This window comes from Myxine glutinosa, chromosome 1, assembly GCF_964187855.1.
Source record: "Myxine glutinosa chromosome 1, kmMyxGlut1.1, whole genome shotgun sequence".
NCBI lineage: Eukaryota > Metazoa > Chordata > Myxini > Myxiniformes > Myxinidae > Myxine > Myxine glutinosa.
In genome coordinates, this window is record NC_136261.1 from 94,614,723 (window position 1) to 94,686,811 (window position 72,089).

At 48.1% G+C, this 72,089-nt stretch overlaps 1 protein-coding gene and 1 long non-coding RNA gene across 3 annotated transcripts; one reads left to right on the plus strand and one right to left on the minus strand.

The window, feature by feature from the left end:
• Positions 1–14,263: 14,263 nt before the first annotated feature.
• On the plus strand, positions 14,264–44,219 carry LOC137426494 (uncharacterized). 2 transcript variants are annotated; one of them, XM_068115088.2, is made up of 2 exons: positions 14,264–14,478; positions 42,912–44,219. In XM_068115088.2, exon 2 carries the CDS (start codon positions 42,919–42,921, stop codon positions 44,182–44,184), a length of 1,266 nt encoding a protein of 421 aa, XP_067971189.1. In that variant the 5' UTR covers positions 14,264–14,478; positions 42,912–42,918; the 3' UTR covers positions 44,185–44,219. The 2 variants fall into 2 exon arrangements, with proteins under 2 accessions (XP_067971189.1, XP_067971184.2); XM_068115083.2 differs by lacking the exon at positions 14,264–14,478 and adding an exon at positions 14,795–14,908.
• Positions 44,220–47,439: 3,220 nt separating this feature from the next.
• Positions 47,440–50,227, minus strand: LOC144891385 (uncharacterized). The gene is made up of 2 exons (XR_013622900.1): positions 49,200–50,227; positions 47,440–47,689 (listed from the first exon to the last, which is right to left on the minus strand). It is a non-coding gene; the product is annotated as an uncharacterized LOC144891385 (long non-coding RNA).
• Positions 50,228–72,089: the final 21,862 nt, after the last annotated feature.

Sequence of the window (72,089 nt, forward strand, 5' to 3'; positions counted from 1 at the left end):
CGCACGTATATCTCTCCTTTTCTCTCAAGCGCGGGGGTGACACGCCCTCCTCAGTTTTCGGTACCGCCCCCCTCCGTGCTCTGTTTCGTGCCCTTATAAGGCAATGGCATGGTCTTGCTACCTTATTTGGGCAGAGAGTCGAACGGCGCGCCCCTCGTGGCGAGCCACAGGCTTGTGTCCTTACTTGGGCATGGGGCTGAACACCCCGCCCCTCGTGGCGCGCCCTGGGTGTGCCTCTTCCCGGCGACCCCGCCCTTCCTGTCCAAACAGAGCACGGAGCACATCTTCATCATAGCGGCGAACACCGCTTCCCAAGCCAGGCCAGTTGAGGAGCCGCGCACCCCATGCTTGTTAAGCTTCGTTACCCAGAGAGGGAGAGTTCGGCTGGAAAATGTCATTGAAGGGGAGCTATCCTTACTTGATTTGTGCAATGGAGTATTAACTAATGGGAACAGAGCCTTAATCTAATACACATAATAAGGAGATAACTACTGAACAAGGAGGAAATCTATGATTGGCTACGTGTGGCATATGGAATAACTACGGGAACGACCTTTGACCTTTATACACAACAAATGGAGGAAGGAGGGTGATATTTTACAATTAAACACAATTCTCATATCCATAACACTGCACCCTCCTCCTCTTAGGCAAGTCCCGGGCCTATTACCTTTACCTTTAGTGTGGCACGTAGGTGTAGTTACCTGTACATTTAACCAGACCCTGAGTGTGACAGTTTTAAAACATAAATAAATATGTCCCGCTGCTCCATTGCACCCTGCCTAACAGACTCACGCCCACAGCAAACCGAATTGCGGAATTGTCTTCAAACTACAACATGAACGATGGGGGAGCATTATTTACAGTGACGCTACTTGTATTTACAAAATGCAACCCAGGACCTGTGATTGTTCTTTTGGGGGGGGGGGGGGGAAGACAGCCTGTGCTGCATCGACGCACCAGAAAGCACCAAAATGCACCATAACACCATCAAGCACCAATCGGTGCACAGTCACCACAGTTCATAATAAAAATAAACCAACAAACCCCTGGTGGTGTCTTGCTCTTCAGCTCCCTCTGCTGGCTAATGCTCTTCCAGATGTTGTCAACTTCGTCTTCTTGCTGGCGGCCTATTTAGACATAATAAAAAGCACAAAACGTGTCCATTTCTTATTTATTTATGGCCCACAGGGGGCGGACTATGGGTGGTTCACCTGTGGGGCATACGTGCCACGTGACCGAGGTCTGCAAGCAAGATCTTGGGCCATCATGGCCGGTTCCAGCAGAGGGGCCATGCCCCAACCCGTAGGGTCCATGAGCGGTGCTCAGCCACAGACATGTGGTCCATAAGTGGTGCATCGATGCAGACAGCTGGTTGCGGGAGTTTCGGGCACACAATGGCGGACTCCCGCATGCTCCCCTCGGCGCCCAGTGGCGCACAGTCCTCGGGTGGGAGACAAGGGGGGGGGGGGAGAGAATACAGGTGAGCGAGGGGTAAGGTCACAAGGGTACACTTCAATAAAGGCAATGCAAGGTGAGGTGCGTCTGAAGACTGAGCAGAGAAAAGCTCGTCCCTACCGTACGTCACCCCCCCTGTTACCTACTCTACCCTTGCCCTTACCCCATATTTACAAAACTCTACACATTTACAAATTCGTCACTACTGTCACGTCTTCCCCTTATCTCTCCTATACCAAATTCGTCCCCACAATCCCTCTAACCAAAATTTGCCATCACCCAATTCATCATCAATCCTCATAAGGAGGGAGAGATGGAACAACAAGCACAATGTCACACCCACGTCATGATGCGTCTCACAATCCAAACATTTGCACAATAAAATAATTTAAAAATGGCATGGTGTGGAGTTCTGCCACCTCAGGTGAGTGGATGTAGATGATGCGAGGAGATTCTTAATCCTAACTATCCTCGAAATGACTTTAATACACTTTACACTACCCGGGATCTTTCCCTGCCAAACCGTTGGCCAACTTACTCTATGCGGTTTTAAGAACCAAATTCCCATTGACCAAACTGTGGTGCTTCATCAATTTGGGGTCTCACTCCCCCGATTCAACTCCCTGTGCCTTTGCACAATTTCAGGACTGGGTCGTGTGGCTCGCCCAGCAGGTCTACCCACCTGCACACCTTCACCACTGCAGATGCCTCCGAGCTTACCTGCTCGTTACCCTAACCTATCCACTGGGGGAGGCCCTCTGGCGCTCTCTCCACTCGGTGCCCTCTCTGGCACTGGGCTACCCGGGTCCGTCCTCTGGATCCTCGGGCCCCATCCACAACTCTAACGGCTCCCAGAGCCCACCTGCGGCCTCACCTGGCCGACATCCTCACAGTGGTGGAGTGCCCATTCAACTACACATACTAACAGGCCACACGCCCAGCCATTTCCACGTCACTAATGCACCCATCCAAACTCCATTCTTCCACATGCACCACAGATGCCAATATCCAACCACAATTTACCTGTACCCTCTACCTAACTCTTAAACTACCCTCCCCGGGTATTCGTGATGGGGGTCCACTTTTCCCCCATTCACACGTTCGCACCATCCACTCCACTCCACAGTTTCCACCATACTCACTCCACGACCATCCATTCCATACTCCATATATTCCATACCCCATGTATTCCACACAACCATTCTCCATACACCTGTAGTTGCACACCTGTGCAATCACTCCTACTGGTGCTTCATGCACCCTCCTTCCTCCATGGACCATTTGGTCAACACAACACTCAATCACCAGTTACTCATTCATACACTGTTCCATTCACCTTTTCAGTTGCACACCTGTGCAATCTCACCTGGTGCCACCTGCACCCTCCTTCCTCCAAAGCTCCTTCAATCATTCCATACAATGCACCACTACAATTATTTCTCATGCACTGCTTCATACACTTTCGATCCTCAAACACTCGGCATCATCTAAGCTACCTGGTGCCCTGCTAAAACTCGCGCTTCCCCATCGCCCCTTACATTATTGCGCTCCCTCGTCATTATCATCCAACTACCCTCTCTATGTCCCCAACTACCTGTCCAAAGTCGCTACTTAACCTTACCGTTACCTATGGTCATCTTCTCTAGATCCCTACACACTATCCAAACCCTCCCGGGCTAGTTTTCACTGCCAAACCCCATAGCTATTGCTCCTTTGCCCCCGCTGTGAGGGATGGCAGAGTTGCCATCCCACCACATCGGGCATCTCTCACTATAAATTTTGCTCACCAAATTCCAGCCAATCAAAAATTTTCCAATCACTGCCAATCCTGCTACCAATCCTTTGCCAATCATCAAATTTTGCTTTTCAAATTCACTATTTTCAATTTCGGATCCAAAACACTATCATCATTACAGTCCGCTATATCTGAGCCTCGGTGCGTCGTTACATTTTCAAAGCCCGGCTTCGCACAGCCGAGCAATGAATTCGGGTGGTTTGGTCGCCTGCAGGTTGAATCCGTCCGGCATTCGGTTCGGGGGGGGGGGGGCTTGTTCGGGCCGAGATTCCACGCGCCATCCCGGCGCGGCACCTTGCGGTCCCAGGCCCGATGACCGAGGCTCGCCCGGTCGGAACCCCGTCCCCACGAGGGGGCACCGTGCCGCTTCCTCCTACTTGCCCTTGAAACGGACCGGTCGCCTTGCCCGACAAGGCCCGGACTCGACCGTGCGGGGCCTAGCATCCAACAAAGCGCACCGCGCACCGAGCGCCCGCGTCGGCTATCCGTCACTCTAAACGCTACCCCGTTCAACGTCGATGCCTTACCCGCATGCTCACATGCATACGCCACCCTTTCCACACTCACCAAGCCCGGCGTTCCAACGCCGCCCATACATTCCACACACTCCGTCCATTCCACCAACGCACTCCCTGTTACACACCACACCTCTCGCGCACACTCGCCGTTCGCACACTTCGTTCCACACCTCTCCTCCGTTATGTCCTCCGTAACACTCACCATGGGCGTGCACTCTTGCATCCACCCACTAACGCGCTCCGATGGGCTCTCCCACACCCGCGCCACAACCAACTCAGGTGTGCTTCCTCGCACACGTTCCACCACCACCTTACTCTCCGTGTCACACTCACCCTCGCACGTACACTCTGTTTCACACAGACCCTCCGACGTGCATTCTTGCTCGCACTCGGTTTCACACTCGCTCTCCGATGTGCCCTCTCGCACTCGCGCCACCACCAACTAATTCTCCGTGTCACACTCCGTACACCCCGACGTGCATTATCGCTCGCACTCGGTTTCACACCCGCGCTTCGTAACACGCTCACCCTTTGACGCACACTTTTTCCTCACACGCGTGCCATTCGCTTTAACACAACACACACAGGACCTTCCACGAACGCCCGGGTGCCATATTGATCCCAATCGCGCGACAATTCTCTTCGCGCCGAACACTTTTCTACAAAATCTCCCCGCACAACATACAGCACGACTCACCTGGGGGATCCTTTTCTCCACGCGCACCTGCAAATCTTTATAAGGATTAGCAAGTACGGCATCAGGATGTGTATTCAGACTTTGAGCAATATCCATCTCTTCCTTCAATTCCCGGGCTACCTCCGTCGTCTTTTCAATTTCAACCATAACTATTGCTCTTTCTTTATTCACCTCAACGACCGCTGGCTTTATTAAAATTCCCACTTGTACCTCAGCGGTCGCCGGCTTCCCCATACCCCGGGTCGCGATCTCTATACCCGTCATTTTACCCGTGCTTTTCTCCACTTCGCCCAACCAGTGCCCCTTGACCCGCTTTACCTCCTCGTGCACCCGTGGGACCTGCTCGCCCAACCTGCGGTCTCTGTCCCTCTCCAACCCCTCATTAATTTCTTTGGCTTGGCCAACCATGCCCCCCAGTTTGTCCCCTAATCTGCTTCCGAATCCCTCAAATTTGCTTCCGAGTCCCTCAAATTTGCCTCCGAGTCCCTCCAGTTTGCTTCCGAGCCCCTCAAATTTGCCTCCGAGTCCCTCCAATATGCTTCCGAGCCCCTCAAATTTATTTCCCAACTGTTTGCTGGTACCCCTCGCTTCGTCCCTCATTGCCCCCATTTGGCCCCCCAATCGCTCACTATCAGCCCTCAATCCCACACGTTGGTTTTCTAATCCTACATTCCTCATTTGGATGATTGCCTGTATTTGCGCCATGAGGCCCTGCATGTCAAAGCCCGCTGGTAGCGCGGGCTCGGCTACCGCACCCACGTGCGAGGTGCCATTTTGTGCCTCTACAACCATGTGCGCGAGGGCGCCATCTTGTGCACCTGAAGCCCCCTCAACCACATCCTCATTTCGCTCCTCCTCCATTTCTTCCCTCTGGTCCTGGGTTACTCCTAACCCCTCTTCTAATTCCCCCACCGGCATCCCGTCGCCTTGACCATCCATGGCACGATTTTTATATTTAGGATTTTATAAAACAAAATCTCGGGCCACTCGTAATTTTGAGCGCGCTATTCGCGCTTCAGGTCCAAATCTCACTCCCAGACACCAATTGTTATGGAACCCAACGTCGGCCTCTGTTCCCCCTTAGAGGGGGGATTAATCCCCTCTTCTATAACTGACCGACGTGGTCCCTGACACTGCACAGCTACCCCCGGAAAGGTAGGTGCACAGCCCCGTTCGTACCGCGGACAGATGTTAATTGCCTAGCGGTTTTTAGCAACCGCGGCTCGAACTATTAACAATATTACTAGACCCGATTCCTGAACGTTGGCCAAATCGTGCCACAGGTATTCAATGTGGAAACCTCAAAGACAAAGGATGTGAAGAAGAAGACGAAGACAAAAGGTTGGAAATACAAATATAATTTATTACTACTATTATGTACAATCAAAAGAAACCAAGGGAGAAGGAGGAATAAGAAAATAAAGACAGAAAGAGGGACGGACCAGAAAGACACAGTGAAACTCTAGCTTACCTATTAACAGTCTTACTTAACCCAGGACAGAACAAACGAAGACAGACTCACACGAATGGGGAAGGAAGGGTGGATTGGCTGGAGGGATCAGAGGGTTCATATCGGACCACAAACTGGAAGGTTTTGGCAGGGCGCACAGCAAGCAGGTCCTTCCCGGGCTGGGAGTGAGCAGGGCGGCAGCGGCACACGTATCTCGCCATCCCTTGACACGCCTCGGGCTCTTTTTGTCCTCTGCTGCGGTCCTTTCCTCCCTCGGAATCGTCTCACACGTCTCTCTCCCTCAATCTCCTGCTTTCACGATCGTCGCACGTATATCTCTCCTTCTCTCTCAAGCGCGGGGGTGACACGCCCTCCTCAGTTTTCGGTACCGCTCTCCTCCGCGCTCTGTTTCGTGCCCTTATAAGGCAATGGCATGGTCTTGCTACCTTATTTGGGCAGAGAGTCGAACAGCGCGCCCCTCGTGGCGAGCCACGGGCTTGTGTCCTTACTTGGGCATGGGGCTGAACACCCCGCCCCTCGTGGCGCGCCCTGGGCGTGCCTCTTCCCGGCGACCCCGCCCTTCCTGTCCAAACAGAGCACGGAGCACATCTTCATCATAGTGGCGAACGCCGCTTCCCAAGCCAGGCCAGTTGAGGAGCTGCGCACCCCACGCTTGTTAAACTTCGCTACCCAGAGAGGGAGAGTTCGGCTGGAAAATGTCATTGAAGGGGAGCTATCCTTACTTGATTCGGTGCAATGGAGTATTAACTAATGGGAACAGAGCCTTAATCTAATACACATAATAAGGAGATAACTACTGAACAGGGAGGAAATCTATGATTGGCTACATGTGGTATCTGGAATAACTACGGGAACGACCTTTGACCTTTATACACAACAAATGGAGGAAGGAGGGTGATATTTTACAATTAAACACAATTCTCATATCCATAACAATATATATATATATATATATATATATATATATATATATATATATATATATATATATATATATATATATATATATATCTATATCTATATCTATATACATATATATACAGTCACGTGAAAAAGTAAGTACACCCCATGTAAAGTTTTGACTTTTTCAACATATTTCAACATACAGCTATTTGATCTTCATTTCAACAATATTGATAGATAAAGGTGATATAATATAACAAATATCATGAAACATTTACATTTTGTTGTCCATTGTATAATTTATATAAACATAAATGCAAATTTCGCATGTGGAAAAAGTAAGTACACCCTTGGCTCTAATAGGTGGTATTGCCCCCTTTGGCTGAAACAACCTCAAGTAGGCATTTCTTATAACTGTCTACCAGTCTCTGACATCGACTGGGAGAAATTTTTGCCCACTCCTCCATGTAGAATTATTTCAGCTGTGCGATGTTTGAGGGGTTTCTTGCATGCACAGATCGTTTCAAACCCCCCACAACATCTCGATGGGATTTAGATCCGGGCTTTGACTTAGCCCTCACCCTCAGGACTGGCCCACCCTCAGGAGAGCCAGGAAACAATATCTCTCCGTTCTCAGGACAGAACTCTCTTATCTGTCTCCCTCTTCCAAATCCTGGTGGCGTCTGGTCAAATCTGTTTCTGGTGTTTGTTCCCCCTCCATCCCCTCCCTCACATCAAACGGCCACAAGGCTGACTCCGCACGTGAAAAAGCTGAATGCCTCAACTCTGTGTTTGCCTCTAAATCTTGTGTCCCAAACCCATACCTCTCTGTACCCACCGTACCCAGTCGTACCCAGCTGCTCCTGGACTCTGTGTCCTTTCCTCCTGACAAGGTGGAAAAGTTTCTGTCAACCCTCGACTCTGATTCTGCAACTGGACCAGACGGCATCAGCCCACGGGTCCTAAAATCGTGCTCTGCCGCTCTTTCACTCCCCCTCTCTGTTCTCTTCACCCTCTCTTTTCCTCAAGATCATCTGCCATCTGCTTGGAAATCTGCCAACATCACCGCTTTGCACAACAAAGGTGCAAAAACAGATCCCAGCAACTACAGACCAATCAGCCTTCTCCCAATTATCAGCAAAGTCATGGAATCCATCATTGCTTCAGATATGAAATCTTTCCTCTTCTCCAATGGCTTGATCTCTGATCATCAATTTGGTTTCAGACCTGGTCACCCTACTCTGGACATGCTGCTTCTGCTTTCTCAACAATGGATGGAGGTCCTCAATGCCAAACAGGAAATTAGAGCTGTCTCCCTTGACATATCACATGCCTTCGATACGGTCTGGCACCCCGCTCTGCTCACCAAACTCTCCTCTTTTGGTATCCGTGGAAATCTCCACACATGGCTGGTGGACTTCCTCTCTAGTCGTAGTCAACGTGTGGCCCCTGAATGGGTTTCTCTCATCTCCTCTTCCTGTTCAGGCTGGAGTTCCCCAAGGCAGTGTTCTGGGCCCTGTGCTTTTTCTGGTCTTCATCAATGATCTCTCTGACTCTCTTGAAATCCTCTCTATCTCTTTGCTGATGACTCTACTCTCTGTCGCTCCATTCTTCATCCCTCAGATCGGCAGTCTGCAGCCTCCTCACTCTCTGCAGACCTGGACCAAATCACAGACTGGGCAAACAAGTGGAACATGTCTTTCAATCCTGACAAATCTCACACTCTTACGATGTCTCTCCGAAAAGACCGACTGGACAACCCTCCCATCCACTTCCTGAATAATCCTCTCCAAGAAGTTCTGTCACTAAAGCTTTTGGGTCTCACTATCTGCCATGATCTTTCCTGGGAAAACCACATTTCAAATCTGGCCTCCAAAGCCAGTCGCCGACTGGGCATCCTCCGTCGTGTGAAGTCCTTCCTTGGCACACCTGAGCTCCTCACCACATACAAGGCTTTCATCCGCAGCTCAATGGAATACTGCTCTCCCCTCTGGGCTGGTGCTCCTGCCCTCACACCTAGCTCATCTTCACACTGTTGAAACCAAAGCATTCAGAATCATTGGAATCTCCCGCGATGAAGCTAACCCCAAGGGCCTCTCACTCACTCACCGCAGGCAGGTTGGTGGTCTTTCCGTCTTCTACCGACTCCTCTCTGGCCTTGCCCCCCCAGCTCTCTCTGGGCTCTGTCCCGCAAATATTCCTACAGGTCGCACAAGATCTGCCTGCAACCCTCGTATGGTTAAACTGCCAAAATCAAGACTCTCTGCTCACCTTCACTCCTTCATTCCTCTTTTCTCCCGCCTCTGGACCAAACTCCCTCACTCTCTTCAATCCCACTCCACCCTACAGGTCTTTAAAACAGCTGTTCACAACCATCTATCTTCCCCCATCCAAAACCTTGATCTTTTCTACCCCCGCTAATTTCACCCCAATTCCACTTTTTTGAAATACCAACTTCTGTGCTGGAAGTCCTTGGTGTCCTTGTGTTTTATACTTCTCCCACCCCCCCACCCCCCCCTTCCCACACCTCCTCCCCCCAAGCCCTCTCCCTCCCACACATCTCCCTGCTCTCAAATGTTGTGTGCTCTCAAGTGTTTGTGTGCTTCCCCTTCTCTCCCCATCTCGTCTTCCACTCCCTCTTTTTATATATTTTGTTTGTCTGGTTGATTTGTTTGTGAAGTAAATGTCAGCTCTTCCACGAGCCACGATTCAGTATACAAACAAGAGAAAAGAAAAAAAGAAGCCATTCCAGAACCCTCCATTTCTTTCTTTTCAGCCATTCCTTGGTGGATTTACTGGTATGTTTCGGGTCATTGCCATGTTGCAAGATCCATCTTCGGTTGAGCTTCAACTTTCTGACAGATGGCCTCACATTATCCTCAAACACCCTCTGCTACAATGAAGAATTCATAGTGGTTTCTATGATGGTGAGCTGCCCAGGCCCTGATGCAGCAAAGCTGCCCTAAACTAGAGTCCCTGTATATAGAGAGTTGTGTCAACTCAAATTTGGACGCCATTTTGTGTCTAAGTGTGTCGGATGAGATATACATGTACATTCGCGATATGGGGTGATATATTCTAAACCTGCTAAAAAAAAATTTACTACACATATTTAGTCTTATTATTACATACAGGTGATATTTGTTTTGTCAAAAACTCAGCTATTGCCGTGAAAAAGAGCTGTGTGGTGATATTAAAAGTGGTATGGCAATGCATATTACAAGCCAACACTGCATATAAGAGCTAACATTATAAGTAAGACAAACCAATGCTGTCGTTCTCTGCATTGGTTTGTCTTACTTTTGAGGTATCAGGATAATTTGAGGTATCTGTATCAAACAGGGATAACAGCTTTTGAAAGTTGAGCCAGTTTTAAATGTGGGTACACAAATACACCTGTTTTACTGCATTAATCACCTAGAAATATTGTATGTTTTGGGAACGATAGCTGTCACCAGGTTAAATATATAGGGATTGTCCAATGTGCAAAATCTTCCATCACTACAATTTGGCCATAAATCCCGGGGTGGGAAATATTTGAGCAAATATGCCACAAGACGCATGAGCACTGTACAAAGCAAACAATAACTCGTCAAATTTTGGACGTATGGATGGCTGCACAACCCGCAAAAAAATTGAGCAGGTCCCCCCCTAAAATTGCTTTTATGATTGCCGATTAGGCTAAAGATTTTAAACCAAAAAAATAACTTGCCTCGGAATAAGTTTTGAATGGACGGACAGACAACTGAAAACAAAACGGACCATGGGTTTCCCACCCCTATAAAATCAAAATTAATTCTCTCTGAAAAAGTACAGTGACATTGCCCGCAGACTACCCAACCGCAGACCAGGCAATGTCACTGTACCGGGACATTTCATCAATCAATGACAATATGCGGTCCGCTAGGACTACCCGAAAAAAATTGAGCAGGGTTCTTCCCACGGAAATGCATTTTTGGTCAGCTCCTTGAAGATTATAAACAAACACAAATCACTTCCCTTTAAAAGCGTTTTCAACGGACAGACAACCAAAAATAAACCGAGCAGATAGAATTGCTTTTGAACATCGATCATCAAGCGGCATGGGCCTACCTGGCAGAGTCTCGAGGAGTCGATCGCTTTCCAGCTCTTTCGTCTGACTTTCGCTTCCCAAATTTGTCTTCTGACTTTATCACTTGGAAATCTATACATCTTATATTTCCCAGATTGGTTTGAACAACCAAAAGCAGAACAACCAGTCATTTTGTTTGGCAATAAACAACATTCCCGTACCAAGCTGACGTTCACGCACGGTGAAGCTAGACACAAAATGGCGCTACGAAATCACGTGACCAGAAATCTCGGGTCAGCGCATGGCGCAACTCTCTTTATACAGGGACTCTACCCTAAACCATAATATTTCCACCACCATGCTTTACAGTTGGTACCAGGTTCTTGTGGTCAAATGCTGTCCATGGTTTTCGCCAAACATGTCTTCTGGTACTGTGGCCAAATAGCTCTACCTTTGACTCATCTGTCCAGAGCACATTGTTCCAGAAGTGCTGGTCTTTACCTCGGTGTTCATTGGCAAACTTTAGTCTTGCCCTGATGTTCTTTCTGGACAGCAAAGGTTTCCTCCTGACACACCTCCCATGTAGATCAAATTTGTGCAGCCTCTTTCTAATGGTGGACTCGTGCACTTTGACATCAACAGTGGCAAGAGCTACCTGTAGGTCCCGTGATGACATTCTGGGGTTCTTAGAGACTTCTTTCAGCATCTTGCGGTCTGCTCTCGGGCTGAACTTACTGGGGCGGCCTGGCCTGAACAAGTTGGCAGTTGTTTGGAATCTTCTCCACTTGTAGATGATCTTCCGGACAGTCGAATGATTGATTTCAAATTGTTTGGAGATCTTTTTGAATCCCTTCCCAGACTCGTAGGCATCTATAACCTTCTTTCTGAAGGCCTCAGAGAGCTCTTTTGATCTAGGCATGGTGACGCCGCACACTTCAACAACAAAGACCAAACCAAACGAAATGTCTGAGGTTTAAATAAGACAGGTTCCTCCAAGATCCTCTCTAACGATGTTCTAATCATTTGCACCTGAGCTGGTGCACCTGATTCTAATTTTAGGTATTTGAAGTGGTGATAAATGTAGGGGTGTACTTACTTTTTCCACATGCGAAATTTACATTTATGTTTATTTAAATTATACAATGGACTACAAAATGTAAATGTTTCATGATATTTGTTATATTATATCACCTTTATCTATCAATATTGTTGAAATGAAGATCAAATAGCAGTCTGTTGAAATATGTTGAAAAAGTCAAAACTTTACATGGGGTGTACTTACTTTTTCACGTGACTGTATATACATATCTGAGGAAGGGTATAAAACAATTTTTAAGAGTGTTGAAAGTTGCCAAGAACATAGAAAGCTCCATCATTAGGAAATTGAAAGAATACGGAACTACCCAGACGCTTCATAGAGGTGGCCTGCTGACCAAACTGAGCAACCCGGCAAGAATGACCTTGGTCAGTGAGGTGACCAAGAACCCAATGACCACTCTGAAAGAACTACAGAGTTCCTTGGCTGAGATGGGCGAACCTGCTGGAAGGACAACAGTCTCTGCAGCACTTCACAAATGTAGTCTTTATGGGAGAATGCCCAGATGGAGGCCACTCCGGAGAAAAGGGCACATGAAAGACAGAGCATGAGGCAAAATATTGAATCCCATTGAGAATCTGTGGAAAGACCTGAATATTTCTGTTTACCGAGGCTCCCCATCCAACTTGACAGAGCTTGAGCAAATCTGCAAGGAAGAATGGGAGAAACTCCCCAAATCCAGATGTGCAAACCTGATCCAGACACACCCAAGAAGACTGAAAGCTGCAATCACTGCTTAAGGCGCTTCTACGAACTCAGAAGGCTGAATCCTCGTGTAAATTCGGTATTTCTGTGTTTCATTTTTGAATAATTTCTGAAGGCACTGTACATGTTCCCCACCGATGGGATGTTTTCTAAGTCCAAAAAGGACATAACTCGGTGAAAAATTGACGAAACTCCCTGAAACTCGAACTTGTTCTGTAACTTATCATAATAAAGCTTGGCACCAAGTTTCCGTAAAAATGTTCAAGGGTATGTGGGGGAAAAAAAAGTCTGAAAAATCACAGGTGTCGCCTCTGGTGAAACGGCTCTACGTTCTCTGTATTGTTTTCGTGAATATTGGGGAATTAGAGTGAAGTCAATTTTCAAACTTCGGTGCATTATTGAAGGGACATGCATTGGAAACTTGGGCGCTTTGTTATTGTTCATAGTGGGAAGTGGGCGTGGAGGGGGAGGGGCCAAGAATCACTAAGACCGCCCTTGCTGCCGGTGCACCATGGTCTATAGGAAATGTCATGCACAGATTTAAACACAGGAGGTGGTCATTCGTTCCATCATGTTGAAATGTCACATGTACACATGTGATCTCAGCACATCCACCAACTGCCCGAAGTGACATACTAAAGTTCCATCTCAAGCAATGTTTTAATATTGCCATGGCGCACAATGGCCTTCTCTTTTCGAAACATACTGGGAAGCATGTTGTATTCAAACGTTAATGCACACACACGCTACTTTGGTGTTGACTCCAAATCCGAGATTCCGAGCGACGGCGTGTTGCGGTACAATACGCCTCCTGCCGGCATTTCATCAGAACGACAACCTGTCAACTTGCCGAACGGCTGGCAGGATTTCCGACAGGTACGCACACCTGCCCCAATGCTGTCTACCCTGGGTTTGAATCCCGGTCCAGCCATAAGCCCATCATGTCATTCCGGTGCTTCACAGGCAACGTGATTCATCAATGTGTGTGCCGTCCCTCGGGTTGACGTTAAAATGGCCCACGGTGTCTATCACGAAGATTAAGCGAGCTATCGCCACTGATCTCTACACGAGATCAGTGGCTATCGCCGGCACCCTCAACAAATTACAACTTCCTGCACTAACCAGCAGAGGGCACTGCATCAGCGGTACAGATCAGCGGTACAGCCACGCCCCCAGACAATGGCGCGACTCGCAGGCACGTGCACGTTCTGCTTGCATAAGAAGAAGAAGAAGAAGAAGACGACCTTCTAACGAAGACGATCATCGAAGAAGACAACTAACGAAAGGAAAGGATCGCTCCATCGCATATACTCCACTTCCGCCATTCTGTTGATTACGGCATAGCGAACAATTCCCTCAATGTCCAACTCATTCCAGCAAGTTCGTTTTCGGGTTATAGTTATACTTAGGGTCAATGTTAGGGTTGTAGGATTAGTTAGCGTTTGGTTTACTCGATGATTACAGGTCAGCGCAATGAAATGCTTGGTGTTGGCCACGCCCTCAGCACGTGCAATTGAGAGGTGGAGCCTGAAAGTCCCCGCCCAGCCTGAGCTATCATTGGCTGATTCTGAATTCCGAGAAGAGCAATTTTGAAATAGCTCCTGCTCGTTCGTAGTTCCGGGTTTCCTATCCGATAACATGGGCTTTCGGGTAACAAAACGATGGTAAAACTAAAATATTTGTGTTTGGATAATGTGCACGATGTTAAATTCATACCTGACGTGAGTAAAGAAGACGGTCATTGTGGAGAGATGGGCACGATTACGATGATGAGTCAACAACAGGTAAAACTAGAACGGGCACTCGGTAGAGCGCATACCTTCGCCGCAGCTACTGTTCTGTACTTGGTAAAAATACGATTTTGACCTTTTCGTGACCTTGACCTTGACCTTTGACCCGATTGCTCCCAAAATCTAATCAAATGTGTCCCGTATAATAACCAATCATCCCACCAAATTTCATGCAATTCGGTTGAATACTTTTTGAGTTATGCGAATAACATACACACACACACACACAGACATACAAATAAATACACAGCGATCAAAACATAACCTTCCGCTTTTGCGAAGGTAATGATGGGATATTTCGGGGATTTCCAGTAATGCGGAAGTTCTTGTTGTGTTGGTCGATTCCGTTTAACTTCCTGTAGTGTAATGAGTACAATGCGTATGTTCTCATTTGCTTTGGACATCAGATGTGAATGACAATCAGGTAAGTAAACTGAATACCGCTTTGTTGTGTTGACCAATGCATTTGTTTAGGCTAAAATAATAATAATATGTGGTTCATAACCTTCTTTTATTATATTGATCAAAATTCGGTCAAGCGTCGATTGTGTGATTAGAGTCCACCGACTCCACCTGACCACCTCCCCCCCAACGTCGTGTGCGATTACGGAGGCCCCCCAACGTCGTGTGCGATTACGGAGGCCCCCCAACGTCGTGTGCGATTACGGAGGCCCCCCAACGTCGTGTGCGATTACGGAGGCCCCCCAACGTCGTGTGCGATTACGGAGGCCCCCCAACGTCGTGTGCGATTACGGAGGCCCCCCAACGTCGTGTGCGATTACGGAGGCCCCCCAACGTCGTGTGCGATTACGGAGGCCCCCCAACGTCGTGTGCGATTACGGAGACCCCCCAACGTCGTGTGCGATTACGGAGACCCCCCAACGTCGTGTGCGATTACGGAGGCCCCCCAACGTCGTGTGCGATTACGGAGACCCCCCAACGTCGTGTGCGATTACGGAGACCCCCCAACGTCGTGTGCGATTACGGAGACCCCCCAACGTCGTGTGCGATTACGGAGACCCCCCAACGTCGTGTGCGATTACGGAGACCCCCTCAACGTCGTGTGCGATTACGGAGGCCCCCCACCGTCGTGGGCGATTACGGAGGCCCCCCACCGTCGTGGGCGATTACGGAGGCCCCCCACCGTCGTGGGCGATTACGGAGGCCCCCCACCGTCGTGGGCGATTACGGAGGCCCCCCCACCGTCGTGGGCGATTACGGAGGCCCCCCACCGTCGTGGGCGATTACGGAGGCCCCCCAACGTCGTGGGCGATTACGGAGGCCCCCCAACGTCGTGGGCGATTACGGAGGCCCCCCAACGTCGTGGGCGATTACGGAGGCCCCCCAACGTCGTGGGCGATTACGGAGGCCCTTCAACGTCGTGGGCGATTACGGAGGCCCCCCAACGTCGTGGGCGATTACGGAGGCCCCCCAACGTCGTGGGCGATTACGGAGGCCCCCCAACGTCGTGGGCGATTACGGAGGCCCCCCAACGTCGTGGGCGATTACGGAGGCCCCCCAACGTCGTGGGCGATTACGGAGGCCCCCCAACGTCGTGGGCGATTACGGAGGCCCCCCAACGTCGTGGGCGATTACGGAGGCCCCCCAACGTCGTGGGCGATTACGGAGGCCCCCCAACGTCGTGGGCGATTACGGAGGCCCCCCAACGTCGTGGGCGATTACGGAGGCCCCCCAACGTCTTTGGCGATTACGGAGGCCCCCCAACGTCGTGGGCGATTACGGAGGCCCCCCAACGTCGTGGGCGATTACGGAGGCCCCCCAACGTCGTGGGCGATTACGGAGGCCCCCCAACGTCGTGGGCGATTACGGAGGCCCCCCAACGTCGTGGGCGATTACGGAGGCCCCCCAACGTCGTGGGCGATTACGGAGGCCCCCCAACGTCGTGGGCGATTACGGAGGCCCCCCAACGTCGTGGGCGATTACGGAGGCCCCCCAACGTCGTGGGCGATTACGGAGGCCCCCCAACGTCGTGGGCGATTACGGAGGCCCCCCAACGTCGTGGGCGATTACGGAGGCCCCCCAACGTCGTGGGCGATTACGGAGGCCCCCCAACGTCGTGGGCGATTACGGAGGCCCCCCAACGTCGTGGGCGATTACGGAGGCCCCCCAACGTCGTGGGCGATTACGGAGGCCCCCCAACGTCGTGGGCGCTTACGGAGGCCCCCCAACGTCGTGGGCGATTACGGAGGCCCCCCAACGTCGTGGGCGATTACGGAGGCCCCCCAACGTCGTGGGCGCTTACGGAGGCCCCCCAACGTCGTGGGCGGTTATAGAGGCCCCCCAACGTCGTGGGTGATTATGGAGTCCTGCTTTGGGACACAAAACGCATCACCCAGCACACCATTCTGATCACAGTGGCTCTCCACTTCTGCCTCCAACTCTGTGCCAATTTTTACTTCTTTGTACCGTGTGATAGTATATAGACTACAGAGTGTGATTATATGTATAAGGTGATTGGGATGGGCAAGAATAATGAAAACAAGATTACATGATGCAATGGGGAAGTCTTGGAGCGTGTCATCGGGATGAGATCTGGGGGAGGTGATACCGGAGGAGGCGTTGGTGAGGGACGTTGGTGTGTGTTTGTTTGTCTGTCTGCTCACTTATACTTGCCTGCAGGTCACCATTTGAAACCGATCTTCACGAACCTGCACCAAATGGTAGAGTTCATGGTCAGACATAATCCTATATATTTTTGGGGTCAAAAGGTCAACGTAGGCCAAAGGTCAACCACCTTTTTCAAATTTCTAAAATCCTCAATTTTCATCCGATTGACTTGAAATTTGAACAGGATATACACATCGGCTAACTGAATTCAACCACCCACTATTTTTGTCCCCCGTCGCACAGCGTAGCGAAAGGGGGACTATGGCTTTCCCCTCCGTCCGTGTGTCCGTCCGTGCGTGCGGGCCGACGTGCGTGCGTAAGCGAAGGACCGCATTCAAATTTGGTGTGTGGGTGCAACCCACGTCAAAATCCAAGATGGCCGCCGCCATGTATGTCTGATGCCATGTATGTCTGAACCTTGTAACCTGCATATCTTGAAAAATAAGCGAAGTACCAACGTCTAATTTGGTGTGTGGGTGTATCTCGGCATAAGGACGAACGCTGTTGAAAATTGGGTCGCCACGTCAAAATCCAAGATGGCCGCCACCATATATATGTCTGAACCTTGTGAACGAAATATCTTGAAAAATAAGCGAAGTACCAACGTCTAATTTGGTGTGTGGGTGTATCTAGGCACAAGGAAGAACGCTGTTTAAAATCGGGTCGCCACGTCAAAAGCCAAGATGGCCGCCGCCATGTATGTCTGAAACTTGAGATGAATATCGTGAAAAATAAGCGAAGTACCAACCTCTAATTTGGTGTGTGGGTGTATCTCGGCATAAGGAAGAACGCTATTGAAAATTGGGTCGCCACGTCAAAATCCAAGATGGCCACCACCATATATATGTCAACCTTGTGAGCGAAATATCTTGAAAAATAAGCGAAGTAACAACTTCTAATCTGGTGTGTGGGTGTATCTAGGCACAAGCAAGAACGCTGTTTAAAATTGGTTCGCAACGTCAAAATCCAAGATGGCCGCCGCCATGTAAGTCTGATGCCATGTATGTCTGAACCTTGTAACCTGCCTATCTTGAAAAATAAGCGAAGTACCAACTTCTAATCTGGTGTGTGGGTGTATCTCGGCACAAGGACGAACGCTATTGAAAATTGGGTCGCCACGTCAAAATCCAAGATGGCCGCCACCATATATATGTCTGAAACTTGAACGAAATATCTCGAACAATAAGCGAAGTACCAACGTCTAATCTGGTGTGTGGGTGTATCTATTGGGTCGCCACGTCAAAATCCAAGATGGCCGCCGTGATGTATGTCCAAACCTTGTGAGATGAATATCTTGAAAAATAAGCGAAGTACCAACATCTAATCTGGTGTGTGGGTGTATCTAGGCATAAGGAAGAACGCTGTTGAAAATTGGGTCGCCATGTCAAAATCCAAGATGGCCGCCGCCATGTATGTCCGAACCCTGTGAGATGAATATCTTGAAAAATAAGCGAAGTACCAACTTCTAATTTGGTGTGTGGGTGTATCTCGCCATAAGGAAGAACGCTATTGAAAATTGGGTCGCCCCGTCAAAATCCAAGATGGCCGCCACCATATATATGTCTGAACATTGTGAGCGAAATATCTCGAAAAATAAGCGAAGTACCAACTTCTAATCTGGTGTGTGGGTGTATCTAGGCACACGGAAGAATGCTGTTTAAAATTGGGTCGCCACATCTAAATCCAATATGGCCACCGCCATGTATGTCTGAATCTTGAGAGATGAATATCCTGAAAGATAAGCGAAGTACCTTCTGGTGTGTGGGTGTATCTAGGCATAAGGAAGAACGCTATTGAAAATTGGGTCGCCACGTCAAAATCCAAGATGGCCACCTCCATGTATGTCTGACCCTTGTGAGCGAAATATCATATCATAGTGAAGGAGCCTGTGCTCCAGCATGAGACGGACAAAATGATGGGCAAGGCACAAACTCGACCGAGAAGATATTTATTGTAAAAACCAACTCGGGAACTCTTAAAAGCCCGTTTATCGGGCTGCATATATATCCAAACCAGAAAGCATAACCGAAACCGAACGCCACGCCTCTCAGGCGAGGCGTGTTTCGGTGGTCACGTGACCGACAGGTGCAAAGGATTATAACCGCACGCGCGGCACGCTTTGGTGGTCACGTGACCAGCCACCCTGGCGCCGAGGTTGTCCGCCCGTGACGTCACCGGCTGGAGCAAGGAGATTCTGCTGCTGGTCTCGCTTGGGGGACCCATGGGTCGCTACACACGCCCCCCCAGAATGGACTTGATCCAGGAAGGTCAACCTGAGGGGGGTCCGGATGACCCGACCGAAACGACCCCTGGCCAGTCGCGGGGGGGGGGGGGGGACCGGTGTGGTGGCGGGTGGTTGGACGGGGGGTGCAGTGGACGGGCGGGCGGCCGCGCCACGGTGGGAGAGCCAGCTGTGGCGGCTGGCCGACGTCCATGTGGGCCGGTTTGAGGCGGTCCAGCGAAATCCGGGCCGCCGATGCAGACGATGAAGGACTTGTTGTCCCGTCGTAGGACCCGGAAGGGTCCGTCGTATGGTGGTCGGAGCGGCCCCCGGTGCGCGTCGTGGCGCACAAAGACATACTCCGCTGAGCGGAGTGCTGGGGGGACGTAGGATTGGGGGTCGCCGTGGCGGGACGTAGGCACCGGGGCGAAACATTGGGCGGCCTCCTGGAAGTCCGTGCGCTGGCGCGCGGCGGACCAGGGGCTGGTGGCGTCGGGAATGAACTCGCCCGGTATGCGGAGGGCCTGGCCGTACACCAGCTCGGCGGTGGACGCCTGGAGGTCCTCTTTGGGGGCCGTGCGTAGGCCCAAAAGGACCCACGGGAGCCGGTCGGCCCAGCCGTCGTCCTGGAGGCCAGCCATGAGTGCGGCCTTCATGGAGCGGTGGAACCGCTCGCACAACCCGTTGGCCTGGGGGTGGTAAGCCGTGGTGCAGTGTAGGGTAACGCCCAACGTGCGGGCGATCGCGCCCCATAGTTCGGACGTGAACTGTGGGCCGCGGTCCGACGAGATGTCTGCCGGTGCGCCGAAACGCGCGACCCAGGTGGCGATGAACGCCTGGGCCACGTCAGCGGTGGTGGTGGAGGTGAGGGGCACGGCCTCCAGCCACCTGGTGGTCCTGTCCACCATGGTAAGCAGGTGGGTGAACCCCTGCGATGGGGGAAGGGGACCCACCAGGTCCACGTGGACGTGGTCGAACCGTCGCTCGGGCATGGTGAAGGGAGCCAGCCTAGCCTGGGTATGCCGGTGGACCTTGGCCCGCTGGCAGGGTGTGCAGACGTTGGCCCAGTCGCGGACGTCCCGTCGCAGCCCATGCCAGACGAAATGCGCCGCCACCAGCCGCTGGGACGCCTTCCGGCCCGGGTGAGAGAGGCCGTGGAGCGAAGCAAAAATGCGACGCCTCCAGGTGACCGGCACAACGGGGCGAGGTCGGCCTTGGGAGATGTCGCACAGCAGGACCGTGTCCGCGACGGGGACGTCAGTCAAGCAGAGGCCCGTGTCTGCCACCCGGAGCGCCTGCACCATGCCGTCAGTGGCCTGGTCCGCTGCCATGAGGGTGAAGTCGACGCCGAGGTGGACGGCGATGGCGCCGGCTCGAGAAAGGCAGTCGGCCACGGCGTTGTCCTTCCCGGCGACGTGCCGGATGTCCGTGGTGTACTCCGACACGGCGGAGAGATGGCGCTGCTGGCGGGCCGACCACGGCTCCGTGACCTTGGCCATGGCGAAAACCAACGGCTTGTGATCGACAAAAGCCGTGAACGGGCGGCCCTCCAGGAGGCGGCGAAAATGGCAGACGGCCAGGAACAGCCCGAGGAGCTCGCGGTCGAAGGTGCTGTACTTTAACTCGTTGGGCAGGAGTTGCCAGCTGAAGAATGCGAGCGGCTGCCAGGCCCCGTTTACCCATTGTTCATGGACCGCGCCCACGGCGTAGTCGGAGGCGTCCGTGGTGAGGGCGATGGGAGCCTGGAGTACCGGGTGGGCCAGCAGCGTGGCGTTGGCGAGGGCCCGTTTCGCGCCGGTGAAAGCAGCGTCCATGTCCGTGGACCAGACGATGTCGCGCTTCGCCGGCTGGCCGCGGAGGGCGGCGTACAAGGGCCGCATGAGTTGCGCAGCTCGGGGCATGAAGCGGTGATAAAAGTTCACCATCCCGAGGAACTCCTGCAGCGCCTTGACGGAGCGGGGGCGCGGGAAAGCGGCGATGGCTTCGACTTTGGCCGGTAGCGGCATGGCGCCGGTCCGGGTGATGCGGTGGCCCAAAAAGTCGATCGTCGCCGCACCGAAGTGACATTTGGCCGGGTTAACGATCAATCCGTGCTCGCTGAGGCGGCCGAACAGCGTCCGGAGGTGGAGGAGGTGCTCGGCTCTGGACGTGCTGGCGACGAGAATGTCGTCCAGGTAGGTATAGAGGAACGGCAAGTCGCGCAGCACGCCGTCCATCAGGCGCTGGAATGCCTGCGCCGCGTTTTTGAGGCCGAAGGGCATCCGGAGGAATTCAAAGAGGCCGAAAGGTGTAATCCCGGCCGTCTTCGGGATGTCGGCCGGGCGGGCGGGCACCTGGTGGTACCCCCGAATCAGGTCCACTTTTGAAAAAATGGTCCGCCCCACCGACCGGGCGGAAAAATCCTGGATGTACGGGACGGGGTACCTGTCTGGGAAAGTGACGTCGTTGAGGCGGCGGTAGTCGCCGCATGGCCGCCATCCGCCCCCCGGCTTTGGGACGATGTGCAGCGGTGAGGCCCAGGCGCTGTCGGAGCGCCGCACGATGCCGAGGCGCTCCAGCGCCGCAAACTCGGCCTTGGCGACGGCGAGTTTGGCGGGGTCGAGACGGCGAGCCCGGGCGTACACCGGCGCGCCCGTAGTGGGGATGTGATGCTCGATGCCGTGGCGCACCGCGATGGCTGAAAATGTCGGTCGTGTGAGGGCCGGGAACTCCGCAAGGAGGCGTGCGAAGTCGTCCGCCAATGGGAGGGCGCAGGAAAACTCGGTGGGCACGGCTCAAGGCGCATGCCAGGGAGCTGAAAGTTTGGGCGTTGACGAGACGCCGGCGTTTCACGTCGACCAGCAGCCCGTGGGCGCACAGGAAATCGGCCCCGAGCAAAGCCATGGGGACGTCCGCCGTCACGAACTCCCAGTGAAAGAGCTGGCTGCCGAAGCGGAGGGCGACGGTGCGTGGGCCGAAGGTGCGGATGGCGGAGCCGTTGGCCGCGACCAAGGGGGGGGGGCGCAAACGGCGGCCCGCCTGTCCTCCGCCGAAGCGGGAATAACGCTCAGCTGAGCGCCGGTGTCGCAGAGGAAGCGCCGCCCCGACGCTCGGTCCGCGATGAACAGCAGGTTTCCGGAACGGCCGGCGTTCATTGCTGGTAGGGAACGCCGGCTCGCCCATTTCCCGACTTGCCGAACGTGCACGGGGGTCGACATGATCGGGCCTGCCGCCCGAACCTGGCGTGGAAATAACACCAGGCCGGGTCTGGCAGGGGCTCCGCCCGACGCGGCGTCGCCGCTGCCAGTCGCGCCGGCCCGGCGGCCTCCGGGAAGGAAACTGCGTCGCGGGCTTCGGGCGGGTGGGCGGGAAGGCTCCCGGCCGCCACCCCGACGAGCTGGCTCGCCGCAGCGATCTTGTCGGCCTCCTTGGCGAGGTCGCGGGGGTTCACGATGGTCGTACCTGCCAGGGCGACCCGTACCTGGGCCGGGAGCTGGCGAAGAAAGAGCTCCTGAAACAGGAAATCCGAGGGGTGCTCGCCGAGCAACGCGAGCATGTAGTCCATGCGTTCGGACGGGCGCGTATCGCCGAGCTCAGGCAGGTCGAGCAGGCGTCATGCGCGCTCAGCCAGGGAGAGGGCGAAAGCGCCCAGCAGAAGTGCCTTGATGGCGTCGTACTTGCCGTCAGCGGGCGGGTTCTGGAGGAAGCTCAGGCAACGGGCGGCGGTCGCGGAGCCAAGTGCGGCGACCACGTAATGGTATCGAGTGGTGTCCTCCGTTATGCCACGCAGGGCGAACTGGGAGTCCGCCTGCGCGAACCAGACGGCGGCATGTGCTTCCCAGAAGGTGGGCAGTTTGAGGGACACTGCGGTGTCCATCGCGTGTCGTAAATTCGGGGTCACCAGTGAAGGAGCCCGTGCTCCAGCATGAGATGGACAAAATGATGGGCAAGGCACAAACTCGTCCGAGAAGATATTTATTGTAAAAACCAACTCGGGAACTCTCAAAAGCCCGTTTATCGGGCTGCATATATATCCAAACCAGAAAGCATAACCGAAACCGAAAGCCACGCCTCTTTGGCGAGGCGTGTTTCGTTGGTCACATGACCGACAGGTGCAAAGGATTATAACCGCACGCGCGGCACGCTTTGGTGGTCACGTGACCAGCCACCCCGGCGCCAAGGTTGTCCGCCGGTGACGTCACCGGCTGGAGCAAGGAGATTCTGCTGCTGGTCTCGCTTGGGGGACCCATGGGTCGCTACAATAGCATGTTTTCTGCATGTTCCACTTTGTCAACTCGCATCATTTCCCCGACGGGGGACCTAGGCGTAACGCTTGTTGAGATCAGCTTAGGCCAAAAGGTCAACATAGGCCAAAGGTCAATGACTTTTTTTCAAATTTCTAAAATCCTCAATTTTCATCCGATTGACTTGAAATTTGAATAGGATATACATGTCGGCAAACTGAATTCAACCACCAACTATTCTTGAGATCATCATAGGCCAAAAGGTCAACATAGGCCAAAGGTCAACAACCATTTCAAATTTCTAAAATCTTCAATTTTCATCTGATTGACTTGAAATTTGAATAGGATGTACATATAGACTTACTGAATTCAACCACCAACTATTTTTGAGATTGGCGTGGGCCAAAAGGTCAACATAGGCCAAAGGTCAACCACTTTTTTTTAATTTCTAAAATCCTCAATTTTCATCCGATTGACTTGAAATTTGAAGATGGTTTACATATCGGCAAAATGAATTCAACCACCAACTATTTTTGAGATCAGCATAGGCCAAAATGGTCAACATAGGCTAAAGGTCAACCACCTTTTTCAAATTTCTAAAATCCTCAATTTTTATCCGATTGACTTGGAATTTGAATGTGATTTACAAATCAGCAAACTTAATTCAACCACCAACTATTTTTGGGATCACCATAGCCCAAAAGATCAACATATGCCAAAGGTCAACAACAATTTCTAATTTCTAAAATCCTCAATTTTTATCCCATTCACTTGAAATTTGAATGGGATTTACATATCGGTGCACTGAATTCAACCACCAACTATTTTTGAGGTCAACATAGGCCAAAAGGTCAACATAGGCCAAAGGTCAACCACTTTTGTCAAGTTTCTAAAATCCTTAATTTTCATCCAATTGACTTGAAATTTGAATAGGACTTTCATTTCAGCGAACTGAATTCAACTACCAACTATTTTTGAGATCAGCATAGGCCAAAAGGTCAACATAGGCCGAATTTCTAAAATTATTAATTTTCATCCGATTAACTTAAACTTTGAAGACAGTTTGCATATCAGGTCACTGAATTCAACCACTAATTATTTTTGAGGTCAAAAGGATGCTCCACTGAGTGCCATGCTACTTTGTTCTGTTTTGCCAAGTGTTACTCCATGAGTGATTTTTCATTTGTTTGTTTGTCCGCACAGAATAAATGTGATTTTCTCTGCAACCGTTGGTCTGATTGACAGGAAATTGTCACCATAGGTGCACCTCCACCTGTATAATTTTTTTAAATGATTATGACGTCATAGGTCACGTGGTTCGGCCGCCATCTTGGAAAAACCAAAAAACTTTGCACCTCTATATCTCCAAAAACGCTTAATAGAAAAAATTGAGACATGGCTCATTGTAAAGAACTCTCCATGGGGAAAAAAATATGTTAATGATGGTGTCATAGGTGCCTCCATTATGACATCATAATTCGACAAGTACAAAACTTCATCCAATCATGATGAAATTTCTTGAGCGTCATGTAGGTATAAATTGGTGGAGAGAAAAAATAAGGGGGGGGGTGGGAGACGTATAAAACACAGGGACACTGCTCGGACTTACAGCAAAGAAGTTGGTATTTCAAAAAAGTGGATATGGGGTGAATTCAGGGGGGGGGGGCAGAAAATATAAAGGTTTTGGATGAGGGAAGACGAGATGGTGGTGAACAGCTCCTTTGAAGACGTGGAGGGAGGAGTGGGATTGAAGAGAGTAAGGGAGTTTGTTCCAGAGGTGGGCATGAAGAGGAATGAAAGAGTGAAGGTGAGCAGAGTCTTGATTTTCGCAATTTCACCAGAAGAGGGTTGCTGGCAGATCTTGTGTGACCTGTAGGAATATTTGGGGGGACACAGCACAGAGAGAGCTGGGGGGGGCAAGGTAGAAGTAGAAGACAGAAAGAAAGCAACTCGGTAGAAGACAGAAAGCCCACCAACCTGCCTGCGGTGAGTGAGTGAAAGGCCCTCACAATCATTTTTAAAATCAATAAATTTTAGCCCTATCTCTCAATGGTGAAGAATCATTTAAAGATTATCGTATCTGGATCTGGATCTTCACCAAAATCTCAACAATTCGTCCATGTCACACATTTAATTCTGTCCACCAAGTTTCAACCGTATCCATCCATAACTTTTCCAGATACGTTGCTCACAAACGAGCAAACCATATAAGAAAGATGACATGGTTGTCATGGACACAGTTTTCTTTATGCCACGTGGGACTTTTTAAATGCCACGTGGGACTTTTAAAATGCACACTCACAGCGGTCGACAAGACTTAATCTTGATGAGAGTTCACCGTTCCCCCATGTTGTGTGTGTGTGTGTGTGTGTGTGTGTGTGTGTGTGTGTGTGTGTGTGTGTGTGTGTGTGTGTGTGTGTGTGTGTGTGTGTGTGTGTGTGTGTGTGTATACAGACTTGGCATTTAATATGGAATTTTTTTTTTCTTGACTTGGGTTTACTTTCTGAACTCAGTATATCAATCTGGTGAGTTTATTTTACGCTTCGGTGATTTATTTGTTAAAAGAACCATGTCACTGATTGTCTTTCGCAGCAAGAAGTCAATAACAGGATAATATCACAGGTGGCGTGACAAAATGTAAGGACAGGTACATTTGACGATTGGCTTCACAATCGTGTATATAAGGGTTGTTGCGTTCTGTATTGGTGGAAAAGAACTGCTGCACGTCTTCAAAAGTTATTGCCGCTTCCTCTGGAGATGGTCCGTCAACTCGACAATGCTGTTTGTCATGGAGTGGTGGCTTTACGAAATTCTGGCATGAAAGCGTGCTATTGCTCGGCAGTATGGCATCACTCAAGGTCAGGTGTCAAAGATCCTGAAACGAAATGCTCAGAGGGGTGTCCCTACTCCAATACCGAGGCCAGGACGTCCCCGCAGAACCACAAGGAGAGATGATCGCCAGCTGCACCGGTTAGTCTGCAATGGCCGTACCAAGTCAGCTAATTGGCATTGGGCTGAGTGGCAGCAACTGACAAATGTGCCTGTATCCAGAAGGCTAGTCAACCAACGACTGGTTCAAGTAGGCTATCGTGGCAGGCGTCCCCTGAGAAAGCCACGCCTGACCAGCCAACACCGCCAGCGTCGATTGCAGTGGGCCAGAGAGCACCGTCAATGGCAGCCAGGACACTGGAATCACGTGACCTTCAGTGACGAGTCTAGATTTCTGGTCTATCGTCAAGATGGCCGCAACCGAGTGCGCAGACAAGTGCATGAAGCCTACAACGAAGATTGTATTGTGCCAAGAGTCCAAGCTTGAGGTGGTGGGGTGACCGTTTGGGTTGCTTTTCATGCAGGGGGCAAAACTGACCTGGTTGTTCTGAATGGAAACCTGAACCAGTTCAAGTACAGGGCCGTTCTGGAAGAAATATTGCTTCCATTTGCTCATGCAGCCTTTCGAGGAAACTTTGTCTTCCAAGATGACAATGCACGGCCTCATCGTGCTCGCATGATCCAACATTTTCTTGCAGACCGTGGTGTCGAGCATATGGAGTGGCCTGCCATGTCCCCGGATATGAATCCGATAGAGAACTTGTGGGCAGAATTAACGCGTCAAATCGACAACTTGGACCAGCAGCCGACCTCTGTGTGTGAATTGCAGCAGACTATTGTCACTGCATGGCAAGCGATTCCTGTCCAAACCTTGGCAAATCTCGTGAAGAGCATGCCTCGACGTGTACGTGCTCTCCTGAATGCTCGTTGGGGTTACACGAAGTACTGAACTGTAATTTTACTGTCCGTAATCCCAGTCATAATTTAACTTTTGTTTTTGTTAATTTTTTTTTTTGGCTAATGTGCAAAATAAAGAGATACTTCTGGAAAACGTACAGAAGTTTAACACAGTACTGTCCGTGAATTGAGTTTGATATCAGTTTACATCACTTTCAAGGATCAATTTATTTCAAAATGTCAAATGTGGTTTTTGTTTCTTTTAAAGGTCACATTAACAAAATCTAGAATAATTTCAACATAATTCTAATGAACTTTTGGTTCTAGGTCATCTTGAAAAGTAAGTTCACCCCCACAAAAAAAATATTCCATATTAAATGCCAAGTCTGTGTATATATATATATATATAATTATATATATATAGATATATATATATATATATATACTGAAACGCAAAAGAAACTTACCACCTTTGAAACCTTTAAATATCAACAATAACACTGCGTGTAGTAAATGTGTGAACTTATTTGTGGACAATAGTGTCCTCACTGTCAGACAAAACGGTCACGGATGGTCACTTGAACCTTCAATGGTCACTTCATAGCACAGCTGTTGAACAGCCGTTTTGACTGTCAGTGATTAGCCAAGGGGTACGGGATGATTTTAATGAGCTGCACGTGATGTCTTGATATTGGCTTTAAAATCGATTTTGATGTCTTGATATCTTGATATTGGCTTTAAGACACGTGATGTCTTGATATTGGCTTTAAGATCGACTGGACAACCCTCCCATCTACTTTCTCAACAAGTCTCTCCAAGAAGTTCTGTCGCTCAAGCTTTTGGGTCTCACCATCTGCCATGATCTTTCTTGGGAAAACCACATTTCCAAGCTGGCCTCCAAAGCCAGTCGCCGACTGGGCATCCTCCGTCGTGCGAAGTCCTTCCTAGGCACACCTGAGCTCCTCACCACATACAAGGCTTTCATCCGCAGCTCAATGGAATACTGTTCTCCCCTATGGGCTGGTGCTCCTGCCTCACACCTGGCTCGGCTTCACGCTGTTGAATCCAAAGCTTTCAGAATCATTGGAATCTCCCGCGATGAAGCTGTCTCTGAGGGCCTTTCACTCACTCACCGCGGGCAGGTAGGTGGTCTTTCTGTCTTCTACCGACTCCTCTCCGGCCTTGCTCCCCCAGCTCTCTCTGTGCTCTGTCCCCCAAATATTCCTACAGGTCGCACAAGATCTGCCAGCCACCCTCTGATGGTTAAACTGCCGAAATCTCGGCTCTCTGCTCACCTTCACTCTTTCATTCCTCTTTTCTCCCGCCTCTGGAACAAACTCCCACACTCACTTCAATCACACTCCTCTCTCCAGGTCTTCAAAACAGCTGTTCACCACCATCTCTTATCTTCCCCCATCCAAAACCTTGATCTTTTCTACCCCCACTAATTCACCCCAGATCCACCTTGTTTGAAATTCCAACTTCTTTCCTGGAAGTCTTGGCAGTGTCCATATGTTTTATACCTCTCCCACCCCCCCCCCCCCTTCCCATGCCTTCCCCCCAAAGCCCTCTCCCTCCCACAGTTCTCTCGATGTCTCCATGTCTCTCGGTCCCTGCTCTCAAATGTTGTGTTTGTGTCCTTCCCCCTCTCTCCCCATCTTGTCTACCGCTCCCGATGTTATTTGTTTTGTGTGTCTGTTTGTCTTTCTGTGTGATTAATGTTCGCTCTTTCACGAGCCTCGATCTTGTATACAAAAAAAAAAGAAAAAAAAAGCCAGTGCAAAATGGGCATTTTGACCAAAACATTTGACCATTTTGACCAACTTCAAAAAGACCGAAAACGCAAAAGAAACTTACCACTTGTTTGAAATGTAATAAAATTGTAACAGTTCAAAATAAAACAAACCAACAATAATTGCTAATTGAAACATTGGCATTTTATTGATGACATGTCAAGTTTTTGACCAAGATACACCATCTCATCAGTTTGTTCTACAGTACAGAACAGCACAGGGTGCAATGTCAGTCCCCTTTCAATAGCGTGTGTGGCCACCATTGTTTTGGATACAGGCAGTGCATCATCGGCATATACTGCCTACCAGTCTTTGGATGGATTGCTGCTGGATTCTGTCCCACTCAGTCCTCAATGTCTGAAGCAGCTCTGCCCGTGTCCTGGCCCTGCCAACTACGCATCTCCCAAGCTCATCCCACAGGTGCTCTATGGGATTCAGGTCAGGGGAGAGCGCAGGCCACTGCATGGTGTTGATGTTCTTGCCTTGGAGAAATGCAGTGGTGCAGTGGTAAAGCGAGCAGCATGGGGACGAGCGTTGTCATGCTGAAAGGTTCTCAGTTCTGGGTGGTCTAGCAGGAATGGCAGCAGATGAGGTCGCAGGATGTTATCCACATACCGCTGGGTGTTAAGATTCCCATCCACAACCACCAGTGGCGCCTTGTACCGGCCTGATATGGCGGCCCACACCATCACACTTGGGCCACCCCACCTGTTGGCTTGACGCACGCAACAATCGGCATATCGCTCACCAGTTCTTCTCCAGACACGCTCACACCCATCAGGACTGTCCACACAGAACCTTGACTCATCGCTGAAAGCGACCTCGTTCCACTGCGCCAAGGTCCACCGCTGATGCTGCTGGCACCATCTCTGTCGGTTGCGGCGATGGGCAGCCGTCATCACGGGGCCTCTGTATCGTCTTCTGGCAGTCAGACCATAGTCATGCAGTCGTCTTCGTGCAGTATCATTGGAGATCCGTGGGTTTGCACGCCCCGGAGTTTCTGCCGCAGTGCGGGATGCTGGACGGAATCGATCCCGCAGGTGACTTCGGACCATCTGCCTGTCCTGCCTTGCAGTGGTGACTCTTGGCCTCCCTGATCGAGGTCTGTCATCTGCAGAGTTGTGGAGGGTGTCTCTGTCCACCAGGGCCGATATCGTCTGGTGTGAACAGCCAAGGCGACGTGCCACCTCACGGTAGCTCAGTCCGCCTTGCAGCATGCCCAGGGCACGCTGCCGTTGATCCCTTGACAATCCTGGCACGTTGATTGAAATGCCCATTTTGCACTGGCCTTTTTAAAGCCAATATCAAGACATCACGTGCAGCTCATTAAAATCATCCCGTACCCCTTGGCTAATCACTGACAGTCAAAACGGCTGTTCAACAGCTGTGCTATGAAGTGACCATTGAAGGTTCAAGTGACCATCCGTGACCGTTTTGTCTGACAGTGAGGACACTATTGTCCACAAATAAGTTCACACATTTACTACACGCAGTGTTATTGTTGATATTTAAAGGTTTCAAAGGTGGTAAGTTTCTTTTGCGTTTCAGTATATATATATATATATATATATATATATATATATATATATATATATATATATATATATATATATATATATACATACACACACACATGTACACCCTCGGATCTCACTATTCACAAGGGATATTTTCTTGGAAAATCCGTGAATAGCAAAACCGCAAATAGCGGGGCATTGTTTCAATGCCCTTGAAAAATCACGAATTTGCAGAACATGGCCGTGAATAGAAAAAAAATCCGCGAATTCCCGAGACACTTTTCTGCTAATAGAGAAACAGGTCGAATTTTATCACCCGTGATTACGCGGAACTCGCGAATAGCGGGGCTCAACACAAACACACACATATATACACAAAGAATTAAGTTAAGCACCCCCCCCCCCGTTTTTTTACAACCTCGCACATTACAAGTTTGTTGTCGTCAAAACAGTGTAATATACCCATGATATTGCTATATTTTCTGGAGAAGTGATATTATGGTCACATAAAAACATAACAATCATGCCGTTTTCAATATTTTATTCTGAATAATTTAAGGTGAAATTTTTTGGGAATTTTAGGCATATTTTCACCTCAATTTAAGTATGGAGCTATAGGTCCATCACGGACAGTGTGGATGACGTTTATGTTTTCTAACGTACAGTCATTGTTCTGAGAAGACCTCTAGCGATCTTTGCGTCAATCCCATCTTCATGGATGACAACGCCAGGCCTCACCGTGCGAGACGCGTCCGAGCCTTGCTGGAGCAAGGTGCTGTGACAACCATCCCCTGGCCTGCGTACAGTCCTGACCTGAACCCCCTCGAGCACGTTTGGGACATGTTGGGACGACAAATTGCGAAGATGGTCCCTCCAATAGCCAATCTGGATGAATTGGAACGTGCATTACATCGGGAATGGAACAACCTGCCACAGCAACGCATACGACGGCTTACAGGGTCTATGAGACGTAGGGTTGAGTCAGTGATCCGATCACGTGGGTCCTACACACGTTATTGACGCAAAGATCGCTAGAGGTCTTCTCAGAACAATGACTGTACGTTAGAAAACATAAACGTCATCCACACTGTCCGTGATGGACCTATAGCTCCATACTTAAATTGAGGTGAAAATATGCCTAAAATTCCCAAAAAATTTCACCTTAAATTATTCAGAATAAAATATTGAAAACGGCATGATTGTTATGTTTTTATGTGACCATAATATCACTTCTCCAGAAAATATAGCAATATCATGGGTATATTACACTGTTTTGACGACAACAAACTTGTAATGTGCGAGATTGTAAAAAAACATGGGGGGGGTGCTTAACTTAATTCTTTGTGTATATATATGTATGTATGTATATATATATATATATATATATATATATATATATATATATATATATATATATATATATATATATATATACATATATACACAGTGTGGCGGCGGACACAAAAGCCCACTGGCGTGGTGACATCATTCCACGCACCAAGTGGGCGGTGGCCACGCCCGAGGGGTAGGCGTGGCCTCATGATATACACCGGGCGCCCAGCCCGGAGCGGTACAGTGTTACAGTGAGCTCTTACAATAAAGACGTTTATATGTTACCGCTTGTCCGCTTCCTCCTTGCTCACAAGCAGCGCGCGTAACGCCGCGCTTTACTGGTGACCCTCGACGTTGGATCTGCCGGAGCGATCCTTCCACACGCGACGCCATTGCCATGGCCAACTTCGTCAAACTTCCGGAATTTTGGGAGGCTCAGGCCGAAGTCTGGTTCGTCCAGGCCGAAGCCCACTTTCAGCTTCGGCGCCTCACCGGCGATGACACGCGCTATTGCCACGTCGTCGCCTCCCTCGGGCCCGGCACGGCCGCTCGAGTTGTGTCCGTCCTTCGCCACCCACCGGACGGCCACAAGTACGAGGCACTCAAGCGGCTACTCCTAGCCACGTTCGGCCTCACGGACGACGCACGGGCCGACTGCCTCCTGGATCTCCCCGAGCTCGGTGAGACGCGCCCGTCGGTCCGAATGGACCATATGCTGTCACTGTTGGGCGACGAAGCCCCCGGTTCGCTATTCTGGGTGCTTTTCTGGCGCCAACTTCCAGCGCAGGTTCGCCTCGCGTTGGCCGGGACCGGGCTAACGGAACCCCGAGCATTGGCAGCCGAGGCGGACAGGTACTTCGCCGCTTCGGACACGCGGGCGAGAGTCGGCGTGGCCGTCACGGCCCTCGAGGCTGATGTTCAGCAGCATGTTCCACAGCATCAGCTTCTACAGCATACGCAGCATGCTGATACGCACCTCGTGAACGCCGCCACGCCCCGCCCACCGCCGCGGCGAAAACCGCCACCGCGGGGAAACCCGCCAACTACACCGGCCTGGCGGAGCCAGCCGCGCTCCTCCAGCTCCACCACCTGGTGCTGGTTCCACGCCAAATTCGGCCACGAAGCTCGGCGGTGTCATCCGCCGTGCTCCTTCACCGTGCTTCAATAGTGGCGATGAGCGCCGGCCGTTCGAGCAGCCTGCTGTTCATAACGGACACCTTCTCCGGGCGCCGTTACCTGTGCGACACGGGAGCGCAGGTGAGTGTCATTCCCGCCGGCACGTCAGACAAGCACGCCGCAGGTGGGGGCCCCGCGCTGCTTGCCGCGAACGGGACGCCCATCCGTACGTACGGAAAACGCTGCCTCTCTCTGCGGTTTGCAGGGCAGGTTTTCCGATGGACGTTCGTCACCGCCGACGTGCCCATGGCACTGCTTGGCGCGGACTTCCTGTGCGCTAATGGGCTCCTGGTCGACGTCAAGCGCAGACGTCTTGTCCAGGCCAAGACGTTCAGCTCGCTCGCTTGTGCGTTGCCCAGCTCAACGAGCAGCTTGCCAAGCGGCTTGCCGAACGGTTCGGTTCCGGCCACGTTGGTCTGTACGCTTCCGGCAGCGGACGCATTCACCCGCCTCCTCGCCGGCTTCCCGGCCCTCACGCGGCCCACCTTCTCGGCGGGGGCCGTCAAGCACGGGGTGGCCCATCACATCCCCACCGTCGGGCCACCGGTCTACGCCCGGGCACGCCGCCTCGAGCCGACGAAGCTGGCGGTGGCAAAAGCGGAGTTCGCTACCCTGGAGCGACTCGGCATCCTTCGGCGCTCAGAGAGCGCTTGGGCGTCGCCGCTGCACATCGTGCCGAAGCCCGGCGGGGGATGGCGACCGTGCGGGGACTATCGCCGTCTCAATGACGCCACGACTCCCGACCGCTACCCCGTCCCCCACATTCAGGACTTTTCCGCCCGTTTGGCGGGCAGGTCCTTCTTCTCGAAGGTGGACCTCATACGCGGCTACCATCAGGTCCCCGTCAGGCCGGAGGACGTCCCGAAGACGGCGGTCATCACGCCATTCGGACTCTTCGAGTTCCTGCGCATGCCCTTCGGTCTGAAGAATGCGGCTCAGGCGTTCCAGCGACTGATGGACAGCGTCCTGCGCGACTTGGATTTTGTCTATGTCTACCTGGACGATATCCTCGTCGCCAGCGCGTCCCGCGAAGAGCACCTACGCCACCTCCGCACGCTCTTCGAACGCCTGGGCCAGCATGGCCTGATTGTGAACCCCGCAAAGTGCCGGTTCGGCGCCGCCACAATCGATTTTCTGGGGCACCGTGTCACCAGGCACGGAGCCGTCCCCCCTGCCGGCCAAGGTGGAGGCGGTGAAGGGGTTTCCGCGCCCCCGCACGATCAGAGGGCTGCAGGAGTTCCTGGGCATGGTGAACTTTTACCATCGGTTCCTGCCCCGTATCGCCCAGCTCCTGCGCCCCCTGCACAAAGCTCTCCGAGGTAAGCCGGGCAAAGGCGACGTTACCTGGACCGAGCAGATGGACACGGCGTTCACGGGCGCGAAGCTCGCCTTGGCTAACGCCACCATGCTCGCGCACCCGGCGCCCGATGCACCGATCGCCCTCACCACCGATGCCTCGGACTACGCGGTGGGCGCGGTGCACGAGCAATGGGTGCGTGGAGCTTGGCAACCGCTGGCGTTCTTTAGCCGGCAGCTTCGCCCGCCCGAACGCCGTTGCAGTACCTTCGACCGCGAGTTGCTCGGACTTCACTTGGCGGTCAGGCACTTCCGCCATCTGCTCGAGGGCCGTGCGTTCACTGCCTTCGTCGACCACAAGCCGCTGATCTTCGCGATGGGCAAGGTCACTGAGCCGTGGTCGGCCCGGCAGCAGCGTCACCTCTCGGCCGTGTCCGAGTACACGACGGACATCCAGCACGTCGCGGGGAAGGACAACCCGGTGGCGGATTGCCTTTCCCGGGCCGTCGCCCACGCAGTCCACCTCGGCATCGACTATGCCCGGATGGCAGCGGACCAGGCCGCTGACCCCGACGTCCAGGCCTTGCGGACCGCCGTCACGGGCCTCCGCGTCACCGAGGTGCCGTTCGACGGCGCGGGCGCGGCCCTCTTGTGCGACGTCTCCCTCGGGCGTCCTCGCCCCCATCGTGCCCGCAGGCTGGCAGCGCCAGGTGTTTGACGCCATCCACGGCCTCTCCCACCCGGGCGCGAGGGCCTCCCAAAGGCTGATCGCCGACAAGTTCGTCTGGCATGGCCTCCGGAAGGCCGTCCGCGGCTGGGCCAGGACGTGCCTCACGTGCCAGCGCGCCAAGGTGCACCGGCACACCCAGGCCCCGTTGGGCCCGTCCACGGTGCCGGAACGCCGGTTTGACCACGTCCACGTGGACCTGGTGGGACCTCTGCCCCCCTCGCGGGGTTTCACCTACGTCCTCACCATGGTGGACCGCACCACCCGGTGGCCGGAGGCCGTGCCCTTGGCGTCGACAACGGCGGCCGATGTCGCGCAGGCTTTCATCGCCACCTGGGTCGCCCGGTTCGGCGCCCCCTCAGACATCTCATCCGACCGCGGCCCCCAGTTCACCTCAGAGCTCTGGGGGGCGGTTGCGCAGGGGCTCGGGGTCCGGCTGCACCGAACCACGGCCTACCACCCCCAGGCTAACGGCCTGTGTGAGCGATTTCACCGCTCATTGAAGGCCGCGCTCCGGGCCACCCTCCGCGACGGCGGCTGGGTCGACAGGCTCCCCTGGGTCCTGCTGGGCCTCCGGACGGCGCCCAAGGAGGACCTGCGCGCATCCGCGGCGGAGTTGGTCTTCGGGCAACCGCTGCGGGTGCCGGGCGAGTTCCTCCCCGACTCCACGGCACCATGGTCCGCGGCACAGCAGCGCTCCGCTCTGCAAGAGACCGCCCAGAGGTTCGCCCCGGTGCCAACGGCATGCCACGGGCACCCACCGACGCACGTCGCCCCGGAGCTTCGCACGGCAGAGTACGTCTTCGTCCGCCACGATGCCCATCGGACACCACTGCGGCCCCCGTACGACGGGCCTTTCCGCGTGCTGGAGACCGGGGCGAAGCACTTCACCCTGGACATCGGCGGTACTCCTGACCGCGTTTCGGTAGACCGCCTCAAGCCGGCCCACCTCGATGTGGACCATCCACCGCCAGTGGCCCGACCCCCACGTCGGGGCCGCCCTCCTGCGGGCGGACCCCCGGCACCGCCCAGCCCCGCCGCCACGCCGCCCCCCGGTCCTGCACCCATCCCAGGGGCAGCCAGGGGCATCCCACCTGGCATCCCTTCACCCCGGACGCCGCCGATCGCCAGGGGGCGCTTCGGCCGGGTCATTCGTCTGCCCCGCAAACTGGCCCTCCAGGTGCGCGGGAATTCTGGGGGGGCACGTGTGGCGGACACAAAAGCCCACTGGCGTGGTGACATCATTCCGCGCACCAAGTGGGCGGTGGCCACGCCCGAGGGGTAGGCGTGGCCTCATGATATACACCGGGCGCCCAGCCCGGAGCGGTACAGTGTTACAGTGAGCTCTTACAATAAAGACGTTTATATGTTACCGCTTGTCCGCTTCCTCCTTGCTCACAAGCAGCGCGCGTAACGCCGCGCTTTAACAGTATATATATCCTGATTATTCGGGCACAACATCAAATCAAGATGGCGGCCATATTTCGTCTGGGTGCCATGGTGAGTGGAGTCGAGCAACAAATATGGGTGGGCTCCAGTAGATGCCTGACCAATGGGTGTATATTTTCAAAAATCTACCCCCAACAAGAGCAGCTCATGCAGACCTGCGACTAAAAATGACTGCCTTTAAAAACACATCTGCCACCTTTATAAGATACCACTATCAATTTAAAATGCATTCCCCATTTGTTCTGATGCAGACGTCGACGCATGTTAGTATTTTCTTCAGACACACTGTGATAAAGTTTGCTCACAAACAAATCATTGTGATGGGCAAGCCTGTCATCTGAAGAGCCTGTTATCCTTCCGAGGTCGGCAAATTGAGTACCAGCTTGCTGGGATGAATGATCCCGGTGTGTACCCCGGTTTAGAATAGGTACACCGTATCCCTGCGCCGTAAGAGGCGACTAAGGGTTGGCTTCAGGAAGGGCATCCGGACATAAAAACATTGCCTCAAACAGGGAACCATGATTGTCATGTGGCCCGCAAGGCTAACCCCCGCTCCAGCGGGGAAAAATGGCCTTAAAACGATCATTCATTCATTCATTCATTCATACACTGTGATAAAGTTTGGGAATGATGGCAGCAGATTCCTGGCATAGTTCTTTTGTATGCAGACTATGGTAGTATCATTGGCTAAGGATGCAGCAATGCCTCTGATGCAATGCCCTCTGTAGGTTAGGGTAAGAATTTGGAATTTGTTCAGGGTGCCGGCGATAGCTCGCATACTCTTCACAAAGGACACTGTGGGATCTTTAACATCCACCAACTAATGCCGGAAGACTGCCCGGTTTAATGACCATTACGAGGGATGACACATTAATGAATCACCCTGCCGGTAAAACACCGGGATGACAGTTTATAGCTGGGTTGGGATTTCAGCCCAGGCGAGACAGCCTAGAGATGAGCATGCATACCTGGCGTAGTTGAGTGATGTTTTAATGGGTTGGGTGACATTGTTGAAGCTGGCGTTCTGTCTTTTCCTACACATTCTCAATATAATTTAACTTTTTATGTATACTGTACTAGCAAAGGTACTTGGCATTGATGGGCAAAGCAGAGTCGCTTTGTACTGGTAATATGAAGAGAGTGGGGAGAGAGTGGAGGGGGAAGAAGGGGGTAAGTGTAGTGGAGGGAGGGGTTGGAGGAGAGGCAGGGAGGGTGAGCAGAAGGAGAGTGGAGGAGCAGAGGGGGTGGAGGGGTGAGGAGAGAGGGCAAAGGAAGGGAAACGGGAGGGAAGGTAGGGAGGAGAGGGACAGACAGAGAGGTGGGGGGAGAAACAGAGGGAGGGAGGGAGAAACAGAAGGGAGGAGGACAGACATAGGTGAGGGAGAGACAGAGAGGTGAGGGAGAGAGAGACAGAGAGGGGAGAAGGGAGAGACAGAGAGGGGAGAGGGGAGAAGGGAGAGACAGAGAGGGGAGAAGGGAGAGACAGAGAGGGGAGAAGGGAGAGACAGAGAGGGGAGAAGGGAGAGACAGAGAGGGGAGAAGGGAGAGACAGAGAGGGGAGAAGGGAGAGACAGAGAGGGGAGAAGGGAGAGACAGAGAGGGGAGAAGGGAGAGACAGAGAGGGGAGAAGGGAGAGACAGAGAGGGGAGAAGGGAGAGACAGAGAGGAGAGAAGGGAGAGACAGAGAGCTGGGAAGGGGTGGAGACGGAGAGGAGAGGAGAGGAAAGGAGGGGAGGGGAGACAGAGGGGGGTGAGAGAGACAGATATGGGACGGGAGAGACAAAGAGGAGAGGGGGGAGAGACAAAGAGGGGATGGGCGGCAGGAAAAAAAAAAAGAGAGAAACGAGGGTGGGGGGAGGTTAGCAAAGAGAATATGTTATGTTTAATGACCACACACACACAAACGCACTCGCTGGATTAAGGCTTGCCAGGGCCAGTGGCAAAGCATATTTTCGGGCCGGTCTCAACGTGAGTGCCGCCCCAGAGCACAGGTTGTCTGAGGTTGAGTAAATAATCTCCCGTCTCTCTGGCTTATTTCCATTTCGAGTTGAAGGAGTTGTATTCATAAAACAGGGTTTTTTATTTCCCTCATTTAATTGATTACACACACACACACACACACACACACACACACACACACACACACACACACACACACACACACACACACACACACACACACATAAACACGGAACTCACGGCCCCCCTTACGCCGTTCACTCACTCGGAACACATGACCCTCCTTACTTTGTTCACTCACATGGAACAACTCACATCCCTCCTTACACCATTCACTCACACGGAATATCTCACAGCCTTTTTTTTTTACACCGTTCACTCACTCGGAACAACTCACAGTTTTCTTTATACTGTTAACGCACACGGAACATCACACCACTCATGCACCACTCACTTGCACAATTCACTTTTCAGTTTTCCTTGATCGCTCCCGCATATCATGCTATTATCGTAAGAATAGAACAGATTACCATGTTTGGAACATGTGCAGACAGCTATCTATCTTCCTTTGCAAAAAAAGAAAGTGCATAAAATCATTTTATTCACTCATTAAAAAAAAAAAATTGGACCAGCCAGCATCTGGGGCCGGAGCAAATGGGGCAGGCCGGGAGCAAATGGGGCAGGCCGGGAGCAAATGGGGCAGGCCGGGAGCAAATGGGGCAGGCCGGGAGCAAATGGGGCAGGCCGGGAGCAAATGGGGCAGGCCGGGAGCAAATGGGGCAGGCCGGGAGCAAATGGGGCAGGCCGGGAGCAAATCCCGCTATAATTCGGCATTGACTGACATATAGACACACACATACACATATACACACACAAACAATCTCCCATATGAGTGCTGGAGCCCTTGTGAGTGGATTGAGCCACGCAGCCTGTTCGAAGTAGCTCTGTGGTCAAACACAAGCGCGCATCTAAAGTTCATCGACACGCCAACCCCAAAGCACCGAAGGTTAATTTTTAAAGAGGCCTTTATTCATCCATTGGAGCACTTTCGACTTTTTAAAGGAAGGAAATAAATTAAACGGACTATAGGCATAACAGGAGGAGGGACACATTCTTATAATTGTATCTTTAATTTGATCTATCTTGCCTTTTTTACTCAGAGATTTGCCCACTTCGTACCCAGGTGCGACTGGGGAAACCTTGCTATCGATCCTGCTGCCTGCTGGTTAAGTATTTTCAAATTTCAATGTACCCAATTTCCGCTGGTTAATTATTTTCATTTCACTCAATAAATTTACACTTTTGGCACATTCCTTACTATTCTCTTCACTCAATATGATTGTTGGAACAGTAGGAAAAGTTCAGTGTAATACTTTGGAAATATGGAAAAGGAGGAAGGACAGCCTTGCTAAAAGCTGAGTAAAAGATACACTTAATTATAAGAATCGCTAATGTGTTAAATTTTGTCAGATTTCAATACTTATTTCGTGAACAGATCCAATCCTCAAATTCAAATCCAGATTTTGATTATATGCTTTAATTATTTCATGAGAGTAGATCGTGTTTCCAAGGCAAGGCACGTTTGAATAGGCCGAAACAAAATGTTGGCTTAAGAACCCAGCGATGTGACAGTGGACTGACAAAGATGGTGAACCACCATTTTGGTAAGGCTTTTTGGGTTTTTTGGTGATGATCAACCCTTTAATAATCTTCAAAAAGGGTGTTTTAACACACCCAACCACCCATGTCTCATTCATGCACCCCCTTGGAGGCTAAGAAGTATGCATGCAAAGTTTCTGGCTGCTAGATTTCATGGTTTTGGATTTATAAAGGAGACTGATGGACACACACACACACACAGCCTTTTATTAGTCCCCTACCGGTGTACACCGGAGGGGACTATAGGTTTGCATGCCGTCTGTCCGTCTGTCTGTCAGTCTGTCAGTCTGTCAGTCAGTCCGTCACACAAAGAACAGTTTTCCGGACTTTTTTTCTAAACTCTTAATGCTAATGATTTCAAACTTGGTACATGGTTTCCTCATGATGAGTTACAGATCAAGTTTGAACTTCACGACGTTTCGATCATTTTTGACAAAGTTATGGCACTTTGAACTTTGGGAATTCTGATAATTCTGATGAACCTTAACTCAGTGCCATTTTAAGTTTTCATTTCCTTTAAAAAAGATTTTCTCCGCAATAATCGGACCGATTGAGATCAAATTTTCACCATAGGGGGGACTCTGTCTGTAGAATATTTTAATGGTAATTATGACGTTACATGTCACGTGGTTCGGCCGCCATATTGTTTTTCATGAAAACACGAAAACCCCTTTTTCTCTGCAACGGCTGAACAGACCGAGGCCAAACTTTACAGGCAGAATCGCATACCCATGACAAACAAAAAAGTGAGCGAGCATGACGTCATGCATCACATGGTTTCAGAGTTATGACGTTTTTAAGCATGAACCTTTAAAACCAAGCTCCTCCCTCATTTTTGATCCAATCGAGGGGAAACTTCACAGATCTGTTCAGCATGTCAGTCTACTAAAATGTCCTTTTGGAATTTGCGATAGGTCACGTGGTTTGGCAGATATCGTTAATTAAACGAAAAAAAGAAAAAAAAAAAGGATATCGCTTGAATCGCTAGTACCTCAGACCATGAGTTGGTAATTATATAATTCACACTGCAATACTTGCAGGCTGCTCCACGGAGCGACCTTGCGGGCTTATCAACGAGGCGAGGCGTGACACACATGTGTCTCGGCATACCTCAGATTAAGTTTGAAAACCAGCATCAACCGTGCACACATTTGCATATTCGATCATTTTTGACAAAGTTATGGCACTTTGAACTTTGGTAGGGGACATGTATTGCAACGCAATACTCAGAATGCTTGTTATCATAGATATACATTGAGTCTCATCGAAGAACTAGAGCTGAATGGAAGGGAACAAATTGGAAAGGAGGAAACCAACAGCCACCACCATCTCTTATCTTCCCCCATCCAAAACATTGATCTTTTCTATCCCCGCTAATTTCACCCCAATTCCACTTTTTTGAAATACCAACTTCTGTCCTGGAAGTCCTTGGTGTCCTTGTGTTTGATACTTCTGCCACCCCCCTCCCCCCAAGCCCTCTCCCTCCCACACATCTCCCTGCTCTTAAATGTTGTGTGCCCTCAAGTGTTTGTGTGCTTCCCCTTCTCTTGTCTTCCGCTCCCTCTTTTTATTTATTTTGTTTGTCTGGTTGATTTGTTTGTGAAATAAATGTCAGCTCTTTCACGAGCCTCGATTCAGTATACAAAAAAAAAAAAAAAAGTATAAGTGAGAGCGTGAGATCAAGCAGAGGGGGATAATGGCACATGGGGGAGAACAAGATACACACAAGCTGAATGAAACACAGCAAGAAGAGGAAAAGGAATGTGGGGATGAAACTGAAAAGTAACCAACCAACCAAGCGACAACTACCAAATTAAGAGGTGATGGGAAGGGATAAATCCCAATAACCTGGAAAAGGAAGTGCTTGGGAATGCGGTTATTTGGGGTAGTTATATGACTAGATGGGGGATGAGCGGAGGTAGTGGTGAACAGCTGCCGAAGCCCCGGAGAGGTTTGAACAGACTGGGAAAGTTGGTTCCACAGGTGAGAGAAAAGAGGAACAAATCAGTGGAGTTGAGCAACGATCCTGGATTTTTGGGAGATTAACAAGAAGAGGGTTATTGGTAGACATTGTGCGTCCTACCTGGAATGGTTGGTATTGCAGAACTTGGTTGTTTTCTCGAAACCGCAGTCTTTTTGCATTTGAAACAAAATTCCAACATGAGCAATGTCGAAATGTTTTGCATACACTTGTGTCCCACTTGTCTCATGCATGTGCATTGTGTATCACCATTAAGTGGATGAAAATCTGTTTTGGTATTCTGTTGTACTCTGTATACGACAACTATTAAACCAATTTAGGGTTTTCCTTCTATTTTATTTTTTTCAATACATTTGTAATGTTTCTTCTGTAGTTGAGAGTAGTAATTTGGTCGGTGTGGTTGATGATCCCATCTGAAGGTTGGTCTGCCTAACAAAGGCTTCCAAAGCCGATGTAGGCCGACTGATGCTGCAGTTAGCATTGTACAGCTGACGCTTCTTCTATCAGAATGCAGTTCTGTCTGTCACGGACAGCAACCTGAGCCAGAATTAGTGTTAAGTTTTGATATTGTATATCTATATCGCCAAAATAACGTGGTTATCTAGTGAAATGTGAAATTATCTCTGTACGACACTTGTTAGCCATTAATCCTTTGATATCCTCTGTGAGTGGTGTTGGATTTGTGAAGTTTATTGCGGTAGCTTGGCAAATGTCTAATACGCATTTTTTTCTTCATTCAGGTACATCATGGCAGCAAGGCCAGCAGTCTTCCTGCTCTACTACGTGTTCCTTATACCTGCCCAACTGACAGCAACAAAAAGATCTTGCTACAATTACAGTCGAACCTATGATTGTTCCTTTGCTAAAGCGTTGGTGTTCCCAATAGGAATCCCCAAAAATACTGAGTGGGTGCGAGTGACATTCACCGATTTGACTGAAATTCCAGCCACAGCATTTCGAGATCTTCCAAATCTTTATCAGCTTTGTCTCAACAACAATAAATTAACGAGCCTTCCACCTGGCATCTTTGATACTCTATCCAACTTGCAAGCACTGTCTCTGCAAAACAACAATCTGCATTCCATTCCTCATGGTCTTTTTGATGGCCTCGTTGATCTGCAGAGAATACGTTTATATGGAAACTCCTTGAACTGTTCCGAATGCTCAATCCTCTACCTCAGAAATTGGCTTCGAAAAAATGCGGCCGTTGTGATTGATGGAATTGACCAGCTCTTTTGTTCCAATTCTAAAGTCCCTGTGGTTAGTATTTCCGTGGAAGACCTTGAAGACGACTGTTCCATTGAGGACGATAAAACGCAAGTGGATGCTTATACCGCATGTTTATGCAATGACGCAATTGTTGATTGCAGGGATAAAGTGCTTACCACGGTGCCTTCAAACATCCTGAACACCACAAAAACCCTCATTCTTCAACTCAACATCATTGAACAGCTTTCCATCACAGCCTTTGCCAATCTTGAGCATCTCAAATTTCTTGACCTCAGTTGGAACTATCTTCGTTCTCTGCCTCTCGGTGTATTTGACCAGACGTTCAACCTTGAACATCTTGATCTTCGTCAAAATGGAATGAAGCGACTTCCAGCAGGACTTTTTGACCATACGCCATTACTCCACACATTGTCTGTATCACACAATCTTCTTTCATCTATTCCTTCACACCTCATTGACCACCTGGATCATCTGAAGTCATTTTCGGCAAGAAAAAACCCTTGGGTTTGTGACTGCAACATCGTCGGTTTTAGTCACTGGCTCCGAAACCATCGCACTCAAGTCCGTCGTGTAAATGAAATACGATGTGCATCGTCTAAAAATCCCATCATCAAATTCGATACGTCTGTCCTACCTAACTGCTCCACCAATACATCACGAGTGGGCGATGGAAAAGGAAGATTGGTGAACCGTCACGCTAACGATGGTGTATCTGTGAATCTACCTTACATTTTGGACATAATTGTTGCCTTCACTTTGTCGCAAATGATGCATTTCCATTGAATGATAAAAATATCCGGATGTGGGTGAGCATTGAATCCAAGTGTTGATTTTACATGTTAAATTTCCAATTCCTCTGCTGGTCTTACGTGTAACAAGCTTAAAAGAAGAGTAAAATCATTTCCCATTTGTATACAACAAAACCACAATATGTTATGTACTTTTCCAATCATAGTAATGATTTGTAAGGAAACGTACATTATCGATATCCAAATATTAGGCGGAAATGTGATTTGATGATGAAATGCTTTCTCTTCGAAGTTTGCCGGTTATTTCACTTTTGTTTCTGCATACAGTATATTTAATCCCTGGTGTTGGGCTAGCGGCTCGGGTGCCAGTTTAGGATACCAAGGATCCTGGGTTCGAATCCCGGTCGATCGCTGAATTAACGCCAGGGGGGTTGACTCAGCCTGTCATCCTCCCGAGGTCGGCAAATTGAGTACCAGTACACTGGTAATTCCCTGTTTATCGTAAAAAGGCGACAAACAGGGTTGGCGGCAGGAAGGGCATCCGGCCGTAAAACATTGCTTCAAAAAGGGGACCAAAAAACAACAACAACCACGGTCCCCAGAAAGGCCAACCCCCGCTTTGCGGGGAAAAATGGCCTCTAAACGGTGGTTTATATACAGTATATATATATATATATATATATATATATAATGTATGTGTGTGTGTTGTTTATCTTTTTGTGCCCTTAAATGGTGATTTTAATGAAATAGTCCATATTATTGTTCCACTGCCTAACGGATGACACTTCTCACGCCATCAGGCATAGTACGGCAGATAGGTGAAATATTTGGGAGAATTGTGCCTTTGATGATACAAGCACGAGAGTTGGCACACAGTTAGAGTATGCCCTAAGGAAGATATTTGGTTATAGGGCCATCGCAGATTCGTCCTGTGACAACAATGGCGGCCATTTTTTCAAAAAAGGACAATCTGTGTGTGCAGTTACACTTACTTAATTTGGCAAGGATTGATGGGCTCATAGGGCCAAAAACGATATACATATAACAGGATATCTCAAAAGGTTATGGACAAAATAATTTGGATGAAACTTTGTGAACAGGTTGGGTGTGTGATGAGGACGAATCCATTCGATTTTGGTGAAGATCTGAATATGGATTCGGATACGGGAATTATTTAATTTTTCTATGTGATTCTTCACCATTGAAAGATTGGGTGAAAAGCGACATACAGTGCGTATCAAAAAAAAGGTAATCCGAATTCAAGGGGTTAATATGCAAAGGTTATTTATTTTGACAATTTACATGTGGTTTACTAATTAAGAGGAGATCCTTAGCTTTCCATTGATACCTTCCATGCATCATTGCTGTCACACATGACCGAGTACATGTTCATTGAAAATGACAAGTTCAAATCGCATTTTTACAAGTTTGGCTAATCGATGCAAGTCAGGATAATTGGTGCAAAATGAACGTCAGATGTGAACTTTTCTCAGGAATGATTGGCCTTTATGCACACACACCTTCAACATGTCCACCTCCCCTTTCAACACAAAGCTCACAGCGGTGGAGCATACCCTGAACTGCTCGTCTCACCATAGCCGGGTCATTGCGTAAAGCATCCACTTCATGTCGAATACGGCCCTACAATTCGTCAGGATCACGGGGAGGAGTTACGAACACTTTTTTTAAATGTCCCCAAAGGAAATAATCACATGGTGTGAGGTCAGGTGATCTTGGTGGCCATTCCACTGCATGGTTGAGGGCGATGACACCACATCCAAAGCGATGACACCACATCCAACTGAGGGAACTCCAAAGAATTCTCCAAACTCCAAAAGGGAACTCCAAAAGCGAGCTGTGATTGTCATTTCAATGACTCCAAAGAGTTCCCTCAGTTGATCTCGGACAGCGATAAGACAATGTGCTGGGGCGCCGTCTTGGGCCCACCAGAGATATCTGAAGACACCACGAACCTGTCGCTCAAAGTTCTTTTCCAGCTGTGGTAAAACGTCATCATTGATCATCTGCAGATACCTGTTACCATTGACATTCCTTTGAAAGAAAAATGGTCCGATCACCTGACCACTTCCACAAAGTCCCAACCAAACAGTCCACTTTTGTCGATTCATGTTGGTGTCAAAATTAAATTCCGGGGGTTGTCCTGTTGGTGCATATTCAAGAACATTATGGGTATTTACCTTGCCGTCCATGGCGAAAGCAGCTTCGTCACCGATAACGAGATACCGCAGGAAATTGACATCTGCTTTGCAACGTGCTATCAACCATCCGGCAAGCACCAACCTCCTGGCAAAATCCCCTGGCGTAAGTTGATGCCAGATGTGAATCTGATATGGATGTTGGTGGAGGTCCAGTCTTGTGATTCGGTTGAATGTTGCCTAAGGCAATCCCATCCCATTTCGTCTTGCGCTGGTATCCCTAGGATGCTCCAAAACTTGCTGCCTTACTGCTGCAATGTTCATTTCCGATCGCCCAGTGCACCTCCTACCAGAATTCTCCTTGTTGCGGTTGAGGCTAGTGCCATGCTCTTGTTATTTTCTAACATTCGCCCAGATGGTTTTGGCTGCTGGAGGCTCCCGTTCTGGGAAACGTTCCCTGATCGCATCACGAGTTCGCTGCAAACTTCCAGTTTCGTGAAAGGTTGTAACCACGAAGGTCCACTGTTCAGTCGTAAGTTGAAACATCTTTTCAATGACTCAGACTGTCTCTAAACCCATACACTGTAGGCCCATCTTAAATACCCATTTTAAACAAAGGATGACTCAACCGACGATTACCAGACCAGCTTAACAATTTTACATAATCAACTTGGCAGTCGACAAGTAATGCGTCCATTTAACACTGTCTTGCACCGATAAGCCAAACTTGTAAAAATGCGATTTGAACTTGTCATTTTCAATGAACATGTACTCGGTCATGTGTGACAGCAATGATGCCTGAAAGGCATCAATGGAAAGCTGAGGATCTCCTCATAATTGGTAAACCACATGTAAATTGTCAAAATAAATAACCTTTGCATATTAACCCCTTGAATTCGGATTACCTTTTTTTTTGATACGCACTGTATATAACATGATGTGATATTTAAAAAAAATTATGGACGAGTTATGACTAAACTTGGTGGATGAGTTGGTAAGGTGACAAGAACAAGTCGATTGGATTTTTGGTTCAGGTCCGAATCCAGATCCGGCCTATCAGTGGGATACAAAACATAAACTGTACAGCCTGGTGGAGGTGTGCGCTCCACCGAGTGCCGTTCTAGCTGTGAGTGTCATTGTTTTAAAGTTTTTTTTTTGTTGTTTTTTTTTCATGTTGCTATGCATTATTTAAATTTGCTTGATTGTTTGCTCCTCATTTTGATCTCATTTATTATTTATCATTTATTAGGTATTGCCTGCACTAACAGGCATTAACTGAAGAAGTTTATTATTATCATCGCAGTTAGATTTTGGAGCAATGCAATATTGCCACTTCAATACTTCCTCTGAATCATTATGAAGTCTTGGTTCAAATGTAATTAACTAGTCTAGTAGGAAGACTAGGTCCCCCTGCACCCCCCGGAGATATACTTCTAATCAGTGTTTCTAGATTGGAAAAAATGTGTAGAAAATGACTAGCTATGGCCCCAAGCTGAAAAAATGTCCCACATACCATTTTTATGCAAATTACTGCTGCAAATTTTATGCAAAATTATGCAAATTTTATGCAAATTTTTGATGAGGAGTAGAGTTGAGGGGTCTTTGAGGGCTTCATCGAGGTGCTCTCGGTTGCAAGACTGGGTCATTCTGAGAAGCACAGCAGGGTCAGAGATCATGATGTTCTCCTCCTCAGTGAATCTCTCCATCAACAGCCTCTCCATTGCCTCACACACTGTTTTGAGGCAAAAGAGGGACTTTGCGTAGGCCTTTCCACTGAGAACACCTTTGAGAGATCCACTTGTTACTAGTTGTGCCTCAAAGAGAATCTCTGCATATCCAGAACCACGCATCTTGTGTCCAGTGAGCATCCCGATGTAGTTCATGGATGTGTGGAAGGGTCCAATCGTTACTACATGACTAGCAAATTCATTTGGCCAGCGCCAGATGATGGGAAGGGCTTTCATGCAGACACCCAGATCAAATGTATTCAGGACCCATCTCTGACCCACCTCAGCAGTTGCTGCCTCGGAACGCTTCAGTAGCTCACGAACAACTGCGTTGTCTGTGATCGGTCTGTGCCTGGTGCCTGCATGGCATGGCAATGGCCTGCAGCCTGTGCCTGGGCTAGGGGGTTTCACCTCTGCAACTGGTTCTCCCCCACCCAGCAAATCAACAGTCGACTACTGCACGCCTATCCACCAACCGATCACAGACAACGCAGTTGTTCGTGAGCTACTGAAGCGTTCCGAGGCAGCAACTGCTGAGGTGGGTCAGAGATGGGTCCTGAATACATTTGATCTGGGTGTCTGCATGAAAGCCCTTCCCATCATCTGGCGCTGGCCAAATGAATTTGCTAGTCATGTAGTAACGATTGGACCCTTCCACACATCCATGAACTACATCGGGATGCTCACTGGACACAAGATGCGTGGTTCTGGATATGCAGAGATTCTCTTTGAGGCACAACTAGTAACAAGTGGATCTCTCAAAGGTGTTCTCAGTGGAAAGGCCTACGCAAAGTCCCTCTTTTGCCTCAAAACAGTGTGTGAGGCAATGGAGAGGCTGTTGATGGAGAGATTCACTGAGGAGGAGAACATCATGATCTCTGATCCTGCTGTGCTTCTCAGAATGACCCAGTCTTGCAACCGAGAGCACCTCGATGAAGCCCTCAAAGACCCCTCAACTCTACTCCTCATCAAAAATTTGCATAAAATTTGCATAATTTTGCATAAAATTTGCAGCAGTAATTTGCATAAAAATGGTATGTGGGACATTTTTTCAGCTTGGGGCCATAGCTAGTCATTTTCTACACATTTTTTCCAATCTAGAAACACTGATTAGAAGTATATCTCCGGGGGGTGCAGGGGGACCTAGTCTTCCTACTAGACTAAACTGATCATTGTTTAAGGGGTGCATTGCTTAATTTACCACAAAGTTGGCCTTATATCCACCCATCGGTTTCTAGCGTTCCCACATGGTGCTCAGGGCTTCTGTACACACAGATCTTAAAGTTAAGGAAATACTTAGGAGCCGTTGCTATGCCAGGCAACCAATAAGATTAGAGATAGGAAGAGCCATCCAAAAGGAAGAACACGTAATAAACACGTGATTTTAAATGACGCTTGTTATATGTTATATGGGGAACACGTGCTTCCGGATGAAGGAGGAATAAAATGATTCTTGTATAAAATTCATTTGATTCTCATTGAGCATTTTATTACCTCTGCCCCCAAAGGTGGATTGAGGTTATGTTTCACTGCTTTCTTCTGTCTGTCTGTTTGTCTGTCTGTGAACAAGATATCTCAAAAGGTTGTGGATGGATTCGGACGAAATTTGGCGGAGATGTAGCGTATGTGACAAGGACGACATTATTAGATTTTGGTGAAGTTCGGGATTCGGATCCGGATACTCGAATGTTTTTCACCGATTCTTCACCATTGGGAGATAGGGCCAAAACCGATACATAGCAGGATATCTCAAAAAGTTGTGGACGGATTTGGACGAAACTTGGTGGACCAGGGTGTGTGACAAGGACAAATAGATTCGATTTTGGTGAACGTCTCAATGTGGATTCGGATAAAAGAGTTATTTAATTTTTAAGTGATACTTCACCATTGAGAGATCGGACGAAAAGCGATATATAACATGATATTAAAACAGTTATGGACGAGTTATGACTAAACTTGGTGGACGAGTTGATTAGGTGACGAGAACACGCCGATTAGATTTTGGTTCGGTCCAAATCCAGATCCGGCCTATCAGTGGATACAAAACATAAACTGTTCAGCCTGGTGGAATTATGCGCTCTACTGATTGCCGTTCTAGTTATAAATGTGTTAATGTGTGCAGTAAATGTTTGGAAACCATCCAAGTATGGTGAAAGTGTGAGATTTTGAAAATTAAATACGAGTACAAAACTACAAGTAAAATATTCTGGAAGTCATGAGTGAAAATGGTTATCCAAGTCACTGTGTCTCCACTCAGCGTGTTTCACAATGTACAATCATAATTGAATTGTGGAAGTATTGTTCGATCAGCCTCTGGTGTCGCGACATCTTGCGCGACGATAATCGTACTCTTCGTAAGCAATTTCCATGAAGAGTGCCATTTGGAAACTCAAAAGTTGGTGTTTAATAAGGACAGGGGAGAGGTTGCTCCCTTGTGTTTAAGGAAGAGTTCAAGGAAAAACTTGGAGAATGCTCGAATATGCAACGATCCTCAAATTAAGGATGTCCTTAAGGGGAAACTTGAGGAAATATTGAAGTAAATCCTCAAATCTTTCCTTAAGGTTGCTCTATGCAACCAGGCCATGTATCCATAAGGAATATAAAGAAGACAAGTGTTTAATTGACAACAGAACTGGAGGAAGTTTCAGAGGATCCAGAGGTATCGTTGTCCATCCATCAACAGCATGAAGGTCACTTTTGAAATTGGCAATTAAAGGATGCGTTCCAGTATGAAAACATGTGTTAAGAATGAGGAACAAGATGAAAAGGCTAAAATATGCACAAGAATACAGAAATTGGACCTGATAATCACACAGTATGTTAGATGTTGATAAACTGAAACGTGTAAAAGAGCCTTGCATGTTTAAAATGATGCTTGTTTACTAATACAGTCAGACCTCTGCATCAGGCATCCTGGTTATAACAAATATTCGGAACATATTGTTACGGATCTCGGGGGTCGGCGCTCCCCTTATCAAGGGGGGGGGGGTTAATCCCCTTGTCCTTGAAGCTGGCCGTCCCGAGCCCTGGAGCTATGATGCCACTTCCGGTCAGCGCTGAATAGGGTGGTAGGCCGAATTGTTCCTATTACCTAATTACCAGCGCCTTCCGGGAAGCGAGGAAATGAGCCCCGCCCGAGCCGCGGCGTTAGTGGACACACCGAGCGAAGCGAGCCGCGACTCAGGCCGTTAACAATGACTAACCTGATTCTGAGCGGTTCCTAATCGTGCCACAGGTACTCATTTGATAGAAAGGACGGATGCGATCGGATTAGGGAAAACCAAGAAAGAACAAGGTCATTTATTTACATACCAAAAAGAAGAGGAAAGGAAAGAATGTTCAGGGAGAAGAAGAAGAAGCAGGACACAGGGCAGTCTTAACTACACAGTCTTAGCTTACGACCCCAGACAAACATACGCACTCACACGGGGATTGTAGCTGGTAGGGTGGAAGGTCCAGGTAGATGGCCCAGGCTCCAGTCGACTCCGTCCAGGCTCCGGTTCCGCGGGCGAAACCCGGCAGGCAGCTCCGCGCGTAGTTGGAATGCGACCGGACCTTACATATGGCGGGGGGAGGCTCGTGTCCTTCAGCGTACGTAAGAAATGGATGGTCGTGCTAAACGCACCCTCTCCAAGTCCTTTCATTGCAATCAGCGCCGCCGTATAGTCCTTTTGCCACTGCCGGGTGCACGCGAGTCCTGTTACAAGAGCGCCGCTGAATGAGTCCTTTACGATCAGACGTCTCCGCGCAGTCCTGTGAAAGGGCTCTTCGTTCGCGCTTATATAACGCGAGCCAAGATCACTCCGCGCTTCATGAAGCCACGCCCACCAGCGATCTTGCCTCAGCCCTGGTTGGTTGGTGAAGGCTTACCGGCCATGCCTTTGACGGCCAGTTGACAGGCCACACCTTGTTCTTCGTGTCCCGTCCCCTTTTCCTCGGGCCTGACCGCATGGTCAATGGTGGCGCTAAGGCAGCGAACGCTGCTGGCAAGGCGCGTAATGGCGGCGCTTGGAGAGGGAGGTCTCAAAATGGCCGGAATGGATTGGGGACCTACTCTTATTTAATTGATGCAACGCAGATTCAACTATTGGAAACACGGCCTTAACTAAAACACATAATAATGAAATAACTGGAATTTCTAAGGTGGCCTACGTGTTGCTTGTGGATTAACTAAGGGTGCAACCTTTAACCTTTAATGTCATATTTACAAGAGTTATTTATTTACAACAAGTGTGGGTTCTAAAACCGCAACAATATTTTAGTCCGTGCATATTTACTCTGGATTCATGATCCACATTGCTGGAAAAGCCAGATGTAAAGATCACTTTGGCCCAGCCAGCCATTTGTCTGAAAATTGTTGAAATACAGATGAGATTGCCAAAATTAATTCTCCAAAATGTCAAAAGAAAGAATAATTTTTATTATTCCCTGCTTTTTTTGCATCCCCCTGGTGGCGAAATATATCGCCGAGGGTCTGGGGACGCAGCCGAGGAACAGGGACAGAGATGCGAAGCTTGCTTGGACCCGCCGACTTGGAACAACCAGGTCCAAGGGGGGTTTAATCCAAGGTACACAGCATCTATCATCGGGTGGGGAATTGAAACTACATCAGACATCGAATCGATATATCTCTAGCAGCCTATCACACAATCGTTCCTAATCTATATTCAATCAACGTATGAAAAAGGAAACATGCCAACTTCACATGATAACTCCAACTGGTTCTGTTGTTAACCATGTGCAACGTGGGAGCAGCTACAGGAATATGACTTATTGTTTGTGTTCCACTTTGGTTTACAAGTTCCAGATCCACCTCTTAAATTTTGTCTTCCCCTTGCAATCAAAAACTCTTCCTCTGACCGTTGCCTGGCAACCAATTAGAATGTGAACAATGCTTTTACTTTAAAACTAGTATAAAGCCCGTCAAAAATGACGGGTTGGAACAGTTTTTGAAGGTTTTTTTTGTTTTGTTTGAAGGTACAGCCAGCCACGTGAGCATGCCAAAGTCTGAAGTCTGGGCCTAGTGTCAGGGGTGCTTTTAGGGGTGCCTCGTGGTGTCTAGTGTCAGACCTGTCAGGGCCTAGTGTCATCTTTATTTATTAGACATCCTACAGACGTAAATGAACACTCGTTTCACTCTGCGCACATTGCACATCACGTGCAGCAAATTTCACCTCCCTGTGCCTTGCATTTATTGTGATTACAAAAATACCGCTTCAGTACACCGACCTTGAGGCTCAGTTTGCATGCCACCGTCTACAATCCCAATGTAAAAGGCATAATTACTCTTCTTTTGGGTCTTTGGAATCCTTGGAGTCTTTTGTGTCCTCTGGGGCATTTGAGTCTTTTGGGTCTTCTAGGTCTTTTGAGTATTTTGGGTCCTCGATCTGGATGTTTGTGGTATTTAAGGGTCTTTGGGATATTTTGAGTCTTAGGGGTAATTTGGATCTTTCAGGGTCTTCGTGGTTTTTTGGGGTCTTTGGGGTCTTTAAGGGTTTATAGCTGGGCCGAGATGCAAACTCAAGCTAAACAGCTTCGAGACAAGTGCGTGTACTTTTAGGCTATCATGCCAGCCCCCAAAGACTGCTGTAGGCTGATCATGCTTAGGGTTAGAGTTAGCTGTTAGGGTTACGGTTAGTTGGTAGGGTTAGGGTTAATTGTTAGGATTAGGGTTAACTGTTAGGGCAAGTATTAGTGGTTGGGATTAGCTGTTAGGGTTAGTGTTAGTTGTTCAGGTTAGGGTTAGTTGTTTGGGTTCGGGTTAGTTGTTCGGGTTAGGGTTAACGGTTAGGGTTAGTGGTTAGGATTAGCTATTAGGGTTAGGATAGCTGTTAGGGTTAGAATTAACTGTTGGGGTTAGCTGTTCGGATTAGCTATTAGGGTTAGGATAGCTGTTAGGGTTAGAATTAACTGTTAGGGTTAGTGGTTATGATTAGCTGTCAGGGTTAGCTGTTAGGTTTAGGGTTAGTGGTTAGGATTAGCTGTTAGGGTTAACTGTTAGAGTTGGGGTTAATTGTTAGGGTTACTGTTTACAGCTTACACCCCCACCAGCTAGCATATCTTAATTTATGTTGGCCTTTTTGCCATTCCCATTTGAGAACTTACCTAATGCTGGTATTCCACTAATTCCAGGTTGAAATCATTGTTTTGTAATATCCTCTGGATTGGTATAAAAGTACTGATCATGTCTTCATGTCCGTGTATATCGTGTCTATGTACAAGCTCCACCGTCAGACATATATACTGGCTTAAACGCGGGGACATACACAACTACGACGCCTATACTATGGTAACATGAATGCTATTTATTCCCAGATGAAAAATAAAGATCTATTGCGTGAACAAAGAAAGAAGAAAACCCTTCTCCTGTGACTTGGTGCTCCATTTATAACCTAAGAGTTCATAAATTGAATCTTGCAATTAATAATTGTGAAAACTTGACAGAGAAAATCAAATCAATCCAGTTTTGCTTTTTGCTGCTTTGTCTAAACATTGCTTGGTCTGGTCTAAGTAAAACACAATGCATACGTCCATCAATGCTTCGTATTTGCAGATTCAGGTGTTTTCGGAGATGCTTGTTCATCAAAGAGACTCTAACGTGCATTGCTGCTGCAATAATGCATAATAATCAAATGTGTTCGAATAAACAATGCTCTATTTCTCATTCTTCATTTAGATTCCTTCTTAGACAAGGTCTGCCATCACTTGCGTAACTCCTTATATTATTACCTTCGCAAAAGCGGAAGGTTATGTTTTGATCGCTGTGTATTTATTTGTATGTCTGTGTGTATGTTAATCGCATAACTCAAAAAGTATTCAACCGAATTGCATGAAATTTGGTGGGATGATTGGTTATTATACGGGACACATTTGATTAGATTTTGGGAAACAGATTTGCTCAAATTCTGACTATTTTTAACTCGATCGTATTTCACTCAAAGTTATGAGCGACTGAAGAAGAAGATGTCCATCCAGGACGTCATCACTATAACGCGATCTCCCGCGATCATTTCAACCTCAAAAAAAATTATAATTGCAGATTTGACAATAGATGAGGCATATTAACAAACGAATGAAACAGATTTGCTCAAATTCTGACTATTTTTAACTCGATCGTATTTCACTCAAAGTTATGCGCGACTGAAGAAGAAGATGTCCATCCAGGACGTCATCACTATAACGCAATCTCCCGCGATCATTTCAACCTCAAAAAAAATTATAATTGCAGATTTGTCAAGAGATGAGGCATATTAACAAACGAATGAAACAGATTTGCTCAAATTCTGACTATTTTTAACTCGATCGTATTTCACTCAAAGTTATGAGCGACTGAAGAAGAGGATGTCCATCCAAGACGTCATCACTATAACGCGATCTCCCGCAATCATTTCAACCTCAAATGAAATTCAAATTGCAGATTTGTCAATCGGGGAGGCATATTAACAGACGAATGAAACAGATTTGCTCAAATTCTGATTTTTAAAAATCGATCGCATTTCACATAAAGTTTCACATCGCATACACTCCCATGCCAAGTACAGAACAGTAGCTGCGGCGAAGGTATGCGCTCTACCGAGTGCTCGGATTCTAGTTATATATGTATATGTCTCGTATATATGTACAAGCAGGTATCTGCGGAACATTCGCACAATTTAAAATGTAACTTCAAGTCAGAACTCCCCCTCCCCTCATGAACCCCAAGTCATCAAGCCCTCCTTCCAAACCCCAGGACCTAGACCTCCCCTTCTCAACCATAAGGCTTAAATCCCCTCCCTACTCCAAGCGTTCACTCCCCCTCCCCTCCCACAAATCCTCAACCTCTAGCCCCTCCTCCAAAGTCTCAACTTCCAACTCCCAACACTGTCCAATCAATGGTCTCCCCTCCAACCTCCTCCCCTCCCCCCGCTCATAAAAGCAAAAGGACATTCTTACATCGATCATTACATATTTAATATCGTGTCGCCATAATTATACTGAGTTTGAAGCGATTTGTCCTATGGGAGCGCATGGTCCATGGTAATATCTTACACTTTAATAACTTTCCTGTATGCTACAAACATAACGAAAATAACTAGCATTTTGGCAGCCTATTCTCCTTTGGGGCCATTCATGTAACGCTCGGTGAACATTCCCCCTCCCCCTATTTCATACCTTGATCCAAAGATGCTATTTATCCTGTTTTTTAGTTATACAAACCATATTTAAAACAAGAATGACAGCACCGTGGTCACCACCTGCGACAAAATCCGGTAACGGGCTGATTGGGAAACACGCATTTAAAGCACTCTTGAAAGATGAACAGCACGATTGGGGAAACATTTAATGCGCTATTTTAAAAAATAACCACTCATGACGCCCTCCACCACCACGGTTATATCAGAATGAGCTGATTTGTCACACGGTCACGGATTGCTTAACCCCAATATGGATCTGTTCAAAAATTACATGACACTATTTTTAAACTACACATGATGGCCACGACAGTATAGTTAGCAACATCTTTTTAGTAATTTGTGCAACTAAACGCAAGATTACATAACACTTGATTGCTGCCATTTGTCTCAGTGCTATGGTGGGTGGAGTTAATCAACAGATGTGAGTGGGTCTGGCAGATATCCGACCAACAGGTGCACATTTGAAAAAGCAACCCCCCAACAAGAACCACAACAACAACAGCAACATCCTTTAACAACAACAATCTTAAGGGTGAAAAGTAAAGGCGGTACAGTGTACTATCAATAAGACCTGGCAGCAGTTTCATTCTCTGTAATGACTGTTTCAAGTGATGTAAGCGTTTCTAATTATGTTCAATTACTTTCATTTGCAAATGAGATTAAGTGTCTGTATAAAAAAAACAATGATGGATATTTAGTACTTTAGCAATTCACGTTTAATTTTTATTTAATAGCATTTATTCATACGGATATTGGCGATTTAAAAACATGTTTAAAATCCAAAAATTTAAACAATATGAAAATCTATAATAATAATAATAATAACTAGAACAATGCGACTGTGTCGCCAATATGCCTCTGCATAGTCCCACAACGGGTAGATGCCATCCATCACTCTGCATATGTATGGGTAGGGGGTCACGTTTGTGAAGTTTCGTGTTGATCGAATAAGGTTCGTTTTTCTATCCAAGATGGCTGCCAAACCACGTGCCCCATGACATCATCATTTTCAAACTATATGCAACAGTGCTGTTAGATGATATTTGTAAATTTTCGCATTGATAGGGTGAGCGGTTTGAGAGATAATTATTTAATATTTTACTTCAATCCAATATGGCTGCCAAACCATGTGACCTATGATGTCATAAATTTAATATTTCAATACAAATGGGTCATAGATCATGTGCATGCAATTTCATATTTTTAGGATAAGGAATTCGATTAAACATTTTTGGGTGGTATACCACTTCACCTATGATGTCATTATCAAGCTTTTGTTCCCCATTGGGAGTACTTGACAATGTGCCAAGTTTCAAATTTTTCCATTCAGTGGTTTCTGAGAAATAATGATTTAATTATTTGCGTCTCATCCAATATGGCTGCCATACCACGTGACCTATGATGTCACAATTATCATAAACACATTCTGCATGGGTGTCACTCCTACCCTGAAAGTTTCGTCTAAATCGGACATATGGTTGCTGAGAAAAACGAGGTTTAGCCCATATGGACGGACGGACAACGCAAAAACATAATGCCTCCTGCGACTTTGTCGGCGGAGGCATAAAAAGCAGTGTGTGTGTGTGTGTGTGTGTGTCCATCTCATCCATAACTCCAAACTTTGCATGCATACTTCTCCCCGTCCAAGGGATTGCATGAATGAAAACTGGGTGTTTGAGTGTGTTTTTGAAGACAATTTAGCAGGCTTACCTTTGGCCAGCCTGCATTCAGGTCGCTCAGCTTGGGGTCTTCATTCCACCATTTTGTTTGCTTAACTCAAGTATGTCTTACCTCTCTCTGAACAGGTCGGTTTTTGTACAATAAAGTTTTATATATATGAATGGTATAGCTGATCTTCATACCTACAAATCGCTGTATTCCTGTATACATCGCAATCTATCTATAATTCCACCAATCTCTGTGTGTATGTTTGTATGTTTGTATGTTTGTATGTTTGTATGTATGTTTGTCTGTGACCGCTGTTTCTCGACAACTACCGGTCCGATATACTTGAAACTTGCCAGGTATATTGCTGGGGACCCGAGGATGTGCCTTTTCAAGGTTTTAAATTAATCGCAGAAGTAGTTACCGAGCTATGTCCAAAAAACGATTCAACCAATCAGAGAGCAGCGAGCTATCACGTGTGCCGAACGTGGCGAACAGACTCTGCCTCGGATGGCACATTTGAGAGCGTATTCATTTATTTCCCGTCGGCAAACTATGTTGCCGTTAAACTATGTTTTAAAACTAATTAAAACTAATTTGCGATTCATCGTAACTGCGATTTGCGACCTTCCGGACAGTCAAATGAGGACGTCACTTCCAGATTTACGTAGCGGCTAGCGGGCGCCATTTGGAGGAGCTGGGAGGACTCAGTCGTGATAGAGTGAGCCTGAGTGAGTATATCAAGACAAGAACAAGATCTAGAAGGAGGTATGTACGGTGCGATTCATATAATATATTGTTTAGTTATCGTCGATGAGGAATTTGGGGGCCCGATTAACTGCAGCGCCATCCGAGCTGCGGCGTCGGGACGATACATTCATTGTACGGTAACATCACGCACTTACGGGCACGTCCTATATATATAGTACGGGCATGCCCTAGTACTTATAAACGCCAGTGTCCGTGCCCTTATTTAATTACCGCAAACTTGGGAAAACATTACGGAGAAACAATCTGCTTCTGATCATTCTTCTTCTTCTTCAAACCCAACCCTCACATGCCTGTGGTGCGACATTGGGGGTGTCGAGCTGTGCCTCACCTGCTAAGAATATTGTGCTATTTTATTTCCCCCCCCCCCCCCCCCCCCTCACACCCGCTTAACAATGAACCAATTGTAGCACCCCGTAGCACTTGGACATACACAACCCTTCACAATTGCCCTTCAGAATTACCCTTTAGAACCCATTAGAATCGCCCTTTAAATCCATTAGAATTACTGTTTAGAACCCTTCAGAATTACCCTTTACAATCGTGGCCAAAAATATTGGCACCCTTGCACTTTTTTCAAATAACTCCAAATTTTCTCTTAAAATAAATGGAAATTGACAAAACTATTTTGTCTCCACAATTCTTTATTTCACTGTTAACCCTTTGAGTACGGATGATGTCCAGTGCCGCAACCCCCCAAAAAAGTTTTGTGTACGGATGACGTTACTACACGTCATCGACTATACCTATAAATAGATCGTCAGTACGTGGTTGCATTCCCGTACCAAAATGCCAAATTAATCCCGTTTTATCAAATTTATCGAGGTTCGAGAATTTTTTTTTAAATTTGTTTAGGTTGCTGGGGATTAATATATAATAGGATTATCAAAAAAAAATCCCGTAATCAAAGGGTTAATATTACAGAACCTTTGTTTTTTATTCAGAACTTAATAAATCCTTTAAAATCATAAAATAAAAAGAAATGGCATTGACAAAATTATAGACACCCAAGACTTAATATTTGGTAGCACAGCCTTTGGACAAAATAACTGCAGTCAAGTGCTTCCTGTAGCCATGAATGAGCTTCCTACACCTCTCTACAGGTAGTTTGGCCCACTCTTCTTGTACAAACTGCTCCAGTTCTCCCAGATTTTAAGGTTGCCTTCTCCCAACTGCTGTTTTCAGATCTCCCCACAGGTGTTCAATGGGAATTAGATCTGGACTCATTGCTGGCCCCTTCAGAACAGTCCAGCGTTTTGTCCTCAACCATTCCTGGGTGCTTTTTGAAGTGTGTTTGGGGTCATTGTCCTGCTGCAAGACCCATGATTTTCGATGGAGACACAGCTTTCTGATACTGGGTTGAAAATTGCGCTCCAAAATGCCTGGGTAATCTCCTGATTTCATGATGCCATGCACACATTCAAGGCACCCAGTGCAAGAGGCAGCAGAGCAACCCCAAAACATCACTGAACCTCCTCCATGTTTGACTGTAGGGAAGGTGATCTTTTCTTTGAAGGCTTTATTTTGTTTTCTGTAAACATAGAGATGATGTGCTTTACCAAAAAGCTCTAATTTCATCTCATCTGTCCACAGGACATTCTCCCAGAAGGATTTTGGCTTATTCAGGTGTGTTTTGGAAAACTCCAGTTTGGCTTTCTCAGCAGTGGGGTCCTCCAGGGGCTCCTACCATATAACCCTCTTTCATTGAGTTGGTGACGGATTGTGCGAGTTGAAACTGTCAAACCTTGTGTCTGAAGGTCAGCAAAAATCTGTTTGGCAGTTCATCGAGGTGCTTTCTCCACCATTTGAACAATCCTTCGCTGCAATCTTCAATCAAGTTTTCTCTTGCAGCCACGTCCAGGGAAGTTGGCTGCAGTGCCATGGACCTTAAACTTCCTGATAACATTGCGTACAGTGGACATAGGAACATCAGGGTCTCTGGAGATGGACTTGTAGCCATGTGATTGTCCATGCTTTGCTACAATGCTGTGTCTGACCTCCTCCGACAATTCTCTGGTTTTCTTTCTTTTCTCCATGCTCATTGTGTTACACACATTGACACAAAACAGCAGAATGACTCCTTTTCTCCATTGAAACTGATTGAATGAGTGTTTTTTTATATTGCAGGCACCTGCATCTCACCACGGGTGAGTTCCATTCCAAAGTAAAGGAGAATCACCTGCTTGAAATCTAATTATTTCTAACAACTTCTAAAAGGTGCCAATAATATTGTCCGGGCCATTTTAGGATTTCTGTGTGGAATAAACTAAGATTTAGTATTTTTGCAGCTTTTTTTGTTTTGTTCTGCTGAAAGCTAAAGAAATACATATGTGGATACCAAAAAAAAAAATTTCAACAATTTTCTGGAGGAAATGGTGCGTTATTTGAAAAAAGTGCAAGGGTGCGAATGTTTTTGGCAACGACTGTATAACCCTTTAGAATTACCCTTTGGAACCCATTAGAATTACCCTTTAGAACTCATTAAAAGAACTCTTTATAACCCATTATAATTACTTTTTAGAACCCTTCAGAATTACCCTTTGGAACCCAATATAATTGCCCTTTAGAACTCTTTAGAATTACCTTTTAGAACCCTTTATAATTAGCTTTTAGAACTTTCAAATTACCCTTTAGAACCCATTAGAATTAAACACCAATGTGAATTAGAAAGATTCTTCTTCTTCGTTTTTGATGGACGGATGGATGGAAGGAAAGACAGTGTGGTTATTAACATCTGGCAAGTATTTTAGTGCAAGCAGTGGCTGCACTAATTACCATGTTTTTCATGACACCCCTCAGCCTTCTTGGAACCAACTAGCCAAGTCACCGAGCTTGCATGAGTCATCACAGATGGAGCCCAGACATGTTCTGTGCAATGTGTTGTGTCAAACGATATTTATGCTTTAGCTGCCAATTACAAACACACCAATCATAAGCAACTGACTCTACTGATACATAGTTGCAAGTTTTTGCCTTTACTACCATGCACATTGATAAGCATAATCATTAGTAATGTTAATAACTTGATGTTCTATAACTCTTTAAATCATGGGAGAGAATTGTGCCATCCTGGGACAGACCATCCCTTGAGTAGGGCTGGGGGAAATGCGGGAGGTTGGGGGTGGGAGTGGGGGAGACCAGGGGGAGGGGGGAAGGAATTATTGATGATCTCAATAGTTCACATACCCCTCCAGGTGGAGGTCATGAGGTGCACACGACCTGGTTGTAAACATTTCCAAAGCTGAGAATTTCTGCTGAAGGAGCCCTCAATGAGGCGTGGAATTTCGAATTTGACCAAGGTACCTGCACATAATGGTCAACTCCACACAAAAGGTACATCCAGTGGGATCGTTTAGATCTACAAATGAAAAGGCTATCAGATGGAAGAGCCGGTTTGGCGTCCCCTCCGATGCCCTGCCAGTGAAGCACAAGACATGTTTATAATCAAGCCAGGAATGGAACCCAGACACAGCAGCTCAAGGATCAGTACAGTGCCTTCAGAAAGTATTCACACTGACTAAAAAAATATAAAATAGAAGGGCACTCAGTGGAGAACACACCTCCGCCAGGCTGAACAGTTTATGTTTTGTATCCCACTGATAGACCAGATCTGGATTCGGACCTCAACCAAAATCGATTCGGCTTGTTCTTGTCACCGAACCAACTCATCCACCCAAGTTTAGTCATAACTCGTCCATAACTTTTTAAAATATCATGTTGCATATCGCTTTTCACCCGATCTCTCAATGGTGAGGAATCAATTAAGAAATTAAATAATTCTCGTATCTGAATCCATATTCAGATCTTCACCAAAATCGAATCGATTCTTCCTTGTAACACACCCAACCTGCCCACCAAGTTTCGTCCGAATCTGTCTAACTTTTTGAGAGATCGTGAAGAACCCAATGACCACTTTGACAGAACTACAGAGTTCCTTGGCTGAGATGGGAGAACCTACCAGAAGGACAACAATCTCTGCAGCACTTCACAAATCTAGGCTTTATGGGAACGAGGCCAGACAGAAGCCACTCCTGAGAAAAAGAGGCACATGACAGCATACCTGTCATTTATAAAAAGGCATGTGAAAGACTTGGCACATAAGGCAAACGATTCTGTAGTCTGATGAGACGAAAATTGAACTCTTTGGTCTGAATGCAAAGCGCTACGTCTGGCGGAAACCGAGCACAGCTCATCACCCATCTAACAGCATCTCTACCGTGAAGCATGGTGGTGGCAGCAGCATGCTATGGGGATGCTGTTCAGCAGCAGGGACTGGGAGAGTTATAAGAATAGAACAATGAATAGAGCCAAATAACGCAAATCCTTGAGGGAGGACCTGCTTTAGTGAAGATTGACTGCAGCAAAGATTTACGTTCCAACAGGACAATGACCTCAATCACACAGCCAAAGCAACACTGGAATGGCTTCAGAACAGGAACATGAAGGTCCTTAATTGGCCCAACTAAATGCCAGACTTGAATCTCATTGATAATCTGTGGAAAGACTTGAAAATTGCTGTTCACCGATGCTCCCCATCCAACGTTACAGAGCTTGAGCAAATCTGCAAGGAAGAATGGCAGAAACTCCCCAAGTCCAGATGTGCAAGGCTGATACAGACACCCCAAGATGACTAAAAGCTGTAATCGCACCAGGTGCTTCTGCGTAGTATTGACTCAGGAGGTTGAATACTTATGTAAATTACATATTTCTGTGTTTCATTTTTCATAATTTTGCAAAAATTTGTAATCCCACTTTGACACTATGGGGTAGATGTGTAGATCAGTGACAACTAGAATGACACTCTTCGACGGCACGACGTCAACCGATATGCCTCCGCCCACATTATTATAATACTTGTACCAAATTTGTTTTCAATCCATTCAGCTGTTCTCAAGGTATCACATTTTTACATGATATGACCTCTGACCTTTGACCTGTTAACCCCAAAATTTAATCAGTTCATGTTTACATCATTATACACACCTGTATCAGGTTTTAATTTAAATCCCTTCACCTGTTCACAAGTTATCACATTTTTACCTGACATGACCTCTGACCTTTGACTTCTTGACCCCAAAATCTAATCAGTTCATCTTTGTATCATTCTACATAAGTGTACCAAATTTGGTCAGAATCCCATCACTAGTTCACAAGTTATCGCGGTAACAGAATTTTTACCTAACATGACCTCTGACCTTTGGCCTTTCACCTCGTGACCCCCAAATCGAATCAGTTCATCTTTACCTCATTATACATACCTTCACCAAGTTTGACTAAGATCCCTTCAGTACTTCTTAAGTTATCACGGTAACCAAAACCTATCACGGATGGACATCCGGACAGACAGCCTGAAAACAAATTGACCAAACTGAACAGATCAAACTATGCATCGGGTTATTCTCAAAAGATAATTCAATTATATGCAGGACGGACAGCCTGAAAACAAAAAAAATCTCAATTCAACTCATTTTAAATTCAGGCTGTAACACAACAAAATGTGAAAAAGTCAAGGGGTGTGAATACTTTCTGAAGGCACTGTACATAATTGAATTATCTTTTGAGAATAACCCGATGCATAGTTTGATCTGTTCAGTTTGGTCAATTTTATCTCATTAGGCATATGAGGGGTTTTCATAAACCTCGACCTTAACCCAGTAGAAAGTATATTTCGGATGTGTGCATTCGCATCACGGAGCATTCATGTCATATCATATTGATAGTCATTTGTGCTGAATGTCTAATCTGCCAGAATCAAGGTCATTGCTTACTCATTTGACGCAACCATATGCTGTACTCGAAAACAATCCATCACCAAAACAAAAACTCTAAGATTGTTTACTTTGGTTGTTGTGCACATATGATGCAGAATTTTGGTGTAGGATATTCTCCAATGGAGATAATAAACTGACTGTGCCATTTACTTTTACTCCATAGTGAGTTAAATATCTCTTGGTATCCCTTGCTGTTTTTAGTGTAGTGCGTGTCTTGCCTCGAAGCTGTATCGCCTGGGTTTGAATCTTGGGCCAGCTTGTTTTTCTTTTCTTTTCTATACAAGATCGAGGCTCGTGTAAGAGCTAACATCAATCGCAAAAAAAACAAACGGACACACAAAACATACAATAAAGGGAGCGGGAGACAAGATGGGGAGAGAGAGGGAAGCACACAAGTACAACAGCAGAGAACAGGGACGTCGGGAGATCTGTGAGAGGGAGGGGGCTTTGGGGGAGGGGGGAGGCATGGGAAGGCGGGGGAGATAAACTATCATTCTGGTGTTTCGCATGTGCATCAATGTGACGTCCCTCGGATTGACGTTAATCTGGACGACGAGTCTGCTAACGTTAATTGGTGGACGTTAAAGATCCCACGGTGCCCTTCTTGAAGAGTACCCTGAACAAATCCCAAATTCCTGCCCTGACTACTCCTGGCCACTGGGAAGGCAATGGCACTTTTTAAATTTGAATTAACTGTTTCAAGCTCTTTACATTAAAGAACCAGCTAAGACGGATTTGATACATGGGTAAACGAGTAGATTCCTCAATGTACATTCACACATCGAGCGTACTAACACACACACACACACACACACACACACACACACACACACACACACACACACACACACACACACACACACACACACACACACACACACACACACACACACACAATAAGGCAGTGAGGGGGAGTCAGCATATCGTGCAGTATCTCCCTCACCTGAGATGGAAAGTACCGAAGGTCACGTCAAATTCATCAGTTATTAAGGTGGTAAAGAACGAGCTGAAAACGGCAGCTTCGATGGGACGAGATACACACGAGACTCCCACTATCACACAGTTTGGCATGCATTTGTGATGTGGCCTGGACCTGCAGCTTGATGGGACTTGTGGTCCCCTGTGTCCCCTGTGTTTCCGGTAGAGAAAGCCCGAGTTTTTGCGGACTCACTTTTGCAAAGTTCTGCCTGTTAAGGTCGAGAGAGACCAAGTTTTGTGGGATCTAGGTCAGAATACAATGGCTTCAATGTGAGTGAGAACCAAGTCGGGGTGACAGATTTGATTGGGCAAAGGGCCGCGCACACGTGGCACCTGGAGTTCAGCCGATCGCTATGCACATGGGATGTGTTCTGGCACAGCAAGGATAGGGAGATAGCTTGGTCCATGGTGAGTCATGGCTCCTTGCTGTGGTGAAGCTGGATGCTCCAGTACTGGGGAAGGTTCTGTTTGCCGCAGCACGGATAAGGAGACGGCTTGGTCCATGAGTGGTGGTTCCTTGTTGCGGTTAATATGGATGCTCCAGTACCAGGGAGAGCTCCATTGGACACAGCAGGGATAAAGGCGACAGTTTGGTCCATGAGTCGTGGTTCTTTGCTGTCGTTAACCGGGATGCTCCTGTACCGGAAAAGGCTCCATTGGGTGCAGCAAATATCCCATAAAACATAAACATAGAAAACAATGCATTGCAATTGGATATAAACTCAACATCAAAAGAAACTTATCAAATCTTTAGAAGGACACTCATTGAAATCCTCCATGCAAAAATGAAAAATATTTGAACACAGAGGTAAAGTTCAGCTATCTTTACTAAACGCATGTCAATAAACAAGAGGTTGCCTCAATCACAAAAAAAGCAAAAAGCATGAACATCACAAGGGGTGGTGCAACAAAAGGCACAGCACAGCAACACAAAAGCACGCACCTGAATACAGTCAAAACAAAATGACACAGGAATGGACACAACACTCCTAACAGTCAAGGACAGAATGACAGCAGTCCTCAATATCGTGTGTGTCCTCCTTGAGCTGTGATGCAGGCTGTACACCTCCGACGCATGCTCTGTACCAGGTGTCTGATGTGGTCCTGGGGAAGTCTGTCCCACTCCTCCTGCAAGCCTTGAATGAGCATTTGCCGATTGACAGCCGTTGATCTTCTCGATGCAAGACGTCGACCAAGCTCATCCCATAAATGCTCAATGGGATTGAGGTCAGGGGAATAAGGCATCCAAGGGATCACTTCAACACCCTGTTCCTGGGGTAAGTTGGTGGTCAGGCGAGCAGCATGGGGTCGAGCGTTGTTCTGCTGCAAAACTGTGATGTCAGGATGAGCCTGGAGAAATGGCAGCAGATGAGGTCTCAAAACTTCATTGACATAACGCTGAATAGTGAGATTGCCTTCGATGACGACCAGAGGTGTCCTGAAACGGGTGGAAATGCCATACCATCACATTGGGTCCTCCCCAACGATTGATCTGGCGAATACAGCGTGATGCATACCTTTCCCCACCTCTGCGCCGTACCTGTTGACGCCCAACAGCAGCATGGAGGCAAAATCTGGACTCATCGCTGAACAAGACTGCACTCCACTGTTGCTGTGTCCAGTGGCGATGCTGCAGATACCATCTTAGTCTGTTCCGCCGATGCACTGCGTTCAACACTGGACCTATGCAAGGACATCTTGCCACCAGGCCCCAACTTCTCAAGCGCCTACGCACAGTAGAGACACCGATGTGGTTGTTGTGGCGACCTTTTGTCACTACAGCTGTTTGCGTCGCAGGGCGGAAACGATCACGAAGATGCTGCAGCACAATCCAGCGGTCTTGGTTTGGGGTGGTTACCCGTGGTCTTCCTCTTCGTGGACTATCATTCACAGTTCCAGTTTCACTGTAATGCCTGTCCAGGTTGGAAATTGCAGGCGGTGAGCAACCAATACGTTGGGCAATTGTTCGCTGGCTTACACCAGCCTCAAGCATCCCAATTGCCCTTAAACGCTGTTCAGATGTCAGGCGTGGCATCTGAATTTTCTTGTTGTTTTTCCTGTCAGAAGCCTCTAGAGTGACTATAGACAGCAGTAAATGAATGTCTAACCACGAGAACTGAAGGATTTCATTATGAGGGTCATTATTTAAAGGGAAAGATCCCTATACAGAACCACTCAAGCATGCCATTGTTGATCAACCAGGTGATTGAAGTGAAGTTCCCGTTACATAATCAGCCATTACAATTGAAGAAACGTGTTTGTAAAGCTGCACATTTCAAAAAATGAAAGTGATAAGTTTCTTTTGATGTTCAGTTTAGTATTGAGATCCAAAAAGGAAAATAAGGCATTGCTAATTGAGGTGTCAATACCCAACGATTTTGGCCTAAACAACACAGAAATGAAGAAAATATCCAAATACCAAGGCGTCAAAATTGAAGTGAAAAGATCCTGGAAGCTGAAGAGCGCCAAAATTGTACCAGTGATTATTGGAGCTACGGGAATGATAAAAAATAATCTAACAGAGATCTAAAAAAAAACATCCCTGGGAATATTACAACAAAATAAACTGCAGTTGGAAGCTGTCTGAGGCTCGGTGACGATCCTCAAAATGCCCCCCTGAACAAAACTTTAAAAGCAACAGAACTTCACAAGTCTTTGGAGGTGGATACTTCGAGACCTGGGAGGACTCGGTTAAAGGTTCGAATCCGGTAAACGTTTGAATCGACTAAAGGTTCGAATCCGGTAGATGTTTAAATCGGCTAAAGGTTCAAATCCGTTAAACGTTGAAATCGGCTAAAGGTTCGAATCCGGCATACGTTTGAATCGGCTAAAAATTCGAATCTGGTAAATGTTTGAATCGGTTAATGGTTCAAATCCGGTGAACGTTTGAATCGGATAATGGTTTGAATGAGGCTTGTTGTTGCTGCCGTTATGTTTCTCAGGCCATTACCGATTCAGTCCACTACCGGATTCGAACCATTAACCGTTGGGGAGGCTTAAGCTCTTCCATATGGCCCCTCAATAGGAATTGCTGACTATGTCACTGCCTGCAGGGGGCGCCATTTTTGACCTGCGGCCCGAGCGCCACAAACCATCACTCCGCCACTGCTCATACACACACACACACACACACACACACACACACACACACACACACACACACACACACACGAAGGTGGATACTTTGGGATCTGGAAGGGCTCCATTCCACCTTCTGAAGCCTGCATATGGAGTTAATAACTAATGACGCACAAGCACAATCTCCCTCCTCTGTCTGTGTATATATATATATATATATATATATATATATATATATATATATATATATATATATATATATATACATATATATATATATATATATATATATATATATATATATATATATATATATTGTTATAGATCGCGGTTAGGATGTTATAGACCGAGCGGTGGTTTAAAACCGCGACCTAACAAAACTCACCCGATTCCACCCGAACGTTGGTTGTATCGCACCCTAGCTGCTCAATGAGGGAAAAGACAAAAGCGACGCAATGCAAGAGGAAAACGGAGACAAAAAAAGGTTTGAAATACTACTACATTTATTCCTACTATTTACACACAAGCAAAAAGACAGATGTCACGTTTATTTACAAGCACAAGACGCAGGTGACACAGTGCAAATTTAGCTTACCTACAGACTTAACTTATATCCCAGGACAGAACAAACAGAACGCTGACTCACGCGGGGAATGCCAGGGATGGCAGAAGGTGGATGGCTGGAGGGAGAGGAAAGGTCCAAGGGGGGTCCCGCAGCACAACCGGCGCGTTCAGCAGCCGCCGTTCCGTTTCGGCCCTGCTCCGAACCGCCGTTCAGGCCCCCTTTGGCGGTTGGGTGGCGCGGCTGCGGCCGCCTGCACTTGCCTTGCCAGGCCTTGTCTCACTCGTCACCACCGACTCCTCACCACCGCAACCAACTGACCACCGACTCCTTTCTCTGGCAACCGACTGTCACCAACTCCTTGCAACCAACTCCTCCTCTCTTTCTCTCAACCGACCCAGACCAACCCAGAGTGCATCTCTCTTTCTTCTTCTTTTTCCTCTCTTTCTCTTCTCCTTTTTTCCACTTCCGGTTGCGCCCTTTTATAGCGCCCCCAGCGATCACGCCCCCGGCGCTTTGGACACGCCCATCGGGGGTGCTCACCTCGGCCCTGGTTGGTCGCGCGACCCTCGGGCTCCGCCCTGGATGACGACGGGCGGCGCGCCCCTCCTCCCCTCTGACGAGGTGCGACACGCCTTTCTTCTCCGACCCGAGCCTCGTGGTCAATGGTGGTTATTGGAGGGGAGGTAATATGGGCAATCGAGGCTCGCCAATGACGAGAGGGGGATGTAATATGAGGTCATTGGAGGTTTTGGAGGGGATGGAAAGGGAGATTTTTGGGGATGGGAAGGAAAGGGGGTCTATTCTCTTTCACTGGTGCAATGGAGTACTTTTAATTAATGGGAGACACAGCCTTATCCTAAAACACAGAATAAGAGATAACTATCAAAAGAAAAGATATATCGTGTCCTGCATGTATGTTTTTTATGGACTAACTACGGGAACGCCCTTTGACCTTTATACAACCACAACGGAGGGAGGAGGGGTGATATTTTATGACAACCTTTTACAACAACATTTTACCACAACAATAAAATAAAAAAACATTCTCATATCCACAACACTGCACCCTCCTCCCCTTAGGCACGTCCCGGGCCTATTACTTTTACCTTAGTGTGGCATGTAGGTGTAGTTCCCTCTACTTTTAACCTGACCCTGAGTGCGACTGGTTTTAAAACATAAATAAATGTGTCCCGCTGCTCCATTGCACCCTGCCTAACAGACTTACGCCCACAGTTAACCGAATTGCGGAATGGTCTTCAAACTATACACTGACGGTGGGGAGCATTATTTACACTGACGCTAATTTTATTTACAAAACTAACCCAGGACCTGTAATTGTTCTTTCTGGGGGGAGGACAGTCTGCTCTGCATCAATGCACCATTAAAGCACCCAAAAACGCACCAATACACACCCAAGCACCAATCGGTGCAGTCCCCATTGTTCAACGAATAAAATAAAACCAACAAACCCAACCCTGCAGGTGTCTCTTGCTCTTCGGCTCCCTCTGCTGGTTATCATTATTTCTTCCAGTTGTTGTCATTTTCATTTGCTTTGCTTACTGGCGGCCTATTTGCAATAAAGCTTGCCCAAACGTGTCCATTTTATTTATCTTTATTTATGGCCCACAGGGCCGACTACGTGTGGTTCACCTGTGGGGCATCGGTGCCCTGTGGCCAAGGTCCGCCAGCAAGATTTCGGGCCCTCATGGCCGGTTCCAGCAGAGGGGCCTTGCCCCAACCCATGGGGTCCATAAGTGGTGCTCGGCCACTGACATGTGGTCCATAATGTGGTGCATCGATGCAGACAGCTGGTTCTGGGAATTTCGGGCGCACAATGGCCGACCCACGCACGCTCCCCTCGGCGCCCAACGGCGCTCAGGTCCTCATGTGGGAGACAAAAAGGGGGGACAAGACAGATGAGCGAGGGGTAAGGTCTCAAGGGTACACATCAAAAAGGCAATGCAAGGCGAAATGCGTACGGAGGGCGAAGTGAGAAAGCTCGTCCCTACCGTACGTCACCCCCCTGTTACCTAGCCCACCCTTGCCCTTACCCCATATGTACAAAACCTACACATTACCAATTCGTCACTACTGTCACGTCTTCCCCATATTTCCCCTATATCAAATTCGTCACCACAATCCCTCTACTTCAAAAATTTGCCATCATCAATTCATCATCAATCCTCATAAGGAGGCAGAGATGGAACATCAAAGCACAATGTCACACCCACGTCATGATGCGTCTCACATTCCAAACATTTGCACAATAAAAAATAATAAAACATGGCATGGTGTGGAGTTCCTGTCACCTCCGGTGAGTGGGTGCAGATGGTGCGAGGAGATCCTTCATCCTAACTATCCTCTAAATGACTTTAACACACTTTACACTACCCGGGGTCTTTCTCCGGCCAAACCATTGGCCCTCTTACACTATGGGTTCTAAAAACCAATTCCCATTGGCCAAACTGTGGTGCTTTTCAATTTGGGGTCTCACTCCCCCGATTCATCTCCCGGTGCCCTCGCACAATTTCTGGGCCGCGACGTGTAGCTCTCCCAACAGGTCTACCCACCTGCACACCTCCACCACTGTAGTTGCCACCCGAGCTTACCTAGCTCCTCACCCTAACCTATCTAACTGGGGGCAGCCCCTCTCCTGGCTCTGTCACCCCATGGTGCCCTCTGGCACTGGGCTACCCGGGTCCGTCCTCCGGATCCTCGGGCCCCATCCACAACAACTACTACCGGCTCCCAGAGCCCACCTGCGGCCTCACCTGGCCGACATCCTTACAGTGGTGGAGTGCCCAAACCAACTACACACACTAACAGGCTACACGCCCAGCCATTTCCACAACACTAATGCACCCATCCAAACATCATTCTTCCAACCGCACCACAGATGCCAATATCCAACCACAATTTACCCGTACCCTCTACCTAACTCTTACACTACCCGCCCCGGGTATCCGTGATGGGGGGTACTCCATACCATTTATTCCATACACCTGTCCTCCATTCACCTGTCGTTGCACACCTGTGCAATCTCACCTGGTGCCACCT